Source organism: Electrophorus electricus, chromosome 8, assembly GCF_013358815.1.
Source record: "Electrophorus electricus isolate fEleEle1 chromosome 8, fEleEle1.pri, whole genome shotgun sequence".
NCBI lineage: Eukaryota > Metazoa > Chordata > Actinopteri > Gymnotiformes > Gymnotidae > Electrophorus > Electrophorus electricus.
The window spans coordinates 13,514,990-13,587,078 of NC_049542.1; the positions used below are offsets into that span (position 1 = coordinate 13,514,990).

At 39.7% G+C, this 72,089-nt stretch overlaps 3 protein-coding genes across 4 annotated transcripts in view; all 3 read left to right on the plus strand.

Annotated features, from left to right (window-relative positions):
* Positions 1-2,330: 2,330 nt before the first annotated feature.
* Positions 2,331-50,142, plus strand: kcnh8 (potassium voltage-gated channel, subfamily H (eag-related), member 8). Its single transcript, XM_035529175.1, has 21 exons — positions 2,331-2,406; positions 11,035-11,268; positions 12,221-12,352; positions 13,986-14,128; positions 14,807-15,041; positions 15,311-15,468; positions 22,845-23,052; positions 25,124-25,333; positions 26,755-26,954; positions 28,372-28,621; positions 31,671-31,885; positions 33,908-33,946; positions 35,036-35,089; positions 36,329-36,411; positions 37,121-37,286; positions 39,848-40,006; positions 41,693-41,913; positions 42,209-42,324; positions 42,483-42,562; positions 49,496-49,909; positions 50,005-50,142. The coding sequence occupies exons 1-21, from the start codon at positions 2,331-2,333 to the stop codon at positions 50,140-50,142; spliced, it is 3,531 nt and encodes a 1,176-aa protein (XP_035385068.1).
* A 13,940-nt stretch (positions 50,143-64,082) lies between these two features.
* rab5aa (RAB5A, member RAS oncogene family, a) lies at positions 64,083-70,321 on the plus strand. Its single transcript, XM_027028028.2, has 6 exons — positions 64,083-64,268; positions 66,389-66,615; positions 67,628-67,779; positions 68,489-68,611; positions 69,176-69,269; positions 69,492-70,321. The coding sequence occupies exons 2-6, from the start codon at positions 66,450-66,452 to the stop codon at positions 69,605-69,607; spliced, it is 651 nt and encodes a 216-aa protein (XP_026883829.2). The 5' UTR covers positions 64,083-64,268; positions 66,389-66,449; the 3' UTR covers positions 69,608-70,321.
* Positions 70,322-70,655: 334 nt separating this feature from the next.
* The window catches only part of kat2b (K(lysine) acetyltransferase 2B), a 13,380-nt gene continuing 11,946 nt past the window's right edge, over positions 70,656-72,089 (plus strand). For both annotated transcript variants that reach the window (XM_027028025.2, XM_027028027.2), the window contains exon 1: positions 70,656-71,919. In XM_027028025.2, coding sequence (XP_026883826.2) covers positions 71,719-71,919 — 201 coding nt within the window. In that variant the 5' untranslated portion in view covers positions 70,656-71,718. The remainder of the gene's footprint in view (positions 71,920-72,089) is intronic.

The window sequence follows — 72,089 nt, forward strand, 5'->3', positions numbered from 1 at the left end:
ATAGCCAGCCAGCCAGCTAGCTGATGGAAGCGAAATTTACCGTTTCCATATTTGTAAACGAAGTAGAATATCAGGCCGTGATATTTTAGGTTTAATAAAAAATGTTGATGCAATATAGAAACTCACTGAGAAATCTATAATGTTCACTAATAAAGACAGATTTTACAGTAGCTAATGTTGCTTAATTAACATGTAGCGAATATAGCTAGGTTAGCATTATCTAGCTTCCCTGCTGAGGTGTGAGCTCGGGTTAGCCTGATCGTGGTAATTGTTAGTGTGAGCCGAGAATAATTTCATGTTTAGGTGTGACACCACAAAAGGAATGCAGTAAAAGGAAGTTTAGAAAATACAAGTCATGTCAAACATTCTCATAGACCGATAAAGACACCTGCCCGCTGACAACCTGTCACGGAGAGACGACATGGACTAAAGAGACACTCCTCCTGCTTTTAGACAAATTTGTTAAGTGAGATTAAAGTCAAATTTAAAGACAATATAATTTTTGTTTATGGTTTAATTATAGCTATGATTTATAATAATGATGATGCATCATTTTTAACGTCAGTGAAATATGGCCATGTGAAATATGACCGTTTACCGTGGTAAACTTGTGAAGGCTTCGGTTTCATTCACAGATAAACAACTGACTAAAAAGAAAACGAACCTACACGTAAGGTTAGTAAATAAAGCAGCACTCTTCTACTGGACCGTCTTTGTCGTCTTCAAGCAATATGGGGAAAAGTATAATTAATTTCCTTTTTTTGTTTTAAATAAAAGAAAATCTCAAGTTATAGCCTACAGTTAATGTACATTGGCATAGCAACGGTTCATCATTTGCTGTTAGTATGAAACGAAGTAGTATGACTTTGCAAAAACTTGATCTGTGTCACTAAACCATTTTTGTACGGATCTGGAGGAATGCTTTTCACATGGTATACACTATACACTGACGTTAAAAATGATGCATCATCATCATTTGGAGTATGGTTGTGAAGATCCATTTAATTTATGTGTTCTATGATCTTTGCCATATTGATTAATGAAATTGTCATTAATTAATAATTCATAGTATATGTATATATATATATATATATATATATATATATATATATATATATATATATATATATATATATAAATAATATTTCCGCTTACAATTGGGCCCTTGGTACTTGGTGTACTGCCACCGTGATAACAGTAGAGGGTGATGAATAGTTATACGATGGCAAATATACACTATTGTACCTCGGCAGCGTTTCAAGAAGCTTCCATAGGCGCAACAGCAAAAAAAAACCCCAGAAACTATTTAATATATTCGTAATGGTTACGTCAGCGTAAAAAACAAACAAAAAACGTAGATCTGCCAGTAAATATTTACTGTTTAGAATTTTTTGACAGTGCTTTTTTTTTAAACTATTTTTACTGGCATTTATCAATATCCTTATTTGGTGTCTAAATATTCACACGAAATTAGGAAATGAGAGGTTGATGAGAGAAATGTTGCGATCAGAACGATCCATGGTGCATGAGCGCGACATATCGGTTTCATATGGTAGTTTCGCCCCATAATATAGTCTAACTGAGAATAGCCTATATTTGTGGTCATTTCCATGCAGGCATTCAGATATCTGCTTCATGCCACGAAAAGATAAAAACGAGCACGTAGCTTTTCTTAGCCTATCAATTACATGCACCGTAGCCAGAAGGTTTTACCACCGTCACGCACGTGAACATTTCTGCACTTACTTGCCCCTCTCACTTTTGCCTGAATTTGGTTCGATGACTGGTTCACATTACAATGTGAAATGACGAAACATCGTTAGTAAATTAGACTGGGTTAGGGTTAGTAAATGTTTGTAAATTACACTGGATTAGAAAGAGTTCACCAAACAGTAAATTACCAAATAAATTAGGGTGCATTCAACGTGAGATAATTCATTAATATATATTTTATATATTTTTTTCCTACTTATACCGCTTGTTTAGACATAAATAATTTTGAGTAAACTACCAGGATCGATTTATCCATTTACGTGTGTAATTTTTGGAATATTATTGAACCATTAATTTCTCAAAGGCTGATTAAGTTCTCGTCGCACCCGCCTCGCAGACGGCCGGAGAGCCATTTACCTGATTTGCACCTGCGGCCGTCACTCTCCCATAACCACAGGCACACGCCTCTCTTTCAGCTAGTTTGCCCACTCGAGAGACAGATGTCCGCATTGTGCCGAATCCTAGAAACTGCACGCTTTTACTGGAGTACTTTTATTTACCTTTGTTTTTATAACGCTCCATAACTTTGATGGGGACTTCGATCACAGAGCGTGAACATGCCTGTAATGAAGGGATTGCTCGCGCCTCAGAACACATTTCTGGATACTATAGCGACGCGTTTTGACGGCACACGTGAGTTCTTACAGTGGTTTTGATGTTGTCCGAAAAAAAAAACTTTTGGATACTAATAAGATTTCAGAGTACGAGACATAAGAAACTAAAGTCTGGGTATGAGATATGACAAATATTTGCTCTGCATAAAATGTGTCTGTATCTGACGCTAATAATACACTATTAAATGCAAGAAAATATTGTAGTTTATATAAAAATTGCATCTCGTTTGTTTAGTTAAACTAACAATTTATGTTAAGAATTAGCCTACAGCAGCCAAAACTACAGCGGTATAGAAAACATGTAAAGGAAACTTCTCAACCATAAAACTATGGTCAAAGCTTTTATACAGCGTTTTCCGTCCTCCTTAACTGTTGTGACATCTTTATACAAAAGAACCTAACAAAGTTTTCTGGATCAGCACCATGGACAGCACACGAGGGCTTTCCCGTTTACGTGATCAAGGTCAGCACAGAACAGAAACCCTGGCCGATTATCTCAGAGCTTCATGCAGTGGTAGCAGAGAGGAAAAATATCCTTAAACAACAAACGTATAGCAAATATCTTACGCTAAGGGAACTTGCATAAACTTTTCCATCTAGCGGCCCTGCTGGTAGCATCGATCAAATTTAATTGGCTGGTAGCAGCACAGCGTCTGGTGGGACTTAATCTCAACGCTTCTTTTCTGCGGCTGTCAAATTAATGTGCCTCGCTCATTGTCCCTTGCGCAAAGAACCTTAAATAATTGCAGACACGAAACTCTTTGTCCAACTTGTACTCCCTTTTAGCTGTAACAATGAGAATATGCATTGTGCGCTGTGTACGAATGCAGAAAACTACTAATGGTAGCTACTAATAAAGCAGTTAGTGGTTCTGAATGCAGTTGTGGTACATCCTACAATTTCCCCTGCAAGTATATGACAAACACTATTTCCTCTGTGTAAATTTCCTTTCTGACTGCTCTAAAAACCTTGGCTTAGATGACTTATACCATATATTGGATACTCTGACTACATGTTTTTACTGAAGGGATACAACAACATTCCAAGAGCTGTAAAGTTTGCACAGTGCTCAGCTGTGACTCTGTAACAGTGGAACCATCACCACCATTATACCTGCAGTACGTATAATGGTAGATAAAATCACCAAAATGACTAATAGCACGATGGTGTCCATAAGGGCTTTATTTATGCAGGGGCTGCTTATTGCCCTGAATCCTTTTGATAACAGCAAATACTTAGGAAATGACCCATGTATTACAGTTGTCATGATTATGCAGCAAAATTAAATTTTTGAAGTGCAGTGCTATTCAGAACTACTGCATTACAACAAAAGTCTTAAAAATTATTTTTTCATGCAGGTAGCATACAGCGGGTAATTACAGTGCATCAGTATTGGAGTGTTTTTCTGGTAGAGAGAGAGAGAGAGAGAGAGAGAGAGAGAGAGAGAGAGAGAGAGAGAGAGAGAGAGAGAGAGAGAGAGAGAGAGAGAGAGAGAGAGAGAGAGAGAGAGAGAGAGAGAGAGAGAGACCATAATTTTAGGTGAGCAGCCCTTTAAAAGAAGATTTTAGGTAATGGTTCAGTTAGCACAATTATAAGCAGGATGGATGACACCTTGGTCAGGTAATTGTTACATTTCAGATAGTTTGCTCATTGCTCAATGCATCTATGAGCAAAACTAAATGATTAATTCTAAATTAAGCAGATGTGTTTACTTGTCTGAGTATATCTTTGTCTCAGGGTGAGAAGCTATCTTGCATCTGCTTACACATATGTATTCAATGTAAAGCTGTGCACAAGCTATATGCTTATATGAACATCTGATATGTCTTCTCATATTGTTACACAAAGACTTCAGCGTGCTGTTCGTTCTGAAGAGATTTAAACAGTGAACTACTCAGACAGCCCATCTGTCACTATTAAAGAAAAAATTGAAAGAGAGGGAGAGAGCTAGGGGTGGGTTGGGGGAAAGAGGCAGGGAAAACAAGTAGGGAGGCATGCAGGTAAAAGGCAGGAGATCGAGGGAGAGCGCCACTCAGTGATTTGCTCTTCCTCTTCCAGACTGAGTGCTTTTAGATTATTCCTCTAATTCAGTGCTTGATTCTGGGTTGTTGTAGTGAATGAAACAAAACTCAATGCATTAGTACATCACTACAATGTAACACCAATGGCATGAAATCATACACACAAAAATATGCTGTGCATTAGTGGGTACAGCGTGTGCTCTTTCTCTGTCCATGAAATAGCACTGAAACATGGTCTGGGTTCCAGACAACACTTTTTATTTCTTTTTCATTAGGTTACCCTAACCCTGTCCACAAAAGCTTCTCAACTCCCTGCCAGACAGAGTAGAATGGAACTTTCTCTCTCTCTCTCTCTCTCTCTCTCTCTCCATCTATCTATATATCTTACTGAGTGGCATTCTAGAGCATCAGTTTTGTTCCTTGGATGAAACAGTGCTCCATGCTACTGACATTCTGAGCTACTTCAATCATTCATAGACAAAGAATGTAATGTCCATTAATAAAAGTAAAGGTTACACAAAATAAGATACCAATAACAGCTACAAAGTAGGAAAAAGTTAAAAGGTAAGTCTAAACTGATATTAGATTAACATTAATTTAGTCAGGCAAAGTCATAAATAGAATAATTAGCCTGACACACACGACAAACACACACACATATGCACAGAGAAAAATGTGCAATGTCTGATTCCTTGTGCTGGTTTGGCTGTGTATAAGCACAGAGGATATTCTTAATTGCCTTTTTCAGACTGAGGTAGCTGCCACTGAATTTTAACCCTAGTATGATTGATGGTGGCTGTATTGCCGAGGTCAACCAGCCTTCTCAAGTCTGGTAATTCCACACATAGAACAGTGCTATGCCCTTTACACTACAGAATGCCCATTTCAATACCTTAGTGTAGTAGAATTCAGAATCAGAGAAGAGAAGCACTGTGCCCATGAATTGGGACATTCCAAGTATACTATACCCAAAGAACCTACACTTAAAATGACAGGGATAACCTTATTGCTGTGTAATTAGCACCTGAGGTTGCAGTTTTGATGGTTTTCCAAGCATGTGCATTCAGACACACACACACACACAAACATACATCATATGTGCAATGCATCAGTGCACAGAAGATGCCTCAAACACAGCCAGTCCCATTAGAATAGAAGGTTACAGAATATTTTCTAACACTCCCTTTTCGCACTCCCGCTTTTTTCAACCAGTGGTTCCCTGCCTCTGCTTTCCATCACCTCTCTCCCGTCCCCTCTCCAGCCCCCCCCCTCTCTTGCCCCCTCTCCATGTATTCTTGCTCTCCTCACTAATCACACAGGCTCTTTAAATAGCCCTCAGGTGTTACAGTTTGGGACATGAGCTGTGGTGTATGTGTGTGCAGAGGGATGTGAAAGGAGAACACGAACAATCTGGGACAGGAGAGAAATGTGACCCCTCCCCTCACTCCTTTTGCCTTTCCCCATGTCGCCTCCCTTTCACTGTTTGTTTACCACACTATTTGTGTTCACTCTCCCCTTTTATTAAAGAACAAGGAGAGAGAGAAAACAGAAAAGGGGCATAATGACAAGAAAAAGAGAAACTTCAGAATAGCTATTATTTCCTAATAATTAACCAAATACCATCAGTGTCATACATACACGTACATAAAATATTTATTTCTTTGCTCAGGTACTCAATCTGTCCAATTACACATGACCTGACAGAGAACCAGATGGAGTCTATATGTAGATTGGAAAGGTAATTATTTTTGTGCACCTCTCTGTGTTTGATTCATCTGTGTGTGTGTGTGTATGTGTGTGTGTGTGTGTGTGTATGTGTGTATGTGTGTGGGAGGAGAATGTATAGCATTTTTCCTAACATAGCCAAAGAAGGAATGTCTTCTACCTTCTGAGAACAGCCTGTATGGTGTATGGTGACAAATTATTTGTCTGCTATTTAAGTATAATGTTTTTTAAAAAAAAATACTGTACCTCAATGAAATAAAAGGAATTTTAACCAAAAACAATTTAACCCTTACATATTGATTTCCACACAATTAAAGATTTTGAGAGTTGATATTACTAGGACTTCAAGGATTTTTGTAGTTGAAATGATAGGTTTTCTGTTTCAAAGACACACACACACATACACACACACACACACACACACACACACACACACACACACACACACACACACACACAGAGTTGGTTGGCTGCTGTAGAGCTGTCAGGAGGTTATAACCTGGACTGAAAAGATACAGAAATAAAAAGAGTGAGATAAATAGATAGACTTTCCTTTGGGATGGGCTGTCAAGCAATTTCCTTTAACATCCATCGACCAAGCCAGAGTTTGGGGAATTACTTTCCATCCTTTCTCTCCCCCTCCTCACTTCTTCTTTTGCTCTGCCACTCACTTTTTCTAGGATTTTATTGTTTCCTCCTTACATTCCCATTGCTTATTTCTTCCAATTCTCCACCGCATGTCTAACAATAAAAATCAGAACTTTGCTTTTGCTGAACAGGGCTCCTCTCAGTCTAACCAGCTTCTCTAAATGAGGCATCCAGTCAAGAACATTTTTTTCTCAAAACTGTTGATGAGTTCTCTTTTGAAAGATACATGCTGTACAATATGATCATGTTAACTTGTTCAATTATTTGACCCATGTTATTAATCTGTTTTTGACACATTGGTAGAACAATACCAGATGCATCCACCAGAACAATGTTAGAAGTATCCAACAGAAAATTGGTTATATAGTGAAACCACACTGAACTAGAGGGTGTGTGGGATTGATATCATGCTGAAACTGCATTTTCTTTTTCTGGTTATGTCATGCTGCAGTTCAAAAACAGCCAGAAAGGAGCAAGCAGGTTCATTTGTTTTATGCCACCCAAGGAGTAGAAGACAAAATTGCAGTTTTTGGGTGATGGTCTTTAGGTCTAACTCAGGTTTAAGGGAACATTCCATTTATCTTAAAATACAAAAAAGGTTCTGATGCAAACCAATAAAAATCCATGCACAAATTAAGTTATATTTGTTTTCTTCTTTTCCACCAACACTAGATAGGGTATTGGATGACACGCGTTTTCTATCAAGAGCAGTTGGTAGCGAGGGCTTCAGCTTTGTCCCAAATGACATTGCGGGTTTGCAGCTTGCTGATGAAGGTGTGGTAGAGCCCATCGTAACGCCTTCTTTGGGAGACAGCTGTCATCTATTCTGATAATGTACCCAGTTAGTCACAGGCGTTGGCAGGCAATGATGATGTTGAAGCTGGGCAGCTTGCTTTGTCAAAGCACTTCTGTGGTCAAAATATTGGATTTGTGGTGTCCTCCAAAAGCCACATTGATGGAAAAAATTTACAGTTTGGGTGGTACCTGCTGACACATTACAGACTTCACAGGTGTGTATTGCCATTGAGCTTAATGATAATGCAGTGACTGGTCTTAATGTGGCCTGAGAAAAAGCAGGCTGTGATGATACGATCATTGACAGGTTTCCAGCCAATTAGTTCACATGTTGCCGCCACTCTAAAGCCCAGTCCAACATGTGGATATATTGCTGATTATTGGCAGAATACAGCATTTTCTTATTATCACAGATTTTTTCTCTATTTCCAGTCCAATGAACCATGTTGGTGCTTAGTATGTACAGCCAATAGATGGCAAATTTAGTAGATGCTTGAATCATCCACCCTCATAAAGGGTCTGTGCATTCCAAGTTCCAATTCATGTTGTATACTTTGTGGTGCAAATAGGATTCAATATCAGGCTTTAGAGACCACCATGGTTTTATTTCCTCTGCTGTAATAGTTGAAGCTGCAAAACCCACACCACTTTGCTCTCTGTTCAATTTATCTTGTTTTTATAGTACATTGTTTTGTTTTTTTTTGTTTGTTTTTTTGCAGGGAGAGGTTGCTGATGTAATGCATTACCATCCTCCTTTCACATGCGGTTTGAGTTTTAAGTTATTAATACCATATTACTGAACAAAAATGGCTATTAACTTGCTACATTTACACTAAGTTTTTTAAAGAGGGTACTTTATATTCTTACTTCAGTACATTTGTAAAGTCAAATATGCATGTTCCCTCAGCTATATTCATCCATGTTCATCCTGTGACATTTTTAAGTAAATTTAATTCAGTACAGATTTCGTGTATTTCATTGAACTCCCAGTATTGCCATGACCTGGACTGTCAAGTGTGGCAGGGTTACTGAAATCCCTATACAGGGCCACTGTGTCGCTGTGTTTTGCTTCAGTTAGCCAACTGGTCAACAGGAAGTAGGTTGACACAGTCAACAGCCAATGGGCAAGATTTCCCCTGTGGGATGAAAGGGGAGCCTTAGGCAAGAGATCCAGATTATTCACACAAATTATACTAATCATAAAGTACTCACCAATTCCACAGTGACTCTTGTTATACTCATTTGCACAATATCTAGCTAATACAAAAACTCTCTTGTAGCTACAACACTTGACATAACTCAGCTAGCTAGCAAATCCCACACTGTCATGATGTTCCTGCTTCAGCATTGCAGTTCCCATGGCTTTGAGTGCCATATGGTTTTGTTTTTGTTTTCGTCCTGTTCCAGCATATCCTCTGGTCTCATGCTGTGTATATCCATATCCTTCATTGTCTTTAGCTGTGTCTTGTTTCCTCTGAGATGACTTCTTTTCCTGTGTCTTGCTTTGTATGTAACCCTTGCTGTGATTTCATTTTGTAGTAGACTTGCTGTTAAGTACCTTTGGTGTGATAGGTTCACTTTGTTTTTGTTTTGTTAACTTCTAGTTGTTGTTATGTTACATTCTGGTTATATTCTTATGACACCATGCTACCCATCACTGTTAAGTTGTAAGGTTAAAGAATTTATATTTTATTAATATAAATAATAAATTATTAAAATAAATGTGTACCACATCTGACATTAATTTATACATACCTTAATTGAGGATATATATCGTTTGAAGTTGGCAACAACTTTAAATTTTTAAAAAAAATTTTTTTTTACAATTAATTTGGAGAGATATCAGGTTTTGGATATACACTCATTGGCCACTTTATTAGGTACACCTTGCTAGTACCGGTTTAGACCTTCTTTTGCTTTCAGAACTGCCTAATTCTTTGTGGCATAGATTCAACAAGCTGCTGGAAATATTCGTCAGAGATCTTGGTCCATATTGATATGAGAGCATCAAGCAGTTGCTGGAGATTTGTTGCCTGCACATCTATGATGCAAATCTCCCACTATACTGTATCCCAAAGGTGCTCTATTGGATTGAGATCTGGTGACTATGGAGGCCATTTGAGTACAGTGAACTCATGTTCAAGAAATGAGCTTGAGATGATTTGAGCCTTTTGACATGGTGCACTATTCTACTGGAAGTAGCCATCAGATGATGGGTGCACTGTAGTCATAAAGGGATGGATATGGTCAGCAACAACACTCAGGTGGTGGTGTGTAAACAATGCTCAAATGGAAATAAGGGGCCCAAAGTGTGCCAAGAAAATATCCCCCTTAACAGTACACCACTACCAGGTTGAACAATCGATACAAGGCAGGATAGATTTATGCTTTCAAGCTGTTTACATCAAATTCTTATGCTATCATCTGAATGTCACAGCAGAAATCAAGACTTGTCTCTCTAAGCAATGTTTTTCTAATCTTCCATTGTCCAATTTTGGTGAACCCATGTGAATTTTAGCCTCACTTGCCTGTCCTTAGTTGACACGACTGACACCTGGAGTGGTCTTCTGCTGCTGTATCTGCTTCAAGGTTCAATGTGCTTTGCATTCAGAGATGCTTTTCTGCATAGCTTGGTTGTAATAAATGGATATTTGAGTTACTGTTGCCTTTCTATCAGTTCAAACCATTCTGGCAATTCCGTTCTGACCTCTGACATCAATAATTTTGCAGTTCTATTTTAATTATTAAATGTGATCCAGTGAAATAACTTGTTAGTCTTTTTACTACAAATGTTTTTACTTTTAATTAAGCAATAATTTAAACGACTACTTCTACTTCTACTTGAGTAAATATTATTTTAAAGTAGCAGTACTTTTACTTTTACTTGAGTAATTGTTGTTTTTAAAGCAACAATGCTTGTACTTGAGCACCATTTTTGGCTACTCTACCCAACTTGCTTACTGAATTTCTTTTAGCATTAAATCATAATTTACCTTGGAGCCTTCAATGTGCAGTTGATTTCAGAGACACATGTTTAAACGTATTTAAGATATTATTATTCTATGACCCATAGAAGTTTATGGGAGATTATTTTTATGGTAGTTTTTTAAAATAATCTATTTCCCACAGTGAAGTGTGCAGATTTTTAAAATTGTTATTATTTTTTTTAGAAAGACATTGGAATTATTATTTAGAGTTATGGCAATCACTATGACAACTTGTCCGCTCCAAAACAAGTTCAGTTGTGGTTTAGTTCAAGGGAGAAACAATCTGGTACTTATCAATGAATGCAAAGAAAAAAATACAAGTGGAAGTGTCAGGTGAGATAGTTAATGTAAAAGAGCTGTTTATCTTAGCAGAAGGCTACAGTAGGCTATTCAACATATTGAATGATTTGACAGAATTCTTTTTTTTGGAAATATAATATTGCAGCATATGTTTTCTATCTCTTGCCACAGACAGCAATTTCATCCTGGCCAACGCACAGGTCTCAAAGGGATTTCCTATCGTGTACTGCTCTGATGGTTTCTGTGAGCTCACTGGCTTTGCACGCAGTGAAGTCATGCAACAGAGCTGTGCTTGCAAGTTCCTGTATGGACTGGAAACGAGTGAGAATCTTATCCTGCACATGGATTCTGCACTTGAGGAACGAAGTGAGCTGAAAGAAGAAATAATATTCTACAAAAAGACAGGTGAGGAAAACGTTTAGACTGTTTTGCTTACAATTGAAAACACATTCGGCTACATAAGCCCTGGACATTCTATTAGGCCAATGCAGCTCTTTTTTTCAAACATTTACACGTTTTTTTTAGTTAGGCTTTTATTTATTTAGATAGATTAATTTACCACTACACTATCAGCACAGCTCATATTTAGAAATTTTATTAGCATAAAATTATAATTATTTATCAGTAAAGAACTGTAATTCTTACAGACCATTTAAGGACTTTTTCATGTATAAAATGGTACTCAGAACCCAGCATTTCTATAAAAGGCTCTATTTTAATTTTTTTAAAGATATAATTAATAGAGATAATAATTTAGACCCTATCAATTCTTTCAGCCAATACTATATTCTTCTCCCACTTTGTTTACCTAACTTCAGAAGAATATCAGCAGGAAAGGTGTAGAATCAGCAGGAAAGGTGTAGAAACCTTTTGCTTGACTGAGCATCCCTGGCACACTCTTTTAAAAGAGGGTTTTTCATCACTCCTTTCTGCCCTTGGTAATAGTGAAGCTCTTTCTGATGTGGAAACCTTTTTACAGCAGCTGAAAGCGAGCAGATGGAATTCCCCCCGAGGCTCCCTGTAAGAGGCTGCTAGTGAGACACACACACACACACACACACACACACACACACACACACACACACACACACACACACACATATACATACATACACAAAGACACTCAAAACCACAGATCACCACCCCACATGCACAGTTAATGCAATGGCCTTGTTCTTACTATAATAAAAGTTCCCTAGTGATGGATTTCTTCATTTTTGTTTTTTACTTTGAGTACTGTTGGGATTTCATGGCCAGTGATTTACTTTTAAATGATCATCATGTTGTGTGTGTGTGTGCATGTGTGTGTTTGTGTGTGTGTGTGTGTGCTATGTTATATTCTTCTTCTCCATTATAGGTTGTGTGTTCTGGTGTCTGCTGGACATTGTACCCATTAAGAATGAGAAAGGAGATGTTGTTCTATTTCTAGCTTCATTCAAAGACATTACAGACACCAAGGCCAAAGCTATTTTTGAAGAGAAGAAGGAAGGTTAGTGAGTGTGTGTGTGTGCATGTGTGTGTGCATGTGTGTGTGCGTGCATGTGTGCGTGCGTGTGTGTGTGTGCTTGCATCCGTGAATATGTGTGTAACTAATCTCTGCATGGTAGTGTGCAAAGATTTGTAAAGGTGTTTGGAGGTAGGGGGTAGTGCATGTTTAAGGGAGTTGTTAGTGAAGGGGAAACACCTTCTCCGCCATGGTGACACAGATCAGTATTGGCCTTGAGTCTTTTTGGAAAGGACACTGTATAGGAAATCCCAAGATCACCCGACTCTGTCTTATTGCTCAAGTGTTACTCTCACCTGTTTTTGTCTGTACCTCTTTTCATATCACCACTTTCTCTTCTGCCCCACTCCAAGACACTTCTGCATTATGGATATCATTATCTTTTCTTTGTATGTCCTGCTCTGTCTATGTAATGCTCTATGTCCTGTACGTCCTGCTCTATGTCCTGTTCTGTCATGCTTTGTCTATGTTCTTGTCTGTCTATGTCCTGTTGTATGTCCTATTTTATGTCCTGCTATGTGAAATTGGGGGTGGGCTTGGTCTATTATTAGCACTGTACTGCAGGGCTCTAAGATGACTGCAGTCTGTTATGGATGTCTTTCTGCCTCCCTCCTCTGCTCAAGCTCATAGTTTGGAATGATCTTCACCCACTGCTAATAACCCTTACCACCATCACCCCCTACCTTTTTTGTTTAGCTTACTTGCCATCTCTAATCTCCTTTCTCTTTGGGATTCTTTTGGTACATAGTATAACAGGGCCTCCGGCTACTGATGATGTCAGATAGGCTGTCTTCCTCTCTCTTCTCATTCTAGCTATAGACACATAGGGCACACACATGCAGCACTACAACTACAATGTAAACAATGTAAATTTCAAGTTCCTTCCTTTTCATTACTGAATTGCTTTGTCATGCTGGTGATTAGCTTTATGTCCAGCATTTTGGAATGGCCTTAGGCTCAAGGTTCAGGTTAAGCAGGTCAGGTGTAGAAAGAATTTCTGTAGTGTCCATAATTGTCATAGTTCTGCATCCACTGATGGGGGTCAGTACAAGCTGAAATAAGCCATGGAGAGTAAATTCTAGGTAAAATGACCCTGGCCTCTTATTGGCTATTTGTATGAAACAGCAAGAGCAGCTTTCCTTTTGCATCATAAAAGCAACTAAATTACTTTCAGAATTACAAGTGAATTATTTCTATTCAATGCACATTTGTGATTGCAAAGTTCAGGAGGATGAATGTGGGGGGCATAATGTGTTAAATAATGCTCCGAACACCTTACATAAAGGTCCCTTTATATTGGAAATGTCGAGCCTTCTTATGTAATACCTCAGCAGCATCACATTTATGTAAACCTTCATTCAAAACAAACTTCTTATTTATGAAACAAGATTTAGGGTAAAGATGGCCATTCTGGTGCTGGGCAGTGTTTGAAGATGTAGACTGAAAAGGGACTATATAAATGTGTGGGACATGGATAAAGTAAACAATGGAAAGTGATTTATTTGAGTTAATGTAATGCACTTCTTCCTCTGTGTATTGGTCGGCTTGAGAGTGGGAGGTCGGGTGTCCTTACAGGACTGTACGTATTTCTGTTTTCCATGCATATGCCCTTCTCCAGAGTGCCATCGTGGGCGGGTCAGGGGCAGGGTCAGGGGCAGATCTCAATTTGGCTCTGCCCACCTGCGTGCTGGCACTGTCCTCTACCACATCTCAGGACACCTCCACAACAGACAGAAGCAGAGTAAAATCAAACTCAACAAGGTGAGAGAAGTGAGTGAAAAAGAACATGCATGACAGAATGAGTGTTGTTTTTAGCCTTGTTTTTATTTTTGCTGTAATATACACTGGAATTATCTTTACAGCCTTCCAGTAAGAATACTGCAGTCATACACAGTTAAAATTCCCTCCACACTCATGCTGTCAAATTACAGTTCATTTTAACAGTTAATGTACATGTAGAGGTTTAAAATGAACTGTTTCTAAACCTAAAGTTAATTGCCTTCATCCTTAACTGTTTACCCTGGGTGAATGCACAGACAGGAACATTTGTATTAAAGATAAATATGTGAGTATTTTAGGTAAAGTGAGTTGGGCTAACCCTAACCCTCCAGAGAGCAGTCAGATTATCTGCAAGGTGCACACACACTGAGTTTTTGGAAGTTCATAAACTCATTTATATTAAAAAATAAAAGGAATGAAAAAAAACCCAAAACAAAACAGGAAGCTAATGGCAAAAAGTGAGATGTTATCAAAACCACCTGTACAACAGCTCCACACAGCACACTTGGATGAAAGGGAAACAGAAATTTCAGGAAGGGAAAGTAAAACTGATGTTGTGAAACATCTGTAAACATCTCTGAAAAACACATCCTTTCAGTGCCCCTGAGGTTCTTAGTGTGTAACCCTACACTTGTTTCCTCTTTGTCATCTTGGTATCAGAATGTGTTTGGTGATACACCTGCACTGCCAGAGTACAAAGTTGCAGATGCCAAAAAGTCGAAGTTCATCCTCCTCCACTTCAGCACATTCAAGGCTGGCTGGGATTGGTTAATCCTGTTGGCTACATTCTACGTAGCCATCACTGTGCCATACAACGTCTGCTTTATTGGTGATGAGGACCTGACACGCAGCACAACTGTCAGTGACATTGCTGTGGAGATCCTCTTCATCATTGGTGAGCTCAGTCTTGAAATGTGACCTCATCTGCTGCTCAGTATCTGAAAAATATTCATAATTCCTCCTATGTCTTTCAGGCTATAGTTCAAGCGTTGATTAGTTTATCAAACCACTAAGCCTTTTCACATAATTACTGCATAGTTGCTGACTTGAAATCTTCACAAAGGCCCTGTACACCAGAGAGTATAAAGAGATATCACTTAGAATCTGCTGAGATCCTCTGGCGTCTGAATGTGCTGACTCAGTGCTATTTCTGACTCATTGCAGACATCGTGTTCAGCTTCCGCACCACATATGTGAGCAAGTCGGGCCAGGTGATCTTTGATGCACGCCAAATCTGCATTCACTACATGACCACCTGGTTCATCATTGACCTGGTGGCTGCACTGCCCTTTGACCTCCTCTATGCCTTTAATGTCAGTGTGGTGAGTGTGGGCAAAGATTTCATGCTCTTGTTATTTTATTACACTGTGTGATTTCAGTGGTCTTATAAGGCTGGTACAAGTCACACAGTATGTGATGATGCCAATAAAACTTTGGTAGAATTGCATTTCTGACTGTGCTATATTGTGTGTTGTTAAAGTCACACTGTATAATAAAGATTCTGTAACAATAGATGTGAGATGAAAGCATATGTCATCAATGGGAATTTCATGTAACCCGAAGACGTCCTCTTATTGTCCCATGAGTTTCATGTCACCCAGTAATGACCTCTCATTGCCCCATGAGTTTCACACCACCCAATGACGTCGTTTCATTGTCCCATGAGTTTCACGTCACCCAATGACATTTCATTGGTATCTTGTAGATGAGCCTCTTAGGAGAGGACACACTGCAATTTTGATTTAGTTATAGAGGCACTATACCGGCCGCTGCGAAATATGTCACACTGTGCATTTTGTGTACACGGATCTTAACTCACAACTAAAGATAATCATATATGATGAGCAATTTGGCACAGGACAGCAAAATTAGGCTGATTATCTCACAGTGTGAACCCAGCTTAACACATTCAATCTAAACCTGCAGTAGGAGTGCCAGAGATAACAACATTACCAGACTGCAGGTGTTTTGATTAATTACTCCAGTAGGATCATGTTGAGTATCATTTGGTTGCAATGTATTAAGGGACTTAAAACTCCACCATCTAAATGATATGGAACATAAATCTAGAAGTACCTTAAAATTTTGCCAAGCAGATATGAATATTTTATATTTTGGTTAGTGATATTGTATGCAGAAAAAAACCTGACACTGTTTATCTCTGTTTTTAAGATTTAGCCAAGAGAAAAACATTTATAAAAGACTCATTACATGGTATTTAAGAGATTATAGTGTATATAATTAATCTGTATACAAACCGCGGCAAAATACAAAATATTTTTAACCCTCTTCATGTATTTAATATAATATTAAAGGGTTGCACTGCATCTGTGTATTATTAAAATTTTACAAACCTCTCAGAAAAATTTAGGTATGCCCTGTTATCTAAGAGAGACTCAAGATGAGTTATCTGTTACATCTCTGGCTACTGGCTTCATGGAGGTAAAACTTTTAATGAGTGTGTTTTGAGAATTTTTGCTAAGGGAGGGTTGCAACAGACTAAAAGATTGGTTGACGTGGGCAGTTGCTGGGATCACAGAGCATTGGTTTTTAATTGAGAGGAAAACTAGAGATTTCAGTTAGATCTTGCTAGCCAAATCAATCAGTACTACTTGTGTGCACACACACGTATACACACACACACACACACACACACACACACACACACACAGGGTGATGAACCCACTGTGAGGTAAAAGGACATCAAACATGAATAGAGCTCCACTGTGGCTTATTAAGAGAGATAGAAAAGAGAATGAGGGAGGGAGAGAGAGGTGTGTGAGGGAGAGGGAGGGAGAAAGAGAGAGAGAGAGAAAAAAAGAAAGAAAAAGCATTGTGATCCTGGTGCTTGTAACATGAACCTTGGTGATCTCTGGGATGTTCCTTCCTATCTTCACCAATTACAGATTTCACCCTCTGGTCCCCTGATAAGCACTCTGCGACTGCTCTTCAGCTGCACAACACACACACACACTTAAGCACACTCACACAGTGTATATAAATGTCTGCTCTCGGTTAAATTCCCCCTCTGTCTCATTCTTCTCACTAATTCCCCTTTAAGGACTGATATTTTCACCACTCTCATTCTTTCTCCTCCTTATCCTCTTTCCTCTCCAGTGACTTCTCCACCTGTGCTACATGGATTGATATTTACTATATATGAATCTCAATAATAGTTTCAGACTAAAATAGATATAATAAATAAATTCACTATTGTTAATACAATAAGAACACAGTCTTTTTGATAATTGCTGAACCAGGGGCCATGACTGACCTTACTGCTCTGTTAATAACACTAATGTTCTCAAAGCTAAAGAGCTTCAGACCCATGTCCTCCTATATTCTCTTATTAATATTTGATTGTTAGATGAAGGATGATTTGTGTTATGCTGTAGGAATTATTATTTAATGCTGGAGGGATATGAGAACACAGGCTCTCTTTGAAAGTGGACTTGTTATTATAATAATAGACTAAATAATGAGTGTTATTTACAGACTCAGCCTAAGGCTACACAAGCTGATGGGGTGTGTGGGTGGGTGGGTGGGTGTTGGGTTGTGTGTGTTAGTGAGACGCTGTTAACTGCTGACATCCATAATGTAGTATAGCTAATTTGAGAGTTTACATTTGATATGGTCACTTACTGTCTCAATTTTAGAGATAGGTTTGGCAGTGTTATCTGATCCTAATGGTGTGTAGTATAATGTAGTGTAGTCTGGATTTGCTCCAGCTGCTGTAAACAGTAAGCAGTTACTACAGCAGTATTTCATAAATCTATGCCCTAGTGGCTATACAGTAATTTTTGTTCTGATTATTTAAAAGATGACTGGATATTATTTTGCGTTGTGGTTGACAGAGAGCTAGTCTAGTAGTTCCACTTTACCTTAGCAAAGCTCTATCGTTCATCAGCACACATATGTACAGAAGAACAAAGTGATATTTACCCTGACTCTTTAGTGTTGATAGACAAATCAGAGGAATATTGTCAGGGTATTGTCATGGTTTCCCTTCCTCTGGCCTTGTGGTTCCCATGGTGACATGCTCCACATGCGCTTTGTTTGTTTGTTCAGTTTCCACCCTGGTCTCTTGTTTTCAGTATCTTGGCCCATTGTTGTCTTCACCTGAGTCTTGTTTTCTCTTAATTCACCTGTGTATTTAGGTCTTGTGTTCTCCTGTTCTGACTGTTGGCTGTTGTTTTCATCTTCCCGTTTTTGTGCATGTAAGTTGCCTGTATATTTCGAATAATTGGTTTGCCATGTTCTCATGGCTCCTTTAATTTAATTTTATGTTTTTGTTCCCCAGTTTGGTCTCTGTTTTGTTCCCAGTTTGTGACTGTGGTTTCTGTGTTTGTCATCTGTTAATGAAATGCCTTCTAATCCTTATCTTCTCAACCTCATCTTCTAAATCTCGGCTCGCCCTTATGTCCTGCCTTGCACATTGCCTTCGTCATATGATAAATACACTGACTTCATAAAGGAGGAGAGGTTGTTCATGGGTGTTTTTTTTAATCACAACATTGGGATTAAGTGGTTAAAACAGCAAGCCAGTTGGCCCATCTAGAGGCTGTGAGTGACAGAATATGTACATAGTTAAGCAGTGTGGACACTGAGAGGGGGCATTTGTCTCTGACTGCTTTAAGGTTTAAGAGGCAAAAGCAAAAACAGCAAAATAAATGACCTACACTGCTTATAAAGAAGAGCCCATATCACACACTGCAGTCCCCCACTTAGCTGAGTGACAAGATACAGGATGAAAAAATGTGCTATGATCCTGCATCAAACAGGAAGTCATGAATCCAGAGTCTTCATGCACAAAGACAGTGTTTGACAGGGTCACAAATGCCTAGAACCAGTGCAGACACCCAGGCTGATTTCAGCTGTTCAAAAGCAGCCTGTGCTGCATTAGAGTGTGTGATGTGGTCATATTGACAAGGGTTACCTTTAAGCAGATCCTACTGTAGTTGTAAAATAGCAGCATAGGAATCAATTGAGGGCCTACAGTATTTACAGAGACCCAAAAAGGCTTGCAGTTTGTGAACTGTAGCAGGAAATGACATTGTAACAATTAGAGGGTATAGAGGCAGGATGCAAATGCTGAGAAGAGCTATGTTTATAAAATGCAATTCCATAATCTGTGTCATACAGGTTTTCATGGTTGAAAAGCCAGAGGAATCAGTCATAGAAACAGAACTGGAATTCATAATTAACAAACTAAAGAACACGATGTCTAAACACCGAACAAAGAAACCAGGGGATCATTAAAGATGAAAGCAAAGCAAGAACATAAGAAACACTGACATAAAACTCAGCACATGAAATGTTTAACAGAACAATGACCAGTCACAAGACTGGAGAAACAATAAGGCTTACATACACAAAATAAGAAGACTTTATTGAGCCCCTCAAGGAAATTAACTAATTAAAATACTAACAGGAGACACCTGGGGCAGATTACACAGGGGCAGGACAACAAAGCAAAGACAGGTGGAAGGCCTGACAAAAGCGGGGCACAGAACCAAAACAAACAGAAAGCACATGGCTAGACAAGAAAACAAAACAAAAGAAGACATGGCAGGACATTGCCATAGAAATCACAAAGCCAGAGGAGGGCAGCCATGACATGGAGCTTCTAGCAGGAAAAATAGAGCCCTGAGTATCTCACGGTCCCGAATTTTGCACTCAATCACAGCATAGCGGAGCTTTTACAATTCTAGCCTTGTGGCTTGCTAGCCTTGCTACCTTTTGTCACCAAGAGATACAAATGTGCCCTTAAATCTTTTTCATGTGTATACTGGTCTTCACTGCTTAAAAAGCACATCATCAATGTACTGGAAGGTAACAAAGAAATATAAGATATCCAGCCTGAGAGAGATGCTGCCTGATTACCTAGTGATAAACAGTTGGGGTTTTGTGAAAACCTTGTAGTAATCTGGTCCACTCTGCTCATCTCCAACAGTGATTTTAAGTCAGTGTTGTCTCTAAGGGATCATGGAAAAGATAAAAAATCATTAGACATGTCAATGACAGAAAAGTAGCTGGGAGTTTCAGGTATGCCATTAAAAACAATCGATGAGTCAGCAACCACCAATGTTCCCCACAAAAAATGCCATGAAATCATTTTAGGTCCTAGGCATATTTCAGCTGGATCAACTCAAGTGAGAAAAACACCAGTGTTACCCCTACCCTTAGCAAGAACATTTGTCTGTAAACAACCCTTCTAAGGCTGCACAACTTTCCTTTGATAAAATAGTGATTTGAGCTCCTGTATCAATCAGAAAAGAAACATCCTGTTCCCCTGTATGAACACCAACAAAGATATTTCTAAATTTTCTACAAATTTACTGATTGCAATAAGATGTGCAGGAGCGGCAGGGCAAAGTACTTTGAAGGTGGAGGCCGGAGCTGTTGATCTACTTTGAAAGTGGAGGATGGGGCTGTTATCTTAATTTAGCCTTAAGGCAGTCCCTGTCTTGCCCAGAGTCAGCGAGTTTCTGTTTTAATGACTTCTGGAGCCTTTTAGTGACTTCTGGAGCCTCTCATATGTTTTCTGAGCATTTCAAACAGATGTTTCCTGCTCTTAACACTCTTTGATTAGTTCAGTATTTTGTCTGGAAAGTCCAGCAATTTGCTCCTCCTGTTGTGAGGATTTTGACTCCTAATAAAGCCTAATATTGAGTTAACATTATTTAAATGAGTCATGCTTAATGACACACCCAAGGCCTTTACACTCCTCTAGAGTTCAAGTTCTTTCAGCATGAAAGCCTTTAGAGGAAAAGTGCTGAGTTTTTTTTGCTTGCAGATGTTTCATCACAACCTCTTCTATTTCCTCTTTGAATTGCAACTCAGGCATTCAGTCTAACCACTCTGGGAGCGAAATCAGACTTTAGAAAAGAGATAAAGGAGGGTGTAGATTTGGAGGTCTCTGCTCAATGAATGTTATCACCTCCTGACCTTGGTGTCTGCTTCCACACAGACAGCCTTGGACTATATCTCCCAGCATCCACCTGTCATCAGTCAGTCCACCCAGATCCACTAATCACAGACCTCAAGTCAATAAAATGTATTTATATAGCAATTTTTTTTTTACAACAGTTGTTGTCACAAAGCAGCTTACAAATATCTGTGTCCAAGCCTCCAGTGAGCAAGGCTTGTGAGCCGAGGGTGACAGTGGCAAGGAAATATTCCTTAGAGCATAAGGAAGAAACCTTGAGAGGAACCAAGAATCAAAGGGGGAGCCTATCTTCCTCTGGCCTTCTCTCTCCTTTGTTCCATGCCTCCTGATAATTGAATGAACTCACATGTTCTTAATCATACCTATATAAACTGTTTACATGTCTACATTGCAAAAATATTGCCCTGTCTAGTGCATGCATACCAAGCTGTTTCTGGTTTACCTGTGTACCATCCTGTTTTGTTTCTTGGTTGTCAGTTTTGCATTTGCCCTATCTGGTTTGGTCACTTGATTTGACTGCTTCTATTGGTTTTGGAACTTGGACTGTTGTCTTGTTTCACTGTTTGCCTGCCCCATTTATCTGCACTGGTTACTCACCTGGACAACAACCATGGCTCTGTATTATCCCACTATTAACAAAACAAGCAGGTTCGTTCATATCTGCAAGCACCTGGGTAGTGTCTGTCATGCTACAAATAGTACTCAAGTACGTAATATAGGAATACTGTAAAGTGACGCAGTAAAACCGGACATAACCTTTGGTTGAAAAATATGAAATTAGCTATTTTTTTTCCAAAAGTGTGAAGCTTTATCTGCCACCCTGCCACGGCTTCTGCTAGGACACTGTCCACAGTGAACTATGTTACCCTTCCTATGCATCCCCAGTCTCCTGATGTCACACCTATGTCATTTTCCATAATATGTTTCAATATATAAGCCGTCTTGTTTCTGTGTGTCTTTGTGAAGTCTCATTTGTGTCTCACTTATGTTTCTGAGCTGTAGATTATCATTTAGTGTTCTTGTGTATCGGTTTACTGCCTGAATCATTGGATTACTCTCCTTGCCTGTTCCCTTTTTTTTGCTCTGTTGCACTGAGCTACCGCTGCCCTATATGGTTACATAACGTATATACATGCTGGTAACTTACACTGGTTAATTACATATATAAACCTCAATTACTTATATTATCACATCTCCAGTTGTGAACTGTAAATTGAATTTAAAAGTACTGTACTTAGAGGTAAGCATTGTGCTTAGAAGAAAGCTTTTTAGTTAGAAGTAATCCTTGTACTTAGGCAAAAGTATTGTATTTAAGGATAAGCATTGTACTTAGAGGCTGCCAGGTCCATTTGGACAGGTTGTTTACTTGGCTTCATTCTGTCAGTGGCTGTCCTGCTGTAGCCCTTAGGCCTTTGTGAGTGGTAAAAAGCGAGGTAGATGCTGGAGTTGATGTAGCATGCAAATTTGACCTTGGAATGAGTTTCCCTAAGCGCCCAAAGCCTTCAGCATTGTCCTCACTTATGTTTTTAAACTGAACAAAATTGAAATGATTATTACTTGAGTAACATACACTCTCCCATCATCTTATAACTGTACTATAATTGCAAGTGACTAAGAAAGAAGCATTGAACTTACCCAGTATGAATCATATTTTCTGTCTGCACGTGCTTACTCACTTATACTTTACTAAGGTAGAATATTGTGAAAAGTTGATTCATTCTCCTTTAACGGCCCATCTCTGTGTGGCAGGTGTCGGTGGTGCACCTGTTAAAGACTGTGCGTTTGCTCCGCCTACTCCGCCTGCTGCAGAAGATGGACCGCTACTCCCAGCACAGCACAGTCGTGCTCACCCTGCTTATGTCCATGTTTGCCCTACTGGCACACTGGATGGCCTGTATCTGGTACATCATTGGCAAGAAGGAGATGGACCACAATGCACACACCTCCTGGGATATAGGTAAGAAACTCTTAACACTCACCCTGAACCCTGGGATATAGGTGAGACCAAACAAGTACAAAGAAGCACTGATACAGACTTAAACACACACATGCACTAATATCCAGGCCTGCCCCAACACCTTCAATTCTTATGTTGTAACAAACATAACCTGTAGACAGATGTCCTACACCGGACAACATTGTAGTCATCTGCCTTTATGATTCAGTTTATTCTGCCACTAATGTAAACTTCATCTGTGACTTTAACTTCATCATTCAGAGCTGACTAGAGGAGGATTGATTCCCTTTTGGGTTTCAGCTTCTCTGATGATTCTTTCATTCATCCCTGTCACTACCACCCGCGGCTTTCTCACTGGGGTCTGGACCTGAATTTCTAAACTGAATTAAAATTGAAGTCTTAAAGACATACAGAACAAAAGGCTGAAGAAGCATGAAAATGATTAGCCTGGTCATTGAGTGACAGGTACAAAATAACTAAACATTCTAAAAATAAGTGTGAGCAAGATTACTGTGAGCAAGATTACTATCACTGGAATTCTGATGATCTGAATTCAGATGATCCGAATTATGATTATTGAGAACTTAGTGATCATACAACAATAAATATGGAGTGACATGAAAAGCTTGATTTGACAATGTGAACCTGGGCACAATGGATTTTACCCCTCCTGTAAATTGAATCAACTCTGAATAACTGTCATTTAAATATCCACTCTGCCAAGTACACTCAACAGCCCCTGGAGTTAATTCAGTACATTCTTAAGAAAGAGAGAAAACGCAATAAAAAAGGAGAAAAAGAATGATAATGATATGATAAATGACAGCATGGTTGTAGAGGTACAAGATAAGGTATGACACTGTGATGTGGGGACATGAAAAATAGGAGGGAGACAGAGGGAGCGCATAGAAGCAGGACAGGACAGACTCAGGATGCCCTCAGAGGACCAGCCATGGAACAGCATTTGTTAGAGCCCTACACTCCCCCTTTGAACTATAATTGGGCTCAGTACTCAGGGCTGTGGTCAGGAGTGGTGCTGGCAGCTGGGAAAGGGGCCTGTCACACTACCTTCAGTACTGAGGCACACAGCTCCACTCCTTACCCTGCTCTGCCACCACCCGCAGGCCCTCTCCAGAGGGTAGTTACTATAGCAACAGCGGTCTGGAAATTGTGTGTGCGGGCAAGTGAACAGGAACAGGTAGAACATGGGCAGCCAATTAATGAGAAGTTGTGTTACAGTGTAACTGCGGTGCTCTGCTAGAAACGAGCAAGTGCTGTATCCATGTGGAAAGGCCTGGCTAGCTCCTAAGTGCCAGCACAGCAGAATTCCCCAGTTTTGAATGATCACATCCAGTGCTCATGTTCAGAAGGACCTGAGAATTCTGCAGTGTGGGTCATAGCAGTGTTACCCACTCTGTTATAGAGGGGGGACTGTTGCCATTATTTGACATTTCTCTGATGTGGTGCTTAAAAGGACACAAAAGAGCTACACTTATGGAGAAGTGTACAAAGTGCGTTGGCAGAGATAAATGCAATAATCAGCCAGAGTCCTGTCTTAGTTCTGGTATAAAGTGGTCTAAAATGTGGGAATAGCTGTATTACTGTGGATCAAAATCACATCTTGCAGGGGAAATAACACCACGATCCAGCCTAAATATTAACCACTGTATGTTACTTAGTCTAAACTTATCTAACCTCCAACCTCAGTCTCATCTCCTGCTCTAACCGTATTTATTTTTAAAACAAGTATAGCATTTAATGACTAATGTCATTTAAATATCGACTTTGCCAAGCACAATGTATAGCATTTATTTTCAGAATTATTTCACATCGAATGACTGTGTATTTCACAACAGTTAAAATTGATTTGATAAATGTTACATTTACACAATATGCAGACTATTTGCTCACAGCAAAGTTTTAAATGATACAGCTCCCAGGTGTCAGAGGAATGCTAAGAGTGTCAGCTATGTAATCTTCCTCTCATCCAGCACTAGCCCTGTTTTGCCCTTTCTGGTCATGCTGAGCATCCTGAGTGTCCTGAGTGCTATCTCACTGCTACTTTCTGTAGGCTGGCTACATGAGCTGGGTAAGCGTCTGGAGTCCCCGTACGGCGGAGTGGCCAATGGCTCGGCTGTCGGTGGCGGCCCGTCTCTGCGAAGTGTCTACATCGCCTCCCTCTACTTCACCCTCAGCAGCCTCACCAGTGTTGGCTTTGGTAATGTTTCTGCCAACACAGATGCCGAGAAGATCTTCTCCATCTGCACCATGCTCATTGGAGGTGAAGAAACATATGTGTGCGTGTGTGTGTGTGTGTGTGTGTGTGTGTATGTGTGGGTGTACGTGTGTGCATGTGTTTTTGTGTTTTTACTGTGGCAGATGGGTCAAAGTTAGGTCATTGTAGTAATCTACGGGCATTTTCTCTGAAATGTCACCCTTATCCAGAAGGCAGTCATGTCCCACTCCTGTCTATCCACCAGTAAAATTGGTGTACTGTACATACACACAATGCAGACAAACACTTTTTCTCCTACAATGCAATTTTCACCTGCAATCAAACACCAGCTACATATCTGTGTTTTACATAGGACAGGGTGGCTTTTTGGTCCCCAGCTCCTACATCTACCGCTCCATAGGTACTAGTTGTGCCAAAAATCACACACCTGACTTCAAAGTTTTAATGTTCCTAATTACCTTGATGGAATGGAAAAGGGGGTTAAAGGTTGGGCACCCTTAGCTTACTCTGTACACCAGTCATGTGACGATGATCAGAGAACATAAAATAACTGGGAGAATGTGTAACGTATTGTGGCCCGAGTGCCGCAGGGCGAGGGGCAGGACGCACAGACTACATTTATTAACATAGAACACTAACGGCACTCACAAGATTCACACACGAGGAACATGAAATGGTTAACGTTAGACAGATACAAGAAACAAGAGTACATTTTACATTAACATGAAACATCCATACATTACGTCTACAATAACCAACACCCTGCACACTTTGACATGGGTTTATATAAATTTAGACAAACAAGGTGCAGGTGTGCGCAGGTGTGGTTACAAACAAAACTGCCTCCCACTGCACGTGGCAGGCCAAACCACATGACTCAGGGGAGGCGAGCGTTCTGTGACAGAATGTCAAATAACCAAGTAATAAATCCTGGATCTTAATAACAGAGATTGTTAATATATGTATTAGACTCACTGAGATAAACTGTTATTATATTACTAAAAATCAACAGTAGAAAAAATGGAATAGACCAAAATATGTTTGTCTTTTAATGAAGCTCATGTGCATGAATTTGCTGAATGTACAGAATGTAATTGTGTGTGCGTGTATGTGCTCTCTGCAGTCGTAAGTGTGCATGTGTCTACTGAATGTAATTGTACACGTGCATGTAATCATGCACGTGTGCTGAATGTAATTGTGCACATGAGTGTGTGTGGGCTGAATGTAATTGTGCATCTGTGCTAAATGTAAGTTAAGTGTGTGTGTGTGTGTGTGTGTGTGCATGCTGAATGTAATTGGCTCCATGTAATCATGCACGTGTGCTTAATGTAATTGTGCATATGAATGTGTGTGCTGAATGTAACTGTGCGTCTGTGCTGAATATAATTGTGCAGATATAATTGTGAATATAATTGTGAGATTGTGCTGAATGTAATCATGTATTCAAATGTGTGTGGTTCCCACAGCCCTCATGCACGCTCTAGTTTTTGGCAACGTGACGGCCATCATTCAGCGCATGTACTCTCGCTGGTCATCATACCACACACGCACTAAAGACCTGAAGGACTTCATCAGAGTGCACCACCTTCCCCAGGCCCTGAAGCAGCGCATGCTGGAGTACTTCCAGACTACCTGGTCAGTCAACAATGGCATCGACTCCAATGAGGTAAACCCAAATCCTGGCTGAGGGTATGTGACTGTATGCAACTTAATGCCTGAAGATATCCTAGAGGTATACCTGTGGGCAGTACCATGGCTTGAAATTAGTCTTTCTGCAAAACATTTCTGCTATACATTTATGCATTTATGCATTTATGCTGTATCCTTAGTTACACTAGCAAGAGAACTTTTACTCTTGCTTTATTTTTTATTCAATGTAGTCAATAGGTATAGTAATAATAATTTTTATTAATATTATTTTTGTTGTTAATCATTCTTATGATATTAATAATTCTTCTAATTATATTCTTTATTTATACAGATACATAATGGTCATTCTTCTGTTCCAGAAAAGGACCCAACAAAATCAACATCACTTATATTTTAAACTGACATTAATGACTAGTAACTAGTACTCTTTGACAGGTTACACAAATTATTACAGACAGTTGAACAGGAAAAAAGAAACAGGTCCATGACATGGAGAGAGAGTGGCATAACAGAGAGACTTTCTGCAGTGTGTCCTTGAGCCCAGACACTCTACTCCAGTAGCAAGAGGAGTAGGGGGAAAGGAGCTGGAATACACCAGGCTAAATCACAAAGTTATGAATAATAGATGCTCTGGATGACGATAAGTACAGGTGAGAGGGAGGGTGAGAGAGCAGGCGAGAGAGCAGGTGAGGGAGAGGCTGATAGAATGGGCGAGAGAATGGGCGAGAGAGACATAAGTGTGCTGCTCGTGGATGATTGAGTTATAGATGTCACTCAGGCGGAATGAAGGATGGAAACGTGAATGAGAAGAGGGAGGGATGAAGGGCAGTGAGAGAACAAAGTAGAGAACCAGTGTTACGTATAATCCTAACCCTTAACCCCAAGCCTTAATGCTAAACTCAAACCCTAACCTCTAACACTAATCCCTAACCCAAACCCCAAACACTAACACCAAACCCTAACCCCTAACTCTAATCCCGAACCAGAACCTTGATCCCTAACCTTAGCCTCAAACCTTAACCTGTAACCCTAACCTTACACAAAAATGAAATGGAAACGTAAGAAAGGATCAGAGCACCTGCTGGTAATCTGAGGGGGAAAAGGATTGTTGCATCTCCATCTGTGGGAAGGAGATAATAGACAAGTGCAGATTTATGCTGTGTAATCACAGAGCTGCTAGATAGGCTGCATGTTACTCTGCAGTACAAGTTTCATGTTGTTATTATTTATGAATATCATCTTGATATGGTAACTGCTCTCTGTGTTTCTCTCTGTGATTCTCTCTCTGTGTCTCTCTCACACTCTCTCATTCAAGTTACAAAGTAAATTGAATTGATTAGTCATTTTACACTAGAACTAAATTAACATTAAAACATTGAATGCTCCATACATGTTTCTCTCAATCTCCATGCTGTTTCCTTCCTGTGTTGCAGCTCTTGAAAGACTTTCCTGATGAGTTGCGCTCAGACATTGCAATGCACCTGAATAAGGAGATTCTGGAGCTGGCAGTGTTCTCGTCTCTAAGCCGGGGCTGCCTGCGCTCGCTGTCATTGCACATCAAGACCTCGTTCTGTGCCCCAGGAGAGTACCTGCTGCGGCAGGGCGATGCCCTCCAGGCCCTGTTCTTTGTCTGCTCTGGCTCCATGGAGGTGCTCAAAGATGGCATGGTGCTCGCTATTCTCGGTCAGTTATCCTTGTGGACCTACATGCCATTATGCACATGGACAAACATTAAAACATAATCACATATAAGTACACTAATAAATGCTTGGCCAATCATATGCAAGTAAAATATATATGTTAAATAGTAAAAAATATTTTCTATAAAAAAATCTAAAAGAAAATATATGACATTTGAATACCCTGCTCATCGGGAAGCACTAGCTGCCCAGGGGTGGGTGTCCATAGTCTCTGTTTAGTTATTTACTATTAATTAAACCTTTTTTTTTTAACCAGGCAAATCATTAAGAACATTCTTATTTACAATCTGGCAAACAGCAGGAGCTACTTGAGAGTCGAGGACTTACAAAACAGAGAAAGTAAACCAACAAATAACCCCACATAACTGTGAGAAATGACAAATAGCCAGGATGCAAGTGCAAAATAGTCTTTTATAGCAAATGGGACAGATACACTTGAAGTGAGGGTCCGTGATGAGCACACAGTGGCCCAGGGGCAAATCCAAACAGAGAAGTGAAAAACAGAAAATGGAGATCAGGCAAAGACAGAACACCAAGTCTGTGGGAAAAAATGTTTGATACTCAGGAGAAGGCTCGGGCAACTTCATGAGGGATAACTGGGGAATCAGTGACCAAAAAATTAAAGACAGCTGTGATGTGTTCTGAAAGGAGCTGAGTGGTACAGAGCAGAACACGTCTATGATGTGGTTTTGCAAGCTGATCAGTAAACTATAGCCCCATGACCGAGGGATCATCATGATTTGGAGCAGACAGCCTTTAGCAGCTTTAGTGTAAGAGGAGTGATTTCTATATAAAAAAATAACTTTGACCTTTATGTTTGTGGTATGGTGAAGCTAATGAGCTGTGTAATCTGTTCCTGAATGGCCATGAATTTTAAAGTGGGGGAGGTTGTGGGATAGAGGTGGAACTAGAGGAGGAACCAGTGGCATACAAGAATGTATCATACATAGACCTGTAAAAAAAGGACTGTTAGGATAGCAGCTTATTTTTTTAAAATTATCTTCAAATCATTCTTCTTATATTTATTATTTTAAAACCATTAACTTCAGTCAATCATTAACATAACACACAAACCTCATCCCAAAAACCACATACAAAACTATCCACACTTCTTGCAGTTGTTTACTCAAAGATGTAATAGGCAATACCTTCTCATATCAGGGGTGTGTGATTGTTTTGAATGCAGCAACTAATGCGTCTCTTTAATTGACGTCATTCAACCATTTACATGTATGTTGGCTCAAGAGCTGCTAAACACATTAGTCAAACATAATAATGGGTTTTTGTAGCCAGATGCTGCCCTTTTATCTGTGGTTGTTTGGATGTATATGTCATTTATTAATTAAGAAAGCAATAGGTAAAAAATGTAATCCAAACAGACTCATCACTATCATTATAAATTATGAAGTAATCTGACTTTTCACTATCTTTTGACTTTAACAGTACAGAAAGCTAGTGGATATAACTCCTACAGTGTTAATGGATACCACTCCTATAATGTTAATGGGTGTCACTCTTATAATGTTGGTGGATATCACTCCTATAATGCTGGTGGATATCACGCCTAGAATGTTAGTAGATATTACTCCTATAATGTTAGTAGATATCACTCTGATGTTAATGGATATCATTCCTATAATGTTGGTGGATATCACATACCATAGACTGCATATTTATTATTCACTTCATTATTGATAAATATTTTATTTTCTATATTTATCAAATGCAGAAGTATCAGCTGTTTTTTTTAAGTATGAAACAATTCAATTAATAGATGTAATATGCTGTTAACATAGCGTTTCTTGGATATAAGCAGGTGATGTATCTGCTCTGACGGGTCACTCTCTTCATTAGACTTCATACACTTCGAATGTATTCAAGACAGAGCTCTGGACATGTGAAGAGTCAAACCACCCTAAGTTCTGCCAGTCACTGCAAATGTCTCTCTCTCTCTCTCTCTCTCTTTCTGTGTGTGTGTGTGTGTGTGTGTGTATATTTAGTTCTTTGTGGGGAAATAATAATAGGAAAACAAAAAAATGTCCCAAAAAAGTATATCATTTAAATCAAAATGAAAACTAAAAGAACCCAAATATGTCAATATGTATTTTTGTGTATGTATGTGTGTGTACAGGAAGTATACCTCTCTGGCACTTGCTTGTGACTCAGTGTCCTACTGACAGAGGAAGGTGCTGTTTAACTATAGTGCTGTTTAACCATAGTGTTGTCTAACCCTAGTGTTCTCTAACTCTATTGTTGTCTCTATAGTTGTCTAACCCCAGTGTTGTCTTTAGAGTTGTCTCTAGTGTTGTCTAACCCTAGTGATGTCCGTAGTGTTGTTTTACATCAAGTGTTGTCTCTGATACTGAATTAAACTTCTATACCACACACATTTTCACAGCCTGTGAGTGTGACAGAGAAATCATAATTATCAAAGAACACAGACACCAAGAAGCACAGTGTGTGCGTGCGTGTGCATGCATGCGTGTGTGTGTGTGTGTGTGCTGTGGGAGTACACATAGCAGTATAATATATCAGTGCGTTAATTCTAAAGGCTGCAATGTGACATTCCTTATCCAATGCTCTGTATATACATCAATATTATATTATATACATTACTGTATATACATTAATATTATATTGTGAGACTACTGAGATTTTATCAAAATGTTTTGTCTATGGTGGATGATAGTAATCATTTAAATTCCAGAAGATTTACATTCCAGAAGAGTTTAATAAATGTTTACTGCCAACCTGTGTTTATTGTCAGTTCGAAATGTAAAATTTGTGTAATGGATGTAAAGGTTATATTTAACATGTGCTACAGAGAGGAATGCATCATAGTGTACTAACATTTGAGAAATCACCAAATATCAAATGACTGCCTTATACATCAAAATCAAAATCAAATCAATACATAAACTTTTCACCCTCAGTCTGTGTGTGTATATTCTAAGATAGAATCAAAACAAGGTTTATATTGTTTATGTGGACATGACTGCCAGATAATTTTGCATGTGTGTGTTCCCATACAGGTAAAGGAGACTTGATTGGGGCCAACTTGTCTGTGGAGAACCGGGTGATAAAGACCAATGCAGACGTGAAAGCTCTGACATACTGTGACCTGCAGTGCATTAATCTAAGGGGACTGTATGAGGTGCTGGACCTGTACCCTGAGTACTCCCACCGCTTTGTCCAAGACATCACCCATGACCTCACCTACAACCTGAGGGAGGGGCAGGAGAGCCATGTAAGCTAAAACTGGTTTCAGTGTTGAAACACTGTTCAAGTTTCAGAGCACGGTAACTTTTTTGTTTTAAAAGCCAGGAAATATCAGGTTTTTTGAGAACTACAGGCAGGCTACTGATAGTAAGCAGTGCTAATCTCTTTGTATACATTTTCCTACACCTTCATTTGGATAAAAAGGTTCTTGCTTGTTATAATTAATATGAATTATTTGTCATGTTATGACATGCTCTGTTAGTTAGATATTGTAATGATATTACAATACAGGTTATATATAATAGAAATGCAGCATACAATACCTGAATTTTACCTAATAGAAGGAATGAGAGATGAGAGTTGAGAGATAGAGAGAAAGAGAGAGAGAGAGAGAGAGAGAGAGAGAGAGAGAGAGAGCAAACCCCAGGGAGAGGTTTCTCCAAACCTAACTCCTCAATCTACCAGCTCTGCTCCAGCTCCACTCAGCTCCACTCCAACTCTACTCCTAAATCCTACACCCTCAAATGCAGACTCCATCAGTTTTATCATCACCAACAACAGGGCTTACCACCATTGACCAATTGAAAGTCATCACATACTGATGTCACTCCTTCCATTGGACAACAACCAGAGCCACAGGAACTTACAGCTAGTAAGACAATGATTTACGGTCCCGAACAGCACAGTGGTGAGTGTGCTCACTTAGGGGAAACTGTGGTTTAGTTTCTCAGTCTTTGTCCCAGGCTGGTACTGTAATATGATAGGGGAGACCTGAGAAACAAATCATGTACTGGGTTGATCTTCATAGTTCTGTTGGTGAACTGTAATAAAGTTTAGCAAGGCAAAAGGAACGTTGGGAGATTTATACTATGATGGAATAATTTATACTATGATGGAATGCCACTGCCCTCTCTGAGGACCAGAGGGTAATAATTATTGCCAGCATCTACACCACAGCATACACTTACTTAAGGCAATGACTGAAGGTTGATGCAGGGAGTTCACTGTGTATGAAGGAAGGAAGGAAGGAAGAAAGAAAAGAAGAAAGAAAATTAGTTACAGTGGCTGGCAAAACCTTTTTTTTATCCTGCGTGTTTTCATTGTACACTCTCCCTTTAAAATAACTTGAACAAGATACAGGATTATACTGTTGGCACAAAGAAGCTGGGTATTATTGGTGAACTGTTTTATAATTTTATGGCATTTTTTAACATAACAATCTTGGAACAGTTAAAGGGAATAGCTGAGACTAGTGTTTTGGTAAAATAAACAAAATATGTTCTGATAAACTAGTGTGCTGGGGTAAATTCCCATCCATCCTATCACATAACTACAACCTCCCAAGTAGGTTTAGAGTTAGCAGATCTCTTCTGTAATGTATAACTGCTCTTTATGTTTACTTAAGCAGTTGATCATGCTCCTTCATATGCCTGCAAAAATTTGAAGGAGAGATTTAACCCTAACCATAGATTTAAGCCTAACCCTAGATATAATAATAAGCCTATATTTAACTGTAACCCTAAATTTAACCCTACTTTAACCCTACCCCTAGATTTAAATTCTTGATTCTGCCTTTATGGCTTTATAGATGCACAGGTTAGACTATGCAAAAGAAAAAAGAATTAACTCACCAAATAAAAGCAATGCTACCTGGGTTCTGCTGGATTTCTGGCCACCAATATGTGTAGCATCTATATAATATTGAAATTTGCTCTTGTATCTGATAATATAATTGAGCTCCTCTGGAGTTTCCTGTTCTTTGATCAGCTAAAGTAAATTTGGTAAACCAATCACAAACCAACTCAAGGAAATTTTACTTTATGGAAAGCATATTACATTTCTTCATTTTGCTATAAAGGTGTGGACTTTGATGACCAATCAAGAATATGTTTCTGTTTAGGGAAACACACAGTTTGATCCATGAATTCTATGTGCAGTCCTGCTAGTGTGTGGTCACAGGCAAACCTTTCATAGTAAAGCAAACACTTGGGGCAGTAAATAGTTTTTTTTAAGTGTATGTATGTTTGTGTGTCTGTTCATCATTTCTCAGGTAATATCCAGGTTATCCTGCAAGTCCTTGGACACACAGGTGCGTTCCTCATCTCATGTAGACTGTAATAGCTCTGGGCTCATTTCCTTAATGATGATCCATCTCCCAACTCATTTGCCTAATGAGGGGAGCCTGAGAGTACTACAGTATCCAAACAGCATAGATAGATAGAAAGCAAGAGATAGAGAGACAGAGAGAAAGGGAGGTGATGAAGATGATGATGTGATGATGACAATGAGTGTTCATTTCAGTGTCTTGTTCCTCCATGCCTGAAGACATAATGGTATAAACAGGAGTAGGATGAAGTAAGACATGGAGTGAAGGATATGTGATGAGGAAGAGAGAGAGCTAACTGAAGTTCTGGTTGAATGATTGCTTTCAGTTATAGTCAGAGGGAGCCTAAATTATTCAACAGAGAAAATGACCACATTAGTGCATGAAAATATTACTGTGTAATTAATCAGTTAAAATTGCTAAGAAGGGGCAGGTTTTCAGACCCTTTCAAGTTTTCCACATTTTGCTATTGGTATTTGGTATCAATCTAGACACATTACTCCACACTGGCAAAACAAAAACAGTTTTTGGAATGCTTTCTGTATTTTTGAAAAGTAAAAACACTTGCTTGGGGGCTCTGGTGCATTTTTCTTATATCAGTCATCCTTGAAATGCATCTACATCCTCAATGTAGTCCTTTTGTGCCTAGCTGTGATTGGACATATTTAGGGAAGGCAAACACCTGTCAATATAATGTCTCACAGTTGAGTTTTTCTGGATTGAAGGACAACCAAGCCATAAGGTCAAGAGAATGGAAGGAAGTATAGTCAGGGTTGAGGGAAAGATGGATGCAGAAAAATATACAATATGGGTGGAAGCCTTTTGCAGTGAGATCATAGGCTGGGGCAAACAATGACCTGAAGCATTTGGCAGGAATGACTTCAGAAAAACTGTGAAAGTCCTGCAATGGTCCAGCCAGAGTCCAGCTGTGATTCTGCTCTGATCCCAATAGAGCAGCTCTAGGACATGAACATGACTGTGCACCCACACTCCTTGCTGAGATCTGAACAAGACAGTGTACACACACTCCCTGCAGAGACATGAATATGACTGTGCACCTGTGCTCCACTGCAGAGACATGAACATGACTGTGCACCTGTGCTCCACTGGAGAGACATGCACATGACTGTGCACCTGTGCTTCACTGGAGAGACATGAACATGACTGTGCACACACACTTCCTGTATAGATCTGAACATGACTGCCCACCCTTGCTCCAATGCTAACCTGGCTGAGCTGCAACATGGTACATTTTTAATAAATTTACAAAACATTCCAAAAACCTGTTTTTGCTTTGTCATTGTGGAGTATTTTGTGTAGATCCATTTAAGATGAATCTGAAACTTAAATGTGAAAACTTGAAATGGTCTTTAAACCTTCTGTATGCAGTGCATCTGTCTTCCCTTTGTAGAATTATATTTTACCTGTTTTTGCCACTGAAAACACACTGACATTTAAAAGGGTTGCAAATTCAATCATTTAAAAATAAAATCCAACTCATTTACAGTAAGGGCTATAATACTGTTGCAGCTGAGCTTCGCAAGGGTTCACTTAATAACCTTGATATTTAATGAAATAAGAAATGCATGTGGACACAGTAATAAGTGGTGAAAACAACTAACTCACTTTTTTATTTTTCAAAAAGAAATTTTCTTTCAGCATCAATTTTCCCTATGGGAAGCCCAAAGGGACATTCACTGCACATACACCTTCAGTAACATGGTCTGCTTAAAAGTCTGTTACATATGTGCCCCCACTTATAAATGCCCCTGTTTATATAATTATAACAGCAAATACCATATCCATGCACAAAACAAAACAAGCATAACCAACAGAATCATAATACCAAGCAGAGGTAAATCCCTTAGCCTGCACCACCTGCACCACCTGATATGGGCCTTTCCAGTGCGGAGCCAACTTAGTGCAACTATCGATAGGGTTATGCAGCCAAACCAACGCACCCTTTATGTACCTGTGGTCCTGAATGCCTTCATCATGGTACAGCTTGTGTAAGCCTCAGCTGAGTTCAGTCTGGCAGCCCCAAAGGCCTTCTCCATTCGCACCACCAGAGAGGACACCAATTTGGTGTGAGATCCAAAGACCCAAGGCTCCAGAACATGGGGAACACGAACACATCTGCTGGAATCCAAACTTTGTGGCCATGAATGAGAATGAAGGGGAGAATTAAGTGAGTGCTGGAGTGCCTGGAGGTGTTATTGGTAAATTGCTTCAGAAAGGCATCCCATTCACCCCCATAGGAAAGCAGCCTCTTGGCCAGTGGGTCGATCATTGTTCTGTTGTGGCATTCCACCATATCATCTGATTTTGGATTATATGCCACACTGCATGTTTTTTTTTTGTTCCCAGATGCCAGCAGAGGCCTTGGATCACCCTCACCTCAAACTGATGGCCTTGATTGCTGTGTACAGCTTCTGGGATACCATGGAACAGTACATAATCTTCAAACAATCAATGGACCACTGACTTGCTGTCTGGTTAGGGAGTGTGTACAAATAAACAAATTTGGTGAAATAGTATTCTACTTCCGGGACATACCCTTGGATGTCCCTTGGATGTCACTGGCAGCTCCAAGATATCTGCAGCCACTCTAATGTCTAACAGTCAACCCTCCCATAGGAGCTTTCTGTTTTGGCACCGGGGACCTGCATGTCAGGCAGGCCTTACACTGTTCACACCAGCATCTAATGTCCCTCAGCATGGAAGGCCAATAACATGTCTGTCTCACCCTTGCCCAGACATGCTCATCTGAAAATTGAGCAGACATGGGCCCCCCATGGACATGTTGGAGCAGACAAGACACAAGTGTTCAGGGTGACCTGCACCTGTCTCTGTCCTACTGGAGACTTAATCATAGTCTGACACAAAAGGCCATTTATCATGGATGGGCAACTGAACTTTGTCCATATCTTACAGAAATTAAAAGAAGACCCTCATGTTGATGGGGTGGATGTGCATAGTCCCCCTCAATCGAGGTCAAAACCCTGACAACATCTGAGTCCTCTTGTTGCACTGACCTTATTTCCAAGCCATCATGTGAGAGATAGTAGACCATGGCCAGGTCTACCTCAAGATTGTCAGAACAAGCAGACTGTACACCCTCAACACTGTGCACCACAGCAACCTGATTCTCCCCTTCAGGTGGATCATGAGGCAGTGGATGGCGAGGCAGTGCATCTACATTCAGGTGATGAAAACCATCTTTGTGAACAATAACCTAGTCAAATGGGTCCAGCTTCCTCACCCATCGACCTCATCATCCCATCAAGTCATTACCAATGTCTGCGCACTGAAGACTCAACACAGGGCAATGATCAGTTGTAATTGTGGTTGTAAATATAGACAGCCCAACATAGTGTTTAAACTCTCACACAGCCCATACAATGATCCAGAGTTCCTCATTAAATGTAAACCACTGCATCTGAGCTTTGGTCCAAGTTTGGCTGGTATAGGCCACATGTCTTGCCCATCAATGTCCTGTGTTAGTGTAACCCATAGGTCAATATACATTTTTATTCTGGGATCTCTGTTTATATTAAGAGCCTGTCACTTTAAGATCTTGGTTATGCCATATTTTGTTAGGCACTTATTGTTAATGCTATTGGTGCTCATTTTATGATGGCATGTGCTCATTATAACTTACTAGCATGAGTGCACGATAGTTAGAGTACAATCAGCATGGTAGGAGCTGGTTGTTAAATTCAGCTAACATTTAGCTGAATTCATTGTCAGTCATTATCACTCCCAGAAGCCCTCACATCATGAGCATGCCTTGTTTTCTTATTGTAATAGGTCCTGAGCTAGACTGAGTCTGATATATGCTGGGTTTCCAAGCTGTGTGTTGTGGCGTGAGAGAAGCTGGTGTTTTGATTTTGTAGCACTTCAAGTAAGGCCTGAGAGAACTGATTTTTTGGGGTACCCTTTTCCTTTTTTATTTTTTTGGCATGCCTTATTTATCTATCTATCTATTTATTTATTTATTTAGCACATGAGCAAGGAAAACAACTGTTGAATTTTACATTCTCTCTCTCTCTCTCTCTCTCTCTCTCTCTCTCTCTCTCTCTCTCTCTCTCTCTCTCTCTCTCTCTCTCTCACACACACACACACACACACACACACACACACACACACACACACACACACACACAAACAGACCAGGCCAGGATTTTACGTTCTCTGTGATCTTTGGGTCAGGTTGGAGGCCATAGAAATGACATGACCCAGGAACACCACATGATCTCTTGCCAGGTGACATTTCTTGAGTACTGAGTCTCAGCCCAGCAGACTGTATTCTGGAGAAAACATCCTCCAGATGGACACAGTGATCCTCAAATGTATGAATGTAAATCAGAATGTCATCTAGATAGACCATGCAAATATGCCACAGCAGCCCCCTAAGGATCAGTTCCATCATACGTTAAAATGTTGTGGGTCAGTTCGTAAGTCCCATCGGCATGATCCTCCAGTGGTATAGGCCTCTCCTGTGATGAAGACCATTTTCTCCCTGTCCTCATTGGTCACTTCCACCTGCCAGTAACCGTTTGAGAAATCAAGTGTACTAAACCAGAAGGAGCCTGCAAGGGCATCGGGGCTGTTATCCACTTGGGGTAGTGGATGAGAATCTTTGACTGTGACTGAATTAAGTTGCCTGTAATCCATGCAGAATTTCCAATGCCCCTCAAATTTCTAAACAAGGACCACTGGGGAGGCCCAGGGGTGGCAACTCTTCAATGATGCTGTCCCCCATCAGACCAGCCACCTGATGCTTGATTTTAGCCTGTTTCCCTGAAGAGGGGCAATTATGCATGTTGTTTGATGGGGTAGGATTATTGGCTGTCCTAATGTGGTGCTTAATCAGCCTGCATCTTCCAGTATTTCTATCAGCTACATTAAAAACCCCTGCAAATTTCTGTATGAGCATAGTTAGCTGCGCTCACTGCTGTGTTGTGACGGGAGACCCATCCAGTGTGACAGGTAGTGCATGAGAGGATAAAGACAACATAGCAATCAGATGGCTGAGGAAGTGGTATAAGGTCAGTTTCTCCAAGGTGATGAAACTCACCCAAATGCACTCCCTGTTTGAGCATCAAGTCTTTCATAGTAGGGTTCAAAACCCGAGCCACCACGATGCCAATCAGGACGTTTGTCACTGCATGTGCAATTACCACACTTGCGGACTCTGGCACATTGGGCTCCAAGTAATCCTCAAAATTCCATGAGGTAAGATTAACAGTGTTGGGAGGGCACACATTAACTGGACTAGTGTCTCACTAAAGAGACTGTCCAGACAAACATAACAGCATTCAGGTAACTTTTCTGCACTCCACACTATCCATAGCACACCCACTTCCAAATCCAGCCAAGCATGATTTTCAGTAGGAAGTCCAGGCCAAGGTGATCTGCCTGAGTGGACTTCTTGAGGACATGAAACACATGGTGTCACATCACTGATCCCAACCTAAAAGCCACATCATAGTGCTCAGTGTATCTAGCATTTGCCCATTTACAGCATGTGATCTTATAGGTTTTGGTCAAAGGACAATTGTGCAGGGCTAGAACCAACATACAAAAATCTGCACTAATAAGTGAAAGTAGTCTCTGAATCCACCAACATAAAGACCTCTGTGCCTTCAATCACTCTTCTAATATATAAAGCCAGGATTCTTCTCAATCACTTCGCAATAACCTAATTCGGCCATGTGTTGGAACATCCTTATGTAAGTGGCTCCTTGATGAAGAATCTGATGTCTGTGCCTTAACATCAGTTACAGCCCATCAGCTACAGGAAACGCACATGTCATCATCTTTGTTCATCCTCACAGTGAGTACGCCATCTTGGTCTGGGGCGCCATTGTCTCACTGTCCTAGAGGTTAACGGATGCACTGGTTCATGTTGTTGAGCATACTGTCAGTGGCTGCTTCTATTTGAGGATGCATGAGCTGGAGAACGGCCTTTCTGAGCTTCCTGAACCTCCCCAGACTAGTATCCTGGCCTGCCACAGGTACAGCTACATTGGGAATGAGAAGGCAAGCGAAAACCCATGCCACCTCTTTCCTGTACCCCAAGCTACAGCCCATAGCCTCTTATTCTCATCATGCATCTCTTTCACCTCCAATCTCATTGCATACATTTCCTACAATAGAATATCAACAGCCCTCCTCAAAACCATCAGCCCTCCTCAGACCCATGCTACCAGACACAACGGCACAGTTGCGTTCACTTTCATAAAGAAACTATTTGGATGCATCCTTCCACTGTCTGCTTTCAGAGTTTCTCTGGTATTCTCACAACATCCTGCTATTATCAGAGCCTCCTCCATGTCAGTAGCACTCTGCTCATAACATTTTACCCACAATACTGGGTCCAGTCCTGCAAGAAAACGATGAAACTTTTCCTCTTCTTGTGCCACTTCATCATAATCTGGGAATGCTTCCTGGACAAGCTTGCTAACATCAGCAGCATAAACTTCCTGTGGGGTGCACACAAACAGGCAGCAAGGTTGGCTTTAAAATAGTCCATAAACTGCTTCTGTGCAAAAGACTCATTATGTGGTTCCCTGAGTGCTGCATAGTCTGACTGCAGAGCTGCTGGAAGACTGTCCCATAACAGAAATGCAGCTTTGCCTAAATGAGTAGGTAAAATTCTCACCAGCTCATACTCGTTCCCGAGTGCCTTGACCTTAACTTCAGGCTGCCTTGCCCAGCTCAGAAGACTCTGGCTCCTGTCTCCAGTGAAGGGAGCAGGCCTCAATTCTCTACCAAGAGCACGGTCTTTGGCTCTCTCCAAGCTATACTTGCATGTGCTGTCAACATCCAGCCACATGTTACAGAGTGTTTTCCCTGTGTGAGCTAAGTTGCTAACTATACTGAGTAGGCAAAACTACTCAGAAACATCACTAAAATGCAACTGCACACTTTCGTTTATTTGTCCAAAATAAATTGACCCAAAAATCTGTGCCAGCAATTTATCCCAGCAAGGGTTCACCTAATAACTTTGATATTTATTGAAACAAGAAAAGCACACACTCAGTAGTAAATGGTGAAATCAACTAACTCATTTTTTACTTTAACTTTTTTTTTACTCCAAAACTAAACTTTTTTTCTAACATCACTCTACCCTATGGCAACCACAAAGGAACATACACAGCACATACAACTTCAGTAACGCAGTCTGCATAAAAGTCTATTATACTGTTAAAATAGCATGGCCTACTGTTTTATGTTTATTTGACAGTTAAATAAACTGCTGAAATGTGTCTGTTTGTAATTGCTGTTACTTTGGGGACCACAGGTACTTTCTGCTTCCCTATTACAATGCTAAACAAACATCACTGACAAAGTCATAGAACATGATGTAAAATAGGTAAATAGTGGCTATTGAAAAGGTATTAGAGAAAGTGCACTGAGATCATGACTGATTTAATGGGTTGGCCTTTTAAAAACAATGCGGGGGGGGGGGGGGGGGCTTTGCTTAGAGCAGTGGTAGCTCAGGGGTTAAGATACTTCACTTGTAAGTGGGAATGTTGCTGGTTCAAGCCCCACCACTGAGCAATGCCCTTAACCCTCAATTGCTCTAGTTGTGCTCAGTCATAATTGTAAATTGCTTTGGATTAAAGAATCAGATAAATACATCCATGCCCTGGTTTTTGAGAGCCTTGGAAATTAAATTGCGATTAGGAAATATGGCAGTGACCAAATGTTTTGCCATCATAGATGGAAGGGAGGGGCAATGGAGGGATGATCCGGTGCTGTCCACCAATAGCAGAGCAGCAGCAGAAGGAAGCAGAGAATCAGGTACTGTACCTGAGAGCTGTGGATGACACAAGTAACTCCAAACAATCACTCGTACAGGGGAGTGCTCAACGAAATGAAAAGAAGCTTCACATTCGGCAATCTGCAGTTTCCAAACCTGATCCCTCTAATCTCAGTCCAAGGTATATGCTCCCCTATGCAGACAGACATACTTTCCTTTTTGTTTTGTTTTTTTAATGTGTAAGTTTACTTTACTGATCTTACATATAATAGTAAGAATATGAGTCATATAAATATTTACTCACTTATGTTAGGTGAGCATTTTTTTCCTCCCAGAAGTACATGCAGTAATATACATGCACATATACATAAAGCAGCTCCAGGATTGGTTTTCCAATAAATATATGCCTGTGTATCATAAAGCAGCTCAAGGATTGATTTGTTAATAAATGTATGCATGCGTATGTTTATGTTTAGGGTTGTTGATGGTACAGAAGCTAGTGAAGGCACAGAGAGGATGTTTGCATTTCCATTCTCTCCTCATCACCAGAACATTGCCAGACACCCAACCAACATGACTACTAGCAAGCCAGGTCAGTGTGTGCTTGCATGAGAGAAATTCATTCATTACCTCTCTGTTGGAATTTTTAACTTGTCTACTATGTAATACAATTATTACAGATACTTTTGAAATTATTTATAACATTCAGAAATGCCAGTTGTATTTGAATGTAATAATTTACTATTCCAGATATCCTACAGATCAGTACTGCAGAGTTAGCGGCTAAATCTGAAGAGACCAGAGGACATCTGCGCCACTTAGACCAAGAGGTACTGTAACACACCTGACTTCTCTTTGGACTGGTTCAAGTGTAATCTGTGTAGCCTGACTGCATTGTCCTCTGTTACCTGAAATCACGGGAGATCAGGTGAGCGCTTGGTGTCATGCTAGTAACAAACCATATGGCTAGACCTAGCAGGGCAAGGCAAGAGAAAAGAAGGAATATGCTGTTTAAATAGTAAATGATGTGACACTTTTCAGTAGAGGAAAATGGACCAAACATAGTGACAGCAGCACCTGGGGCTGTGTTTGGTCTAACAGATCCCAGGAATGACAACTTTCATCAACATCAGTCCCATTCCAAAGGATTGCAATTAGGATCAGCAAAAAATTACTACAAATTGGCAGAGTATTGACAAATGTATAATTGGTCAGGAATACTTAGCCTCTTCCCACTTACAATATCAGAGTGGAGGAAGAAAAACTCAATGATCTCTCATCTAAAAATGCACAATTTACTTAATGGTCTGACAGTTAATAATCAGAACACACTGTAAAGTTGTTACATTGAAGCTAAAATTTTGCATTCTATTGCATGTTGGACATTTTTCAGATTTGACTATCAGGTGGTAGCAATCACATTACATTTTTCACAGTTGGTACTGTAAGAGGGTGCCTTCATCTAGTGCCATCTTTCTCATGCCTCTCATTCTCTCTCTCTCCCAGTCTGTCTTGTTCCCACTCTCCCTCTGACAGACTGTATCACCAGGGCTCTATTGTGATCCATGTTTGGTCCAATCCACTCAGAGATGTTGGGCTTCTGTCCTGGTGCCCCTTCCTGTCTGATGCTGTGTTCTAATACCTTCTGTTGCCTCCAATGACATTATGGATCATTAACCAATTAGACTCATTATTTGTTAATATCACTTTTTGGCATGACATCTGCTGTGTCTGCCAAACTCATGTTCATCTTAGCTGAGTTCACCTGTGCCTACAAATACAGTAGGTGCCACAATTAAGTGTCTGTGAAGGTACAGAGCATTCTCATATGACATGCTAATTTTTCTCCTGTCACACAAATACAGAAACTGAAAGGTATGATAGTTAATGTACTAACCACCAAACATAGTGTACTCTACATAGATCAGTGCAAAATCAGATATCTTGTGGAGCTATGTGTTCATTGATGATGTCTCATTTTTATACTATTATTGTCTATAAGTCATCCATTTTCAACATAGATAGACAGATGAACTGCTTATAGCAAAGCCTGCCACCCTCCAAAAGCTCCACTAATCAAAGTATCTGAACATAATGACCATAGACTACTGCAATGCAATATTTAAAAATATCCAAACAATAAATAATGGTGCTTTACAGTGAACGACTAAGCAATAATTTGCTTCACCTACAATGACCTTTAGTGCCTATGAGAGATGGGTATGAAAAAAGAAACAACTTTCTGCCTGCATCAGCTGGTTACGTGCTGTTTCTATGAGAAAAAGCCATCCATGACAGTTTTAACAACTGCTACTTGTTCAATTCTGAGCCCACTTCTTCCGATTGCTGCATACAATCAGCCCAGACAGCACTCTGTGGACCAAACTGTGCATGATTTTGCAATTGCCTTGACACACAAGGCACTGAGGGAACACTTTCCAACAATTTTGAATTTGTTTCTCAATAAACCTCAACCACCAGTAAGCCTGCATCTCTATAGTACTGTTTGCAAATGGTTGCATCCGCATTTTTTTAAATTAATAAATTCAAATTCAAAACCTACAATCCAATTGGACAAGAAAGTCAGAGAAACATTAAATTGAATCATAGCTCATTCCTTGCTCAGCTGGAGAACTGCCTAGGTATGATGGGGTATTCAGTTTTATGATCATCTATAAAAAGTGATTGCATGGGACTGTGGTATTTCACTCCTGTTCAAACAGGCTTGTTCCAGCTTGGTCCTGTTACATATAGTAGTACATTCCATGCAGAAAAAGTGTACTGTTTGGATTCTTATTAAAATGATTTATTTTAACCTGTTTGCAGTGTTTGTAGAGGTCATGATATACTTGGTCATAAAATTATTGTGCCGAGCTGATTAAATTAAAAAAATGATTTGATTGGTCAGAGGTGGTAAACCTTGTTCTTGGTGATGATAAAACTGAAGGACTCTAGGTCTGAGGGGAGAGCATTTAGGAGAAGAGTTGGAGTGGAGCTGAAGCAGAACTGGTAGATTGATGAGTTAGATTTGGAGAAACCTCTCCCTGGGGTTTGTTTCTCTCTCTCTCTGTGTATGTGTGTCTCTCTCCTTCTCTCTATCCATCTATTAGGTAAAATTCAGGTAGTATTTTCTAGGCTGCATTTCTGTTATTTATAATATATGTATGGCCATATTTCAATATCTAACATATTGTAATGGATAAGTGATTGTCTTGCATTATGTAAATAAGTCCTGTGTTACCTAAACTGCAGATGAAACTCAACTCTTCAGATAGTATTATATCATGTAAACACTCACTAACTAGACTGATCAAGAACCAGCAATAATTAAATTGACACCAATTCTCTGTAATTTATCCAATCTGCTGTGTACATTAGGTACATCATAAATTAAAATAGCCAGCAGTAAACACCTGACTAACCAGTCTGTTTTAACATTATAAGAACTTTATAAAGTTGGTTATGCATATTCTCATTACTTATGTTGTGTTATGCAATAGCACTCATTTGTGTGACTGAGACCATCACTTAGGATGGTTGAATGGGTGCTCTGGCTGCTATGTCAGGGAGCTGGGTCTTTGGTCTGGGAGTCAGTGCTCATGTTTACCTCCTGTCAGTCCCAGGTGTGGTGGCTGCCCACAGCCTTCTTTACAATTTGTACTTTTAATTTGGAGTCAGAGACCTTTTACACACAATAAACCTCAAAGCATGCCCATTTCCATCACTGTTTGTAGGTAAAGCGGTTAGGGACAAGTAAATACCGTATCACCCTCCCTACAGGTGCACTCAAAAAAGCCCAAGAATCTGCAGGATTCCACCACACTGACAGTAGTGCTCTTAATTACTATGGGGTGAGGCAGGTTGTCCAGGTTATCTGAGACACATAAGATATAAAATGTTATAAATCTACTGCTATCCAATATTTGATGTGGTGGCTGCTTGTAATTAGACTTATAAGGGTGAAGGCATCTGCAAACTATTATGATTTAAGTATAAGGGGTCCATACATTAGCGTAGGAGGTGGGAGTGGGGTGAGAGGTGCTGTGGGGCCAGTAGCCCCCCTTGTGGTGGCTTCTGGGTGTAGCATCTTACACTCAGCAGTACCTGTAAACTTAAAGTTTTAATGAACAAATTTTAAAATAAAAATTGTGTGCACGGTGGGTTTAAACATAGCTGTAGCGATATGTGCAAAAACATATTTAAATTATTTTAATTATTTATCATTAAATATGTCCAACTACTTCTCCTACATTTCTGGTAGAATGGGGTGTTTTAATGGGGACACATTTATAGTTACATTTATTTGGTTAATGTAGTCTTTATGCAGTCTTTGTAGTCTATATGTAGGCTTTCTTTCTTACATTTGCATTTACATTTATGGTATTTTGCACATGCTCTTATTCAGAGTGACTTAAAAAACTTTGTCATTTACTCATAAAATGTATCTACCAGTACAGTAGGTTAGAGTTCAAGATACCATTGAACTAGAATGCTGTTGAAATACAGGGATCAATGCTGATGCCTAGAAGTGAAAAACATAATCTTTATAACAGACAACAATAAGTGCAATAAACAATACCCTACAGTAAGTACTAGAGTTTCAGATACTCAACATAGGTGCAGGATCAGTGGTCATTTAATTATTCTACAAACAGATGGGTCTTCAGTCCGCATATGAAGACTGCAAGGAACTCTACTGGCAGAAAGGCCAGTGAAAGTTCCACCATCTAAGGGCCAGGACAGAGAATAGTCTCTATGCTTGTCTTCCATGAGACTTGAAGATAGGTGTTCCTCACCTATAATTTTTCCCTCACTTTCTCAAACTTCATCATATACATCAACAAAACTAAACATCTTTCCAACCTGAAATGTGTCTTGCAATTCCTGTCTACATATCCCACAGATCTCCTAGGGACTATTATCGATGTAATCACTGCAACTTCAGCAACCTCAGCAACCTCATTTACTCCCAATATTCAGTGCAATCAAAGACCATGGTGACTGAACTATGGAATTGCCAATTTGCTGTCCAGAAAGCTGACTTAATCTCAGCCATAGTATCCCTCCACCTGCTGCACTTCCTGGCTCTTAACAGAGAACTGGATTACCCCAGAGAACTTGGCAACTCCACTTGCCCAATACTCTGCCTTTTCATTCACACATTCTCCAAGGCATCTCTGCAAGAGTGGTGGCATGAGTTTACTGCTGTTTCGAATGTGGTGTTTCACCCTACTTTCCTTCTCTGCTCTTTCAGTTTCTTCTTTTGAATTTCACACTATTATGGTGTCTTTCCTCACTAAACTTCATATCATTATCATTTACTGCCAGGTTTTCTGGATAACTTCATTGATGAGCTTGACAGCCTTTTGAGTCAATTCCCCATTAAAGGAAACCCACTCATCCTCTTTGTTGACTTCAACCTTCCATCGGACAAGCTATATTTCTCCCTCATCCTTCCGCTGTTGTAATTTCACCTCATCCTCAATCAGCCACATCCCTAGCATTCGACTCACAGAACGGGCAGTGCTCTGAACCTGCTTTTCACCCGGACCACAACAGCATCAGACATCGCAGCCACCCCCTCTGTCTCCAAGACCACCAGTTTATATTCTTCTCTTTCCCACCCTACTCTTTTTATCCATACCTCCCCCACATGTGCTTCCTCCTTCCAAAGCAATGTGTGCTCCATCACACCTTCCTTCCCTTACTTCTACTATATTGTTTACCTTTCCCTGGATACATTTACAAATGCTTTTCTTTCTACACTCTCCACATCAATGAATCTTCTGTGCCCTCTCTGCTCCAGACCTGCAAGATCTCCCTGCCTGTTCCCTGGCTAACAGAAGTGCTGTGTCACCACAAGAGAAAACTAAGGACTGCAGAGAGTCAGTGGGGGAAAACACCTAGATTCAGACCTCAGCTCATAACAGTCTCTCCTTTTCAAGTACTCACTGGAAGTGACATCTACAAAGTCATCCTACTACAGAGGATGTTTTGAATCATTAGCATCTGATCCATGCAATCTTCACCCTGCCCCTCTTCTTCATCCCTCATCTCTTACTCCTGAGAATTCCATCACTTTCTTTGAAGAAAAGGTTGCAGCAATTCACCAGTCATTTTCCTTTCTTCCAACTCTTCCAACAGTGTTCAATTTCCTACATCCAACTCTCTGGCTTCTTTTTCTCCTCTCTCCTCAGAGAAAATCTTTTAACTCCTGACTTCCAGCAATCTGAATACATGTCCCTTGGATCCCATTCCTTTCACTCTTTTACAGACAGTCTTGAGAGATCTGCATCCTTTCATCATCAACAACTCCTTGTCCTCTGGACATGAATCATCTGCATTCAAAACTTCCAGGTTGGTACCAATCTTAAAGAAGGGCACACTTGACAGCTCCAACATAATCAATTCCAGAACAGTATCTCTTCTCTCTTTCCTCTCAAAGGTTCTTGCACGAGCAGGTTACAATCAACTATCTCTTTTCCTCACCCAGAACCAGCACCACGATCCCAATCAGTCCGGATACAAACCGGCACATTCAACAGAAACTGCCGTCATAGCAGTGACAGAGACACTTCATGCTGCCAAAAATGCCAAACTATCATCCGTCTTGATTCTGCTGGACCTTTCATCAGCCTTTGATACAGTAAACTACAACATCTTCCTCTCTGTTCTCTCCAGCCTTGGTGTGACTGGGTCTGCATGGAAATGGTTCCAGTCCTATCTGGAGGGATAGTCCTATCAGGTAACAAGGAGAGGGTCCATATCCAGTCCATATAGACTCTCCACCAGTGTCACCCAGGGCTCAGTGTTAATGTTCTTCTCTTCTCTTTGTATACTCCTTTGCTTGGTGATATAAAAATCTTCTCATCCCCTCTCCTACCACTACTATGCTGATGACACCCAATTAATTCTTTCTTTCCCACACTCTAACACACAGGTTTCGAGGTGTATCTCAGCATGCTTGACTGACATTGTGTCATGGATGACAGCCCACCTCTTGAAGCTCAATCCCAGTAAAACCAAGCTTCTGTGCCTCTCAGGAACTCCCAAACCTTACCATGACCTCACAGTTTCCTTTGAGAACTCCCTGGTATCACCATCTGAAGCTGCTCGTAGCCTTTGGGCAACAAGTTATCATTCTCAACTCATGTTTCAAATCTGATCCAGTCTCTGGCAGATTTCTTTTTTTTAACATATAAAGGATTCGGCCCTTTCTCTCACAAGAAGCTGCCCAGGGGCTTGTGTAGTCTCTTGTAATCTCAGAGCTAGATTACTGCAACTTGCTGTTTGCTGGTCTTCGTCTATGAGCCATCAGACCTCTACAACTTGTCTAGAATGCAGCAGCATGACTTGTCTTCAATCTTCCAAAGCTCACATCACTTCGCTGATGCGTTCCCTTCATTGGCTTCCAGTAGCTGCATGCATCAGATTTAAAACCTTGATGCTTGCCTACAAAGCCAAAAATGCCCCTCTATACATGATGTCAATGGTTGAAGCACAATCTGTACCTCAAGTACTCTGAACTTCAAGTATGGCTCAGCTTGAAATACAATGCTTCAAGTCTCATGGAAGACAAGCATCAAGACTATACTCTGTTCTGGTTCCCAGATGGTGGAACAAACCTTCACTGGCTGTCCGGATAGTGAGTGATGTATATTTATATGTTTTTGGGTTAGGATTAGTTGTTAGGGGTTAGAGTTTAGGGGTTATGTTTTTTTAAAGACTGCTTTCTGTGAGTGATGTGTATTTATGTGTTGCAGGTGAGCACCCTTGGACAGGAAGTAGCTGAGCTAGGCCGGGTAATGCGAAGTCTGGCCTTCCTCATGGAGACCTTGATGGCCTCATCACAAACACCTGGCATCTGCACTCCAGGACACTCACCACCCTCCAACTCTGCTGAAGGCCAGGCCACACCCTGGATCAATCCCTCCAACTCTGCTGATGGCCAGGCCACAGCTTGGATCAATTCCTGCAACTCTGCTGAAGGCCATGCCACACCCTGGATCAATCTCTTCAATTCTGCTGAGGGCCAGGCCATACCCTGGATCAATCCCTGCAACTCTGGTAAAGGCCAGGCCACACCCTGGATCAATCTTTCAAACTCTGCTGAGAGACAGACCACACCCTGGATCAATCCCCTGCCTTCACAGATGAAAACTGGTATATATTCTGGAGCACGTAAACCCATTAAAGCACAGGAATTGCAGATAGGTTGCCCCTCTGCAGATTCCTGCACCTCAGATATTTCATACCCTGACACCCTCCCCAGTTTGTCACTTACAGACCTCTCAATGAGACATTTCCCACCCCAATCACCCCTTACTCAAAGAACCCGGTCGCAGAGCCTGGAAACCCCACTCCCACACCACCAATCATCACAACCCACTCATGGAAATCTACCCCATGATGGGCAGCCTTTACTGGGAGAAGAGACAGGCCACACACCCCGGCAATGTAGCAAAAAACCCTTATATAAATAAGCACTATGTTTATCCCTGCAGAGAGCTGTTGAACACTGAACTCAGAATCAGTCTGAGCAATGTAGACAGAGATGCACAGGCAAAGCCATGGTGCAGTGGTTATGATTTTGCATTACTTATTTATGGGCACATAATGGAGACTAAAGAGATTTATGATATCAGTTTAGCAATGCTGGATTATTAATCCCAGGTTAAACAAATAAAATTGTATTTGTTGCCAAACTTAGACATATTCTTATTGTAAACCCATCCACAAGACATAACTATCCACTTCATCTTTTGAACATCAGACCCTCTAAAATCTAACCCTACAAACAAAAAAAGAGCTATTTTAAAGAAATCTACTGACCTTGTTAAAGAACCCTTCTGAAAGAGATCTATGAAGACCCTAACCCTAACCTTGATGTCAGAGATTTATAAAGACCTTAACCCTAATCCATCTGTAAGAGATCTATAATGACCTTAACCCTGACCCTTTTGTGAGAGATCTATAAAGGCCATTCCAAATGCCTTTGGAAATTAATTTCTCCAAAGAAGTCTTTACATGCATATACTTCCTGTGCAAAAATTCAATGTCTCTCGTCCTGTGATTAAGAGACTTTCAATTTCTTCAAATTTGCAAATAGTTACTTAGACAGAATTTGTTATTGGTTAGCTTCTTTCACTCACCTTAGTATAAGATATTTGCAGTCCTGGACATGCCATAAAATTAAATGTGCTTACACAGTCTGTTTCATACATCTTATGATACAACCTCAAGCATGTCACAGCATGATTTAAGAGTGCATCTTATTAGCCTTCAGTATCTTCAGCCAAATGATAAATACTGCTAGAAAGGTCCCTTTTGTTTCTGCCTGTTTATTTATAAATGCATGTGTAAATAGGCTCAGCATAGTGTAGCAATAGGGCATTGAAACACAGAGTAGAGTTTTGCAATAGGCACAATAGAAGCATGAAGGTTGATGCAGCATTGTGTGTTTTTCTCTGTCTGTGCATTTTTTCTCCTCTAGATGCTCCTTTGGGCAAGAGAGAGGAGCAACAGGGACAAGTTTTGCACTGTGTGTGTGTGTGTGTGTGTGTGTGTGTGTGTGTGTGTGTGTGTGCGTGTGTGTGTTTGCACATGTGATGGGAACAGAGTATATAAGGAACAGACATTGGAGCACGATGGACGGCATTGCTGCATGTAGTGCAAGCTGAAATTAAGGGGTTCAAGATTTTTAGCACAACTCAAGTTTGGCAGGGCAGGTTCTGTAGCTTTGCTTCTTGGTGGGGGGGATGGGTTAGTTGCCAATGGCAATGAGCCCCAGCTGCCACATGTCTCCTGCTGGCTCAGACATTGGCCACCCACTTTGCTTGTTTCTCTTTCCCTCTTAGCACCTTATTCTCTCTCTCTCTCTCTCTCTCTCTCTCTCTCTCGCTCTCTTTGCCTCTTTCTATCTTTCACTTCTCATCACTTGCATGTTACCATGTTAGAAACACAATTTGAGCTTACTTGTTACTTTACACTGTTCTAATTGTATTTTTTAACATTCTTGTTCCAGAACTGTTGAAAAGTCAATTTAATGCAATATTATGACAACATCTTACATTCAAAACAAAGTGCTTGCTGCAACAATGTTGCAGTTATACATATTCATAGTTCTTTGTCTCCAACTCTGTTCATTGCATTGAAAAAGATGGACCAAAATGCTAATGTGGCTAAAATTAAAGGGTGTATTTGATAAATAAAAATCTAATTTGAATAATTCTAATTGGTTGCTATTAGCATTGATTCATTAATAATAACAGTAGCAATTTGGTGTAACTGATTTCATTGAAAAACCTCTTGATCAGTAATAGAAAAACATGTTTTGTTGACCCGGGACATTTTTATATATGAATGTATCACAGGGGGATGTTTGGTGAACGTGCAGTGTTTGTGTGTGTGTGTGCGTGTGTGTGTAGTTGGGTGGCTAATGTGTAGTTGGATGGTTAATGTGTAGCCTGTGTGTATGTGTGGTGTGTCTGTGTGTATGTATGATTGTATCTGTGTGTGTGTGTGTGTGTGTGTGTGTGTGTGTGTGTGTGTGTGTGTGGAGGGGGAAGGGAATGAAATGTGTGGCATCAGGAAACAATGCAGTGTAATACAGAATTTCAGTACATCTCAATGTCTCTTTAGCTGTATGAGACTCTCTGTGTCCTGGAAATGGAACAGAATGACCTTCTTTGATTTAATTTGATATTATTCGATTAAAAGCCTGTTGTTCTAATAAAAGATTATTACTATCTTCTTTTCTTCCATGGTCTTTTTTGCACCAAAGTTATCCCTCATTTACTACACCTTTCAAAATACTTCGACAGCACTCTCTGGCTCATGGTTGTATTGTACTGAAGTAGCATTTATTAGTGTAGCTTCAAAGATATAAGTCTATATTATATTATACATGTTATTAATGTGTGTGTAAGCCAATACATCATCACACACTGGCATATTCTTGTTGTTAATTCCCCTTTAAAAAACACTTATTTATAATTTTGCAAATAATGTTCTTTAGACTGAAAGTCATGATACATTTGATACATTGGTGCGGCAATCTTTGGAAACCTGAGTGTAATGCCACACCTCAGATGTCCTTTCTTTTACAGTAGCCCACCATATAAGGACTAATTTTACATCCTCTATATCTCTTATGTCTACTGTGCATGTGTACTTATGGTCATGCATGTTCATGGCATGTTGCCCATGTTGTGCGATGTGCGACACAAACACATCGAGTAGCTGTTACAACCTGCATGCATGACACTGAGGATGTGTTTATCTCTTCCACCAAAGCTGTGGTCTATCTGAAAGCAACATGTTGACAAGTCTTCATGGTTACAAGTTACTGAAAAACAAACTGACATAGGAGGGTTATGCAATAACCAGTTAGAAGATGATGGGATGTTGTAGGGAAACCTAGATAAAAGGGTGTGTCATTACTAAATAGTTATTTAATGAGGGACACAATTGCTGCTATTGGACAACATCCTCAGACATGTCTCAGACAGATGTGTGTGTTTGAGAAAGATGATCAACTGGTCACCTACATTTATTGCTACTGTAAACATCCAGTCATGCTGTCTGCATATGCAACACCTGTATACACAGCACATCCTTCTGAAATGTTGTTTGTGCAAACTGCAGAGAATATCTCACACACACACCCAGACAGAGAGAGGATGGTAAATATATAAGAGGGAAAATATATAAAGAATGAAAATATGAAAATATGTATGCAATGTGTGTGTGTGTGTGTGTGTGTGTGTGTGTGCACGTGTGTGTTCAATAGCACTATGCACTATTACCTGACCCAAATAGACTAGCTATTCATCAATTCATCCTTCCATTACTAAGAAAAATATAACTATTCCATTCAAATTAATGACACAAACATAATCACACATTCATATACACCATATATCATATATACCAAAAATGCATACAAATCTAGCACCTTTGCGGTACTTAGTACCTCAGTAATAGAACTCTATGACCCCTAACTTAATATTAGGACTCTGTGACTACACCTCCTCTTAACATCTGATGACTCTGAAAATCTTTGCTGAGGATGTCTGACTGCTGATGAATGTGAGAGCTCTCTCTCTCTCTCTCTCTCTCTCTCTCTATATATATATATATATGTGTGTGTGTGTGTGTGTGTGTGTGTGTGTGTGTGTGTGTGTGTGTGTGTGTGTGTCTGTCTGTCTGTGTGTGTGTGTGGGTGTGAGAGAAAGAGTATGTGGTATGTTTGCATTAATGAAACAGGCAGTGACGAATGGCTTGTAAAGCAGGCTTCTACAGGGAGCCTATCATACTTCAGAAGGAGCAGAGCTTGAGCTGAGATAAGATCAATGGCCTTCAACAGCACAGCTGATTCTCTGCTTCAGTGGCTGCCCTGCTAGCCTGCATTTCTGCCTAAAACTGTTGAATTGCACAAGCCCTCCTTGGTGCTCAGAACTCAAGAGCTAAGGGAGCTGATGTTTAATTTGGTGGTCCATCTGATTCAATGGATGATTGATAAACAGCAGAATTTCAATAGACTGCAACCTCCTTTGACCAAAATACCACTAGGCTGTTGATATGAACTGATGAAAACAACTGATTCTGCTTGAAATGATCCCTTATTTTGTCACTTGATTCAAAAGGTTAAAAAGATTTCAATTAATAGTATTCACCATTTAAAGATGGTGAAATGATCTTAGCTTGCTTTGGATAAATTAATAGAACCTGCTAATCATGCATTGCTAAACAAAGTCTGCTAACTGTAAAGTATTTGTTGAGTTTATCTTACTTTAATTGTCACTGAGAAAATGGTCTATGGAAGATAAAATGATAAACCCAGGGTTAGAGTTAGATTATAAACCTCAGGATAGAGTTAGATTATAATCCCAGACTATGGCAGTTCCACAGCCACAGCCATCTCCAGAAAGAATTTGTGAGGAGTTTCTGCTCATGGTGCAGAACATAAGGCCATTTGCTATCTTCTTCTTATGTCACACTAACTTGAACAAGCTAATTGCTGGGTGAATGATGTAAAATGTCTGTTAAAAGCACATTAAAATGTGGAAAATGAAAAAGAGCTCTCTTGTTGGACACTTACATAATGTCTCTGATAAATCTGAGGAGATTACAAAAAAAAACCGACCTGTGCTCAAGTTGTATACAGGTTTAAAGCATAAAGCATGAGAATGACTTGAAAACAGAAGATGTAGTCATCTTGTTTAGTCCTGTTATACACATATTCTGAAGTCTTGTTGTACACATATCCTGAAGTCCTGATGTGGCAAGTACATGCCAAAACCGTTATATGTATATTTTTGTATAGAAGCTATTTAACTCTTTTCTGTATTTTATAAAGCATCACATTTGTCTTATATGGATTATATCCAACTGTCTTGAAACACAGATTTTCAAGGTTCTGTTGCAGTCACACTATGTAAGATTCATTCTTTTTTTCCCCTGTATTTAATTATTTGCTTAACTAAAAATAATGCCCAGGCCAACAGTCCAGACTGGTAACAGGTTATAATGTTCAGATGCTTGTGGATATAAGCAAGAGCAAGTTTCTAGGTTCTTGTCATCATACAACTAGACCATGAAACTATAGATCATTCTTACATTGCTACCCATCTGGATTATCTGATGATCAAGTTATTTAGTGTCAGGGATGTGATTGCACCAGTTAATGTTAAAACCATTCCATGCCACCAGAAGGCACCATAGATAAACACTGTCTCCATGGCTACTGATCATACACATCTGTTCCTATTTATACTCATCACCTCCCTATATAACACTGTTTCGCTCAGGTTGCTGTGAAGTATAGTGAGCACCTTGTGTCTGTGTACTTAGCCTGTTATTGTTGTTCTGCCTCCCTACCCTTTTAACTCTTTGTCCGCCCTTTGTTTTGTGATTTCTGCCTGTCTATTTCTGCCTCACTCTTGGCTGATTTTGACCCATGCTGTGCCCTATCTGTGATTTTGAGCCCTGCTGTTCCCTGACTGTGATTTTGACCCCTGCTGTGCCCTGACTGATTTTGGCCTCTGGCCTTCTTTATCTCAGTAAAGCTTGCACATGGATCTTAATTCTGTGTCTGAGTTCCTTGTGTCACAGATGCCAAAAGAGAGGCTCCAGGATGAAATAAAACACAGTTTAAGTCCTGGTGCTGGGATCAGGTCGTGGTGCTGAGCTTGACCTTGTTGTGCATATGATGCCCTTTTAGCTGGTTCTGTCAGATCTGTAAGGAACTTGCACTCCCATAGGTCCTGCTCTTGCTGGTCTATCTCTTCTTTTGAGTTGGACAGATGATCATTGTGCTTTTGTCCATAGAGTTTCTTAGTGAAGCCAAATGGGTCTTTATTAAAAGCCTGTAATTTCTTGGCCTCTGTCTTCTGCTATGTGTGTGGAGTCTTTACCTCAGGATCTTCTACAACTTGGCTAGTGCACTCTCCTCCTCCCAGTTCAACCTACGGCATGTGCTGGGCCCCTGTGTGAGAATCATGCCAAACCTTTCAGCCCTTTCAGCTGCTGCTGGTGATCCTTAACATCCTCAATCTCCTGTTTAAGCACATTTCTGTAATGGTAAGATAATCATCAACATAAAAAGACGTTGCACTTGAGAAAATAATGTAGGTGGAAAATTTGGTAGTCCTAAGATGCAACTATCTTCTTTGTTTTGGGTCTATTTATTTATTTATTTATTTTTAATTTATTTTAATTTAATTTTTTTTTTTTTTTACACAGGGCAATGTGGTGAACATTATAATATTAATACTTACAGTAATCCTCCTAATCTTTAACATCATCTCAAACATCTCACATTACTAACCAGTAAGTTAGCTAAAATGCTAAAATATCGCCAATACCCCTGGCAAAAATTACTAAATTTAATAATTCTTGTCTGTAATCCACCTGTATAGCTATATATCTAATTATGTGATTAACAACCAGTTCTTCACCTGCTAGTTGTTCATTTGGTAGTAACCCATGTCATGGTCAATGCAGCATTTGGATAAACAATAATATCCAGTCAGCAGGAGTCATATGGTCACAAACTAACCAGTGATGAACATGGTGGACAGATGCTGATACAAACCTACTATAGGTACACTTGTACATTGCATCTAGTAGGTCGGTGTGTAAAATGGCCAATGAGAGGGTTTGGCTTATTACGTTTGGAGCATAAGAAGGCACAGAAGTACAAAACTAACATACAGAATCAGAATCAAGTAAGTCTTTTTGTGCAAGAGTTTGTGCAAAGATCATCTTGATTCTGAAAGCAATTGCGCTGAGGGATTTGAGCTGTTGATTTATTTATTTTTATTAAATGAAAGACTTTTTCATATGACTTCATATTGAGCATTTCTGTCTCTGATCAACTACTATATCTGTAAATCTGTCACCTATCGAAGCTTTAAAATGGCACACTGTTTTTTTATGCAGGAGTGTTTGATCCATTCCAAATGCCAATATGTTCCTGTGGGAAATTACAGGATTGTGTAAGGGTTGGTGCCAGGCCGAGGCCCCCTCCGGCCACCAGAGGGAGGCCTCGAGTCAGGCACGCCACTAATCACGTTTAACACCCAACAGCTGGGCTAGACCTTATATAAGCCCAGTGACCCAGTCATTCAGTGCTGGGTCTTTGCTAAACTTTTGAGCCATGCTACTAGCTATTAGCTAGTAACTCTGGGTATTGAGGTCTGTGAGCCCTTGTGCTACGCCTCTTTTTGGATCTGAGAGGGCGTCTGTGTTTTTACATGTCCCCTCCCTTCTCCAGTTTTCCCCTCTCGAGTTTGTCTCTCTCCCGAAACTTCCCTTAGCCATTCAAGTTCCTCCCTGTTTTCTGGTTTTGTCTGGGAAGTTTTAGTTTAAGTTTTCCCCAGTGCATCTGGGTTGCCACTTCTTCCCGTAGTGTCCTGTTTTCCCTTTTTCCACGTTTGGTGTGGTGCTGTTTTTTCCTTTTGTTTTACTTGATCCAAGCTCTAACTGTTCTGCACACGGGCCCACCGTTGTTAGAGTGTGGTGCTCACCCAGTAGGCTATTGGTGTTATCACCTAGCTGACCTGGGTTCAAGCCCACCTTATAGGATTGTACTGGCACCTTTACTGGAAACTACACAGTGATAAGATTCCCTTAAGACTTAGACTTAATGAATGTAAATGGTATACAGTATGTTTCTGACCAACTTTTTTGGAAGCATTTCCAACAATGACACTAAAGGTGGATAGATAAACTTTCCCTATACTGTATAACTCATTGTTAAGTTTAGACAATGCTACACTGAAATGCAACAAAACATTACAACACAAATACATATTAGAAACAATGCGGGATATTTCAGATCTGATCAATTTTATATGGATTTTTTTTTGTTAAAATTACGTTTGTTTTAAACATATGTCATTACAATGTAATTAATAACGTAGACTTCATTTTAATTGTTGCTTGACTGAGACTATTCTACTATGTGAAATATAGCAACCAAATGGCTCCAACTGAGTAAAAACAAATTGAGGAAACTCAGAACACAATATCTGACTGTATATATTTCATCATAATCATTATAGTTCCTTAACTTCACTTAAGTGTGTGTGTGTGAGTGAGAGAGAGAGAGAGAGAGAGAGAGAGAGAGAGAGAGAAGGAGAGAGCGAGAGATAGAAGATTTGTGTGATTGTGACAAGCATCACTAGGGTGACATGTTATAATCAGGGAACAGTAGCCACAACAATAGGTAAATACAGCGATTAACTGATTAGCCATCTGTACTGTGCCACAGAAATCAGAGAAAGTATATACTACTGACATGCTAAAATTATCACAGTAGACTTCCTTCACCTGTGTCTGTTTTCGCTCCTTCTGTTTTGTTTTGGTTACATGTTCCTCCCTGTCTCCAACCCCTGCACCTCAGTATTTTATTGGGATTTTATGTGATAAACGAACACAAAGTAGCAAGTAATTGTGAAGTGAAAAGAAAATTATACATGGTTTTCAAATTTTTAAAATAAATAAAAATCTGGAAAGTGTGGTGTGCATTTGTATTCAGCTTCCCTGACTCAATACTTTGTGGGACCACCCTTTGCTGCAATTACAGCTGCAAGTCTTTTGGGGTATGTCTCTACCAGCTTTGCACATCTACAGGCTGAAACTTTTGCCCATTCTTCTTTGCAAAATGGCTCAAGTTCAGTCAGATTTGCTGGAGAGCCTCTGTGAACAGCAATTTTCAAGTCTTGCCACAGATTCTCAATGGGATTTAGGTCTGGACTTTGACTGGGCCATTCTAACACATTAATGTGCTTTGATCTAAACCATTTCATTGTATCTCTGGCTGTATGTTTAGGATCCTAGTCCTGCTGGAAGGTGAACCCCAGTCTCAAGTCTTTTGCCGCTTCTAACAGGTTTTCCTCCAGGATTGCCCTGTATTTAGTTCCATCCATCTGCCCATCAATTCTGACCAGCTTCCCTGTACCTGCTGAAGTAAAGCATCCCCACAGCATGATGCTGCTACCACCATGCTTAAAGGTGGGGATGGTGTGTTCAGAGTGATGTTCAGTGTTAGTTTTCCGCCACACATAGTGTTTTGTGTTTAGGCCAAAAAATTCAACTTTGGTCTCATTTGACCAGAGCGCCTTCTTCCACATGTTTCCTGTGTCCCCTGGTTTCCTGTGTCCCCCGTGTCACATGGCTTGTAGCAAACTGCAAACGAGACTTCTTATGACTTGCTTTTAAAAATGGCTTTCATCTTGCCATTCTTCCCTAAAGGCCAGATTTGTAGAGTACATGGCTAATAGTTGTCCTGTGGATGGATTGTCCCAGCTGAGCTGTGGATCTCTGCAGTTCCTCCAGAGTGACCATGGGCCTCTTGGCTGCTTCTCTAAGTAGTACTCTCCTTGCCTGGGCTGTCAGTTTAGGTGGACGGCCATGTCTTTGTAGGTTTGCAGTTGTGCCATACTCCTTCCATTTTCGGATGATGGATTGAACAGTGCTCCGTGAGATGTTCATAGCTTGGGATTTTTTTTATAGCCTAACCCTGCTTAACATTTCTCCACAACTTTATCCCTGACCTGTCTGGTGTGTTTCTTGGTTTTCATGATGCTGTCTGATCACTAATGTTCTCTAACAAACCTCTGCAGTCTTCACAAAACAGCTGTAGTTATACTGAGAATAAATTACAAACAGGTGGACTCTGTTTGCTGATTTAATGACCTTTGAAGGCAATTGGTCACACTGGATGTTATTTATGGGTATCAGAGTATAGGGGGCTGAATACAAATGCACGCCACACTTTCCATATTTTTATTTATTAAAACATTTGAAAACCATGAATCATTTTGTTTTCACTTCACAATTACTTGCTACTTTGTGTTTGTTTATCACATAAAATCCCAATAATACACATTTGTTTGTAGCTGTAACATGAAAAAATGTGGAAAAGTTCAAGGGGTATGAATACTTATATATACACAAACACACACACACACACACACACACACACACACACACACACTATCCTTAGTCTTTGTCATATTTTTCTTGGGTATCGTCAGTTTGTTGGTTAATATGTAGGTTTTCTGGTGCTTACATCTGAAAACCCAGATTTAATCCTATGTTGCAGTTTATTCAATGTCCAATTCTCTTTGTGTTTAATGATATCATTGTCTTTTTACTTTCCCATTGGTCACTCATTTTTTTCATTGTGTTTTTTTGTTATGGTGTGTCCCTGCATTTTCAGCATAGACTTCCACTAAACTACCATAGTTCCATTTCTAATAAATTTCATTTGCATTTGCAACCTGCCTCTCTGGTTTGTACCACCAGGCTACAATTGAAATTTGTACACAGGCTGTGTTTATAAGAGGGGGGTGTGCACTGTCAGGCCTCATAGCAGGATACAGATGGATTAGTTTACTAACTGCTCATATGCACATTCCTTCCTTTGTTTCTGTGCAATTATCCTGTGTGTATGTATGTTGTAGAGAGAAAGGGAGAGAGTTAGAGAGAGCGAGAGAGAAAGTGAGATAGAAAGAAATTTAATCTTTGTGAATGGTCCAGTGACTTTTGCAATGTCATCAGTCTCTCATCAGTACTGATCACTCCCTGTCAGAGATTACGCCTGTATTTCCCCAAGTGAGGAGCATGGAGCTATTGCAAGGGGGGGGGGGCACTGTGCACTTCTAATGAAAAGGCTGTCATATATAATACCAAGGAACACCATTAAAAATGGCATGCATTCTAAAGAAAGACGATGGCAATTTGTAGAAATTATGGACTTGCCCAGTTTTCCAAAAGCTTTACTGGGAGAGAGAAATATACTTGTTCAGAAATATATCTGCTCTAAAAATGTATAATTATCTGTGTTACAATGTTTTTTGAGAAACTGTGTTAACTGGAGCAGAGTGGAAGGCATAGTTTCATATGCATCTAGTATAATTTACCAGAAAAACATATAACATCACACAGGTCATGTGGCAGCTTAGCTACAGTGCCTTGTAGTTTTTTTCACTCCTCAAAATGCATGGTGCATACTACCACAGTTCAGCATTCAGCATTCAGCATCCAGTATCCAGCATTCAGAGTCTGTGCACCAGTTGGAAGGAAAAGGAACTGGAGCTCCTGGAACTATTAAAACCACTTTACTTAACGAGACGCACCACATCAGTCAGTGTTTTCAAGTAGTGGCCCCCAAAAATGACCTGCTGAGGGAAACAAATGGGCATTGGGACAATGTGGAAACAGAGGACGAAATGAGAAGATAAACCCTCCATTTCCACTAGGCAAACCACTCTGTGTAACAGATAAAACCCTCCTTGGAATGTATCACTAGATAAACCCCTCCATAGAACATACCACTAGATAAACCCCTTCATGGAATGTGCCAGTGTATAACCTTCACAGAATGTACAACTAGAGGTGATTGAAAACTTTCTGGTGGCTATAAAAGTCAGGCCTCAAGGATAATACATAGGCGCCAATTATGTCAGTACAAGAACAAGTGTTCTGTACCAGAACAATTGAAACAGGTATAATCTTAGATCAAACCCAAGGAGCAAATGGTGCAAAGAAGCCTTTGATGTAAACTAAGACTTTTTTGTAGCACCTCACAATGCATGGAGCACACTACCAGGCCGCATGGTGTAGGTGGACACAATATACAAGAAAAGCTCAAGAAGTGATAGGAATTATACATACAAATACATGAGGGTTAGATCTCCCAAGTCATGTTCAAATTGGAATCACCTTAGAGTGGTGATCTGTTAGCTGACATGAAAAGCACTGGGTTTTATGTACCTCTAAACTTTTCTTAATGCAATATTTCCATATCAACTTACAAAAGAAATTAAATTTCATGACACAATTATACATTTCTCATACCCCTCATATAGATATGTGCTTTAACTAATTTGATCAAATATATGTTTTGTTTAAGATGGAAGAAAAGCAATAACTATTTAGTAAGAACATTGGTTATATCCCAAAAGCACTTACAATATCGTTGAGAAGCAAAGCCAACTTTTTGTTGTTAAAAAACGCAGAAACATGTTAAAAGCCAATGGTTCATTAACAACACTGAAAGTTTAGATGTGACTGGTATTAGTGTAGCAACATTGAGAATATGTATGTGACTGGTTTTAATGCAAGTACTATTTGAAACTGGACATCTTTTAAATGCACCAAAACGTTATTTGGATGGTAAGTTAATTCAGTCCCTTGGGGTTCAAAATCTCCCGTGAGCCATCATATGACTTTTTAATATCACATGTAAATGATGACCTGACTGATATGAGAGCTCTGTGAGCCTTGATTCTCATACTTGCCAAATGTGAGCCAAACAAATTGGTTGTGTAATGTCAAGTAAGATTGAATTTACATTTTTAAGCCAGAAACAACCATTATTGATTTGACTCTTCTGGGGGACAAATATTTAAGTTAGGAGTTTAACGTGGATTGTAATAATTGTGAGGCAGATGCACATGCTGAGAGGTGCAAGATTTATAAGGACAAATCCATAATCATAGTCATAGTCAAAGTCTAGGGTCATTTTACCAAAATGAAGAGTCCAGGAATACAGCTTCACAAATGATCAAAGGCACAAGAACATGAACAGGGGATGCAGGCTATAACAAGAGGCTAGTATTACATACACTGAGGCTAGGCTTAACAAACAGAGACTAGCATTACAATAACCAACAAAACACAGGCAAAAAAAAAAAAAAATGCAGAGTTTACATACACAAGTTAAAGAGGACTTAACTAGACACAGGACACAGCTTTAAATACAAATAACAGTGGACACTTGAATGCAGTGTATTACTACACTCATGCCTTTTTCCATTGTGATGATCTCACCTTGTCTGGGGAGACTGGGTAAAGAATAGTAAGGAATAGTAAGCTCATGTACATGTGCTTTTCTTACCCAGATGGGTTCAAGGCCTCAGAAATGTGGGTCCACAGAATGTTCTCATATATATATATATATATATATATATATATATATATATATATATATATATATATATATATATATATATATATATATATATATAAAAGCATTATTTGCATTGAAATATATTGTTTAGTAATTTTTTTTCAAATATCTTCTTGACCTGGAGAAGTATCTGGACACAATAATATTTTTAAATGGACAGTATATTGAAATGGATAGTGTATTTGACATATATTAGATTAAACTTTATTGTTATTGTGCACAGTACAGGTACAGAGCCAATGAAATGCAGAATTGACAGAATATAAGCAATGAAATAATAGATTTGTTGAAAATGGCATATAACATATATATAACTAGTGTTTATCTATTCATGTCATGTTGATAAAACCCCTTTTAAAAAGTAGATTATGTTGTCGTCTTTGATTAAAATCAACGTGATAAGACATTGGCGCCCTCTGGCGATGAATGTTGTCAGCAGTACAGTATTAAAAAGTATTTTCTTGTGTACTTTAAATACAATGATTGTGTGTGTGTGTGTGTGTGTGTGTGTGTGTGTGTGTGTGTGTGTGTGTGTGTGTGTGTGTGTGTGTGAGAGAGAGAGAGAGAGAGAGAGAGAGAGAGAGAGAGAGAGAGAGAGAGAGAGAGAGAGAGCATTGACAGGGAGAGAATGTGAGTCTGTGACATTTCCATTCGTGCATGACTTTAAGAGCATAGTGTATGAAATCTTCAAGCGTTCAGTAAACTTTGTTTTAAAACGTTGTAACGATCATTGTGTCCTGTTTGTAACTTGATTAATAGTTTGAAATAGATTATTGGTTTGAGGCGTTAATTTCAAAACCAGTCACCAGTTTCCTCCTCTACAGGAAATACATCTGCAGGGCAGAAATGCCACCTGACGTGGCATGAGGGGCGGAAATGCTTGTTTGTGTTTTGGTTCTAAAAGGGAAGTTGCGAGAGAAAAGAAAGGAGGGGACGTGATCGGGGTTGGTGAAATTACCATCAACTCACCCCAATATTAAGGAGAAACAATCGCTAATTCTAAAAACCCTTTGACTGAGACAAGTTTACCCGACCTATCGACTGGCATCCAGGTAAAATACATTGACGTGTTTCGCTACATTGCTTATTTGATTGAAAGGCGTATCCCTCAGTCAGTCAGTTAGCTAGCGTTAGCTTAGTTAGCTAATCAGGTAGCTAGCTAACATGTTAGCTAAACTGACAGTAAATAACAGGCCTCTTGTCCTAGTTCTGCTTATAAAGATTCTCACTATACCTGGTCATTTTACACCAACTCAAAATATGTTATTTCATTAAATATTGATGTTAAAATATTAATTATATCAGTGTTGTCACTGAAATGTCAGGATACAACAAGCTCGCTACCAAGATGCTTGCTTGGGTGGGAAAGCTAACTAGCGAGCTAAAATTAACTTACTCACGAACGATAGCTAGCAGTTTACTAGCTACCGATGATTGGACCAGCGCGATTTGTCAGCATTTCAATATTAAACAATTATAACTAAATATGTTTATGCAAGAAACATCATTTGGCAATATGGCAAAGTTGTGTTTCGGGATTGACGTTTGCGAGCTGTATAGCTATGTCGATTTGAGTACTGAATAAACAAGTTAGCCAGCTGGGTTTTCTGTTAAAAATGGCGGCCTCCTAATTTAGCATTTTTGTAAAATAGTGGTATTGAGAAAGTGGAATGGGGGAAAATAATGGGAAGATGATGTAAAGCCAGCATGCTAAGATTATCCAGCAACACAGTACGGGATCCTCCGTCAACGACAGAAAGGGTTTTTTAATGTTAACAGAGTGTAAACAGAGCGGTAATCCACCCCAATATGCCAACTTCCTTGAATCGTCGTAGCAGCTGTCTGCGAGAAATGTACTATTTGTTTGGTCTGTCGTTATGCCAGTAAATTGAAGTCACCATTGATAAACGTCTCACGCCAGACGTTGAAGATGACCGTGTATATTTAGACTGTGAAAGACCAAATACTTGTAGACCGCCAGACAAGCAACATTCACACAGAAAACATTAGTCACGTCATTGAGACCTGATATCGTACATTCCATGTGCATAAGACAAATAACCCAACAGGGTTGTTTTTTATGTAAGGTAATGTATGTCTGGAGATTTAGGTGACCTTATACGTCATACATGTGAAAGTGTGTGTTGGGATAACGATGTCAGCTAGTGCTGTTGCAACGTCACACTGAGTGCACCCATATTTTAACATTTCTGTGCAAGTTTACATTCATTAAAGCAGTGCCATTGCTGTGTATGTTGGTATAGAACTGACAATGAATGATCACTTTAATAAAATGTGTATGTGTTGTAACAATTTTTAAGTGAGTTGAAGTATAATGACTGGCTAGATGAAACATTAATGACTTTACTGGACAGACTAAACTGGCATGTTTTTGAATATGTTTTGCTTGGACCATGCTGTGGTTCAGTTGTTATCATGACTTAAAGCACATTTAGCCTATTTCTGATTCTCTAAAGGAAATTAAATTGGCGGTCTCTGTAGGAATGTGATGGAGGTCCTTGCTCAGCACTCACGTGTTGATGTGTAGACTACCTCTAAATCTAATTTTCCTATTCAATGCTGAATTGGGATTAGGAGCTAAATATAGTAGGCATGTGAGTTTTGTAGAATGTGATGCATAAGCAGAGAGAGTTTTTACTGCACAAAAGCTGTTGTCCACAAAACCTTGGCTGTTTGTGGAATTTTGTGAAAGATCTCATTGTTCCAGAAGACAACTCTGAAGAGACCTTGATTGCATTCAGAGTGCATAGGCCAGATGTTTTTTGCAAGGTTTTAACCACAACTAGAAATCAGTGACTGCAGAATGAAGTTCAGCTTGATGCATAATTTAAAAACTGTGTGAGCTGATAGGATGTCTTCTCCAGACTAACATAATTTGCAAAAATGACTGGGATAGGTAATGAAGTGAAAGCTAGCACCAGCACTTAGTGTGATGTAAATTACCTAACAGCAAGGGCCAAGAACTTTTACTCATTATTAAACATGTTCACCTGAAAATCTCAGAACCTAAGAAAGGGTCAGTTATAAATGTCGAGCCAGCATCTACACCAGGCTTTAGAACTTTAAAAGCAAACAGACAGAAAAGAAAACAGAAGAGCCAAGCTCATGGTCAATGTGAAAGTGCTCGTTTCTTCATTTTTTAACCTTGTAGGTCTTACTGGAACAGTGCAGTGTAAGTGTGCCAGAAGGAGAAGGGGACGTTGACAGCTGTCATGGCCAATCGAGGAGGAGCGACCCGACCGAACGGGCCCAATGCTGGCAATAAGATCTGCCAGTTCAAACTGGTCTTACTGGGAGAGTCAGCTGTGGGCAAGTCCAGTCTTGTGCTGCGTTTCGTCAAAGGCCAGTTCCATGAGTTTCAGGAGAGCACAATAGGAGGTAGGGGTTTGTTTGAGTTCTGGCAATGGGCGGCTATGAGGGAGAGAGATGAGGATGTGAGGGTTATTAAGAATTTCTGTGATAATTGTTCCTACGTGTATGTTGGCATGGTTCCTGAAGAATAAAAAGCCATTCTGATTTAGACCTACACTAACCCTCAGTCTCAGTTTCACTCTCCAGATGCATCATAGGCTGTGGGTTGGTTTACTTGAGACTTTGTCTACTCATTCGCTTAAATTGTGACTTTAATTTGCAAAATTACTCTCGTAATTAATTTGTGGCATTCTAAATGCAAACTTAATTGGTGTGTAGAAAATTGGTAGTTTACCATGAATGTTATGTGACTTATGGGTAGATTTCCAAAGCATGTATATGCTTGTCTAATATGGCATCCTTTTTGTTCATGGTGTGCACACTGTTTTTACAGTATGGGTTAAACTATAATATGATAAATGGAAGCTGTTGCACTAGATTTAATAAATTGGCAGTCTTAACTGGCGGACAGATGTGTTCATCCGAATCAGAAAGCCTATGCTTGGTGAAACTTATATTAATTACTTTTTTTATTATGTTTGAATTAAATTAGATTTAAGCAGTTTTTACCAAGATGGCATGAGTTACCCATTCACCTAGGATGCATGCAGTAATATGTAGTGAATTTTCCATTTTCCATTTGAAGGTATATTTGAAGGTTTTTCCCACTTTGTATTGACATGGTTTAGAGCAGTGCTTCTCGGCCAAGTCCAAATGGTCCCAGGCCCACCAGATGGTCCTGAACCAGAACCAGGCCACAATGAACACTGATTACCTGGTACAGGTGGACTGGGAGCTGTTTGAGCGCAAACAAAATGGACTGTTGTCAGGTTCCAAGGACTAGGTCGAGAAACACTGGATTAGATGACAAGATCAGAAGAAAGAAAAGAAAAGTTGATACTTCATTTAGACTGGCTGAATGGAATGTGCATATGACTGTGTTCAGTACTGACACCTCCCTGGCTTTTGCTGGTCTCAGCGGCCTTCCTTACACAGACAGTGTGCTTGGATGACACAACGGTGAAGTTTGAGATTTGGGACACAGCTGGACAGGAGCGCTACCACAGCCTGGCTCCAATGTACTACAGAGGTGCCCAGGCTGCAATTGTGGTTTATGACATCACCAATGAAGTGAGTCATTGGTGTGTTGATTTGTTACAGCAACTAAGCTTGCTGTTGACATATTTGTTGAATGCTTCCTTCTCTTGTACATCTCCAAAACATGATATTTGATCAATAGATTGATTGGCAAGCCTTGTTGTTACTAATGGGTTGCAACTGGTATATCTGTACCCTGCATTGTCTATATGTCTGTGCCTCTCTTTTATTTTCTTACATGTAGTTTAAGTATAACTTGAATTTCTTTTACAACCTGCCTTCACTCATGTCAGGCTTATCCAAAAGAGATATAATTAATCTGTTACCTTTTAACTTATAAGGAGTGATTGTTGTCTACCCTTAATACTGAGCTATTATCAGTATCATGTTTTGGAAATTTTGTTACAGTATAATTTTGGTATAGATATGACACAATTTCTCATGTTTGTCATATTCACGTAGCCTGTAGCTCCACTGAAAAACTTTGTTGCTGAAAAACAACTTTGTCATTTGTTCAGTTCTACAGTGCATTTGTTATGAAAAAGCTAGTGAGCAGAAAAACAAATTATCAAGCACCAAGAAAAATATAAATCACACCAAAAACTTGTTTTCTAGTGTCTCTGTAACTTTTTTTGTGTCCAAATATGGTGAATGTTTTTATGAATGGAATGGAGAGCACAGATTAGTATCTTTATTGTAACCTTGCTTAGTAGCGTTTAAGTGTTTTCTTTCTCCCATGTAGGAATCATTTGCAAGAGCGAAAAACTGGGTGAAGGAACTTCAGCGACAGGCTAGCCCAAACATCGTCATCGCTCTTTCTGGAAACAAGGCAGACCTTGCAAATAAAAGAGCTGTGGAATTCCAGGTAGGGTTCTAAACGCAAATGCCAATTTTGAGCTTTACATAACATGCTGTGAGTTTATATATCTATACTTCTGCTAATGCATATGGCTAATGAATACAAAATATCATTCTGAAACTGGCTTGCTAACTTGTTCCCACAATTATTTGAATCTGTATAATTGAGCAGTTTTGCTATCATATAAACTCTGCTAGTTAGCAGTTACATTAAAAATAGTCTCCACAGAAATAATGTTCTCAGTATAATGCAATGCAGTGTATAATGCAAAATGTGTTTATACATGGACATTTTTAGTGCAGTTTGAAGCCATAGCCTAGTTATTCTGGGTCAAAATGTATGCATAGAAACCAAACATTTTGAAGCAATGTATCATAAATCTACATTTGCATTTACTGTAGATTTCTAACACAAAATTCAGACACATTTAGAACTATCACAGGAGTACAAGAGTACTGCTAATGTGTCGTAACACAATCTTCGCCTCGAAGTGATTGAACGAGTAGATTCCTGTGTAGGGCTGTAGACCATGTGGTTGTTGACTCATGTGTCTGGGATGCTGTTTTTCAGGATGCAAGTTCATATGCAGAAGACAACAGTTTGCTGTTCATGGAGACATCAGCCAAGACCTCAGTGAATGTGAATGAGATTTTCATGGCCATTGGTAGGTCCTTTTGTTTTTACAATACAAGTAATGTTACAACAATTGCAGTTTTTATGCATGAGAAGATTTTTTTTTAAATATATGCTCTGTATTTTTACATGTGATAAAACTGTGTGAAGACAGTAATAATGAAAACTTTAGTTAGTAGTATTTCTTTTTTTTTATTTTTATTTTTTGCTGTGTATAATTTTGTAATCACTTCAGACCCCCTCTCTATTTCAGCTAAAAGGTTGCCCAAGACTGAACCCCAGACTTCTGGAGCCAACAGTGGGCGGAGTAGGGGTGTGGACCTAACTGAGACAGCCCCGCCCACAAAGGCTCCCTGTTGCAGCAACTAATTCAAACATCCCATCCACCAAACTCTTACCACAACAACTAAATGCAAGGCCCTGCCCCTCCCCCAACTTGGTTATAACTGTAACTAATGAAATGCCCTTCTCTGTTCCCTTTCATAACTTGGTGGTCAGCAATTACAAAAGCTTTGCCATGCCCTTCTGCATTTCTTCTATGTGTATAGGCCCTTTATGCTTTTTTTTTTTTTTTTTTTTTTTTTTTTAAAGGTTATGGCTTATGTCAAACACTCATCAGATCCCCCCCGTTATTCTGTCTGTTGGCCCTAGAAACGGGGAGGGGTTTCTACCCACCCTGTCATAGCTAAAGACTATAGCCTATATTTCTCCAACAAAGTTCTACTTTTTCTGCTCACCTTTTTTATTGGCTTAAAATCAACATTTTATCCATATCTTGTGGCACGTTGCTGAGAGAGTATGAGCTGGGTTACAGTTGTCCCTTCCCTCTCCTGGTTCTATGCTTACCACAACCACATTCTATGGTCCTTATCTTCTAGGCTTCTAGATGCCTCAGTTGCACGGTGAAATAGCTGACCACCCCACCCCCCACTGTACTGTCTATAAAAACAAAATCCACTAAAATCCTTATTATTCACATACACTTGCACATTTAAAAGTATGTATCCCCCCCCCCCATAGTCTCTGGCTATTCATGAAGAACCTTTACTCATTTTTCATTACAGTTCTTTTGGCACATTGCAAGTGTGTGTGGTGGGTTTGTCACTAAGCAGCTTGGAGAATTCTCTTCCCCCCCCCCCCCCCAGCACTGTATTCATGTACTGAAAAATTATGTTTCTCTCTCATTCAGTTTCATGCACATCTACATACACTATGAGTAGTCATTGTGATTTTCCCCTACAACATTTCCACAAACATGAATCTGATGCTTCTTTCTGGTTTTAACACACCAGGTGTTTCTTACTTCATGCCTTGCACTAAATTTGTTCATGAATACGTCTGCTCTAAATATAGCCAGAGTGATATAAATAAATAAATTTTATATATATATATATATATATATATATATATATATATATATATATATATATATATATATATAAAAAATTTACTGTAAATAGGGTGTTGCAATGTAGTCTACTTTTCCATTTACTGTTGCAGAACTAATGCTTCATAGGGAGTTGTCTAGATAATCATTTAAAAACTGTACAGTAACCAGAAACTGCTTTGATAGGGGTTTGGACTTATGTTTCTTTTTTTCACAAAATGGTTAAATTATAATCAATGGTGGTCTTATAAATGTATGTAGTGTTATTAACAAAAATAAGAAACAAAACATCCAGCTTGTTAGTGGTCTTTTGTTTCCCTGTAACTTGTGACCGTACTTGGCTATATACAATTCATTGTTCCCTGAGGTCTTGACAGTAATCGTTGGATGTTGTGGTTTAATATTTGGCTTTGTTTACACAACTTAATAGTTTGATAAGTTGTTCATTATGTGTACACGTTTAGCGCTGCATTGTAATTAGTTGCTTAAATTGTGTTGACCACTTTAGTTGACCCTCCAGTCTCATACATCGTGCAGATGTTCATCAGGTTATTAGTTTTAAAATGGCAACGTGAGTTATAGCCTAACTATTCTACTCAGAAGAGGAGCAACACTTGAAAGTTTGGACTGAAACCCTTCAAGAGCCATTTTATTTATATCTATTTTCATCACGCCTAGATTTACACAGTCCTAATTGGACTGCAAATTTTTTCTTAGTCTTGACGGTAATACATAATACATGTTGGGCGTGTACCGTTAAGAGGTGCAGGGCTTCATTCTACATCTGGTCTGTAGTAATACTTGAATTTAACAATTACCTAAACATACGGTTATAATCGTATTTTACCACTTCTTGATAGCGTACGTTTGACCTTGAAATTGCAGCCGAGTGCATTTTTGTAGCCTACCCTGCATAGAATCATAGTGGAATCATATCCTTTTTGTTTCCCCTAGTGGACGCACGAAGCATTTACAATGTCAAATGAAAAACAGGGATGAACGCCATGTCTGATCCCGCTGTGGAGGAGTAGAAAGCGACGCGCTGCGCGGTCGTCGAAGGATTCGGAGCACAAACTCGAACCCGGAATCCGAGATGTCAGAAAATTCCGGGATTCAACAGGGCTCCCCAGCTATCGGTGCAGCGGGCTCTGCTCCAGCTGCGCCTGGAGCTGGGGGATCCGAATGTTCTGGCACCGCTGTCGGCTCTGCACGTATCGCCGTGAAGAAGACTCAGCTCCGCTCCTCCCCGCGACTAAAAAAACTGGAGAAACTCGGTGTATACTCTTCTTGTAAGGTTCGTCACAAAAGGAAATCTGTTTGCTAAAATAGCATGGGGAATTTAGTGACATTTATCGTTTTTTCCTCTTAGTTTAGCCAGTGTTATATGAGTACCACTACCTACTGAACTCACTCTTAAATTTGCAAGCGCAGCACAAAAGCCATCGCTTTACCCACCATTCCGTT

What these genes read in the sequence shown, in the direction of transcription:
- kcnh8 (XM_035529175.1), top strand. Translation starts at nt 2,331, where the DNA reads ATGCCTGTAATGAAGGGATTGCTCGCGCCTCAGAACACATTTCTGGAT. An exon ending in TTCTGGGATACCATGGAACA is followed by an intron (nt 36,412 to 37,120) that starts GTACATAATCTT and finishes TCTCCCCTTCAG; the next exon opens with GTGGATCATGAGGCAGTGGA. An exon ending in TGCGCCACTTAGACCAAGAG is followed by an intron (nt 42,563 to 49,495) that starts GTACTGTAACAC and finishes TATGTGTTGCAG; the next exon opens with GTGAGCACCCTTGGACAGGA.
- rab5aa (XM_027028028.2), top strand. Translation starts at nt 66,450, where the DNA reads ATGGCCAATCGAGGAGGAGCGACCCGACCGAACGGGCCCAATGCTGGC. An exon ending in TCAGGAGAGCACAATAGGAG is followed by an intron (nt 66,616 to 67,627) that starts GTAGGGGTTTGT and finishes TGCTGGTCTCAG; the next exon opens with CGGCCTTCCTTACACAGACA. An exon ending in TTTATGACATCACCAATGAA is followed by an intron (nt 67,780 to 68,488) that starts GTGAGTCATTGG and finishes TCTCCCATGTAG; the next exon opens with GAATCATTTGCAAGAGCGAA.